This window comes from Garra rufa, chromosome 2, assembly GCF_049309525.1.
Source record: "Garra rufa chromosome 2, GarRuf1.0, whole genome shotgun sequence".
Lineage (NCBI taxonomy): Eukaryota > Metazoa > Chordata > Actinopteri > Cypriniformes > Cyprinidae > Garra > Garra rufa.
In genome coordinates, this window is record NC_133362.1 from 24,639,506 (window position 1) to 24,711,594 (window position 72,089).

At 37.0% G+C, this 72,089-nt stretch overlaps 2 protein-coding genes across 5 annotated transcripts; both read left to right on the forward strand.

Moving 5' to 3' along the window:
- Positions 1 to 20,641: 20,641 nt before the first annotated feature.
- On the forward strand, positions 20,642 to 34,424 carry papolg (poly(A) polymerase gamma). Of its 4 annotated transcripts, none has more exons than XM_073835013.1 (23): positions 20,642 to 20,774; positions 21,361 to 21,528; positions 23,918 to 23,984; positions 24,069 to 24,150; positions 24,290 to 24,399; positions 24,483 to 24,536; positions 24,637 to 24,748; positions 24,832 to 24,921; positions 26,471 to 26,609; positions 26,755 to 26,827; positions 26,915 to 27,035; positions 27,110 to 27,194; positions 27,272 to 27,325; positions 28,702 to 28,821; positions 29,367 to 29,476; positions 29,574 to 29,695; positions 29,785 to 29,948; positions 30,381 to 30,493; positions 30,623 to 30,825; positions 31,834 to 31,914; positions 32,074 to 32,136; positions 33,074 to 33,189; positions 33,277 to 34,424. In XM_073835013.1, the coding sequence occupies exons 1-22, from the start codon at positions 20,758 to 20,760 to the stop codon at positions 33,170 to 33,172; spliced, it is 2,247 nt and encodes a 748-aa protein (XP_073691114.1). In that variant the 5' UTR covers positions 20,642 to 20,757; the 3' UTR covers positions 33,173 to 33,189; positions 33,277 to 34,424. The 4 variants fall into 4 exon arrangements, with proteins under 4 accessions (XP_073691114.1, XP_073691115.1, XP_073691113.1 ...); XM_073835014.1 differs by having other exon boundaries at positions 34,210 to 34,424; XM_073835012.1 differs by having other exon boundaries at positions 33,074 to 34,424.
- A 5,021-nt stretch (positions 34,425 to 39,445) lies between these two features.
- On the forward strand, positions 39,446 to 55,509 carry rel (v-rel avian reticuloendotheliosis viral oncogene homolog). The gene is made up of 10 exons (XM_073835015.1): positions 39,446 to 39,522; positions 40,243 to 40,278; positions 41,339 to 41,478; positions 42,017 to 42,165; positions 42,676 to 42,767; positions 49,466 to 49,606; positions 51,368 to 51,472; positions 51,630 to 51,845; positions 52,647 to 52,790; positions 54,077 to 55,509. The coding sequence occupies exons 1-10, from the start codon at positions 39,516 to 39,518 to the stop codon at positions 54,865 to 54,867; spliced, it is 1,821 nt and encodes a 606-aa protein (XP_073691116.1). The 5' UTR covers positions 39,446 to 39,515; the 3' UTR covers positions 54,868 to 55,509.
- Positions 55,510 to 72,089: the final 16,580 nt, after the last annotated feature.

The following is a 72,089-nucleotide window of genomic DNA, read 5'->3' on the forward strand; positions in this document are numbered from 1 at the left end:
CACACACACCTCACATGCACGGCTGCAGAAAACCACAAACAAACGCACAGGCCTCTCGCAGTCACACACACACATGCACGGCCTAGCAATTCTGCACCATTCCTATCTGTGTTTATAGAAGCTGTCTGTAATCCACCGAGATTTATAAATATGCTTTGTAGTACATAAACATTTTTATGGACATGTTCCTCTAAAACATCTGACACAATTTGAGAGCTGCAATACGACAGGACCCAGTGGGTCTGTGCACGTCCACCCACATACAAAACACGCACACATGTTGGCACAAATAAAACGCGGCGATCAGAACAGAGGGGGAGCTTGAATATCAGTAAAACGATCACAAAATCTCTCCGCAGAGGCATGATCACACGTCTCACGGACCTAAAATCGAACTCTACACCTGCATGTACCTGAGAACAACAACAGACACTGAGCATTTTCGCATGGCTTTTATTTTTCACCTAACATCCGGCGGAAAGACAAAGCGATCACTTGAGGTAGTCCCAGGAAGACGGCGTGATCAGGTGGCATTATGGAGATGAGGACAGACAGAAAGGAGAGAGCTGGGTATTTCTCCTCTTGTGATGGAGGAGGCGATGCCATTGTCTGCAGGAGGGAGGGATGGGGGGGTGAGAGCGTCATTGGGTGCTAAGAGCGTATGAAGGGGTGCGGGGGTGGGAGAACTGAGACGGAGCGGGTGGCACCGTGCCAGGCAGTGCCCGTCTGGCTGCTAAATACCTTTGTTTCCTTGCACGCCGGCTTTGGTGCAAAAAAAACAGGTAAAACGATGTGATTTTTAAATTTTTAGGCTTTCAAATATACATTTTTCATATAACACCTCTCAATTTCAACTGAATACAAAGAAGCATTGCACGAATAACAAATAATGCATTCTCGGTTTTTCCCATGCAACATAAAATTCCCAACCCAACAAAAAATGCGAGCTGTAGCCCATTAGATGAGAATGGCGAATGAAAGGAAGCCGTCCACCCCCACAGCACCGAGCCGACTGTATCATGCAAATCAAGCCCGAGGATGCAGAATATCACAATGTTTCTGCGAGGGATGCTGCGAGACACATCTCCACATGCAGCAAAACAGCTCCAAGAGAATTAAACATCATTCAGTGCTATTATTACACCTCTTCCCTCTGGAAAAGCTCTGCACACCTCTCACACACACATTTGGTAATGCTATTTCTTCCAAGATCAGACAGGAGATGGTACACATATGCAGGGACTAGATACACACGGGCACGGTGTTTTTTGAAAGGGACAACGGGACGACGGGTCTTGGGTATGAAGAAATCCTGCCGGTGACAGGAAATAAAAAGGTTTGGAAAATTAGAGGCAAATGCCTCCCCCCCAATTCGAATACATATTCATAAAGAGCCGCTTCCAGGGTGCCATCGCCGATCGGGTAAGAAATGTCTCTTTGTCGCTTCCTGATAATTCATTTTCTTGAATGTGAAAAAAAGAAAAAGGACATGCAAGGTTTAGGTGTCGCCCCATATTAAGCCGTGACAGTGCGCACACACACACCTGCACAAATAAAATGCTCTTGTGACACTGAGCAGCCTCTGTATCCATGCATATTTCCACATGTGCCTCTAAAGACAGTCTATTACGTCTGTCAGAAACACACACACACTCCCATGCTGCACAGGGCGGTTCGGAAAATAAAAACAACTGTGGCGGTTGCCTCGGCTCTCACTGATGACCGAACGTCAGCTAACGCTGCTCCTCACAAGTCCTCTTAAAAAAACGATCAGTGTCAGCACACTCGCTCCCTCGCAGCTGAACTCCAGAAAGGCGCTTTGATGATAATTATGATCATGACAGATCGTCAAGCTCCAGATAATATGTGATTTAAAAAAAGGAGGAAGAAAAAAACAATAAGGCAAAAAAGCTTAAATTGCTGGGGTCTTTGTTAAGCCACTCATTTGGGTCACATTTTGGCACAGAAAATTGCAGGCGGCTCACATGCCAGACAATCGCACACAGTGTAATTGATTCAATATTAATTGGATGCCCCTGATTTACATTGACTGCTACAGCCATATGCATAGCAGAGAGGGAGAGAGTGACAAAATGGGCGAGCGAGCGAGCGGGAGAGTTAGAGGCATTAAAAACCCACCCAGCAAAGGCCATTTAAAAAACAATTATCTGTATTGAGGTCCGTTCTGCATGGCGGCAGTGTTAGTCCGATCTAATCTGCCGATTTATTGGAGAGCAGTCATAATTTCTGAAGGGCTGCCATAGCGAAAGACAGAGTCTTGAAAAGCGCTTGATAAAAACCAAAAAAAAAAAGTTCAGAGCTCCAAATGGCCCCATATCGTGAGCCAAAGCGAATTCAATCTGTTCCATCGACATGTTTTTGGACAACGCGTTGCGAAACAGAAGATCATAGGATGTTACTCTGCATAATTTTTACATTTCATCAGACGTCTTATATTGTGCAGCAAAGGACACGATTCTGATTATATCAACAGAGCATTAATTCAACAAGACACTTTTGTGTCAACCTGTCAACTTTTTGCCATTTTTAAGAAGTGAGATGATTCAAAATCTCATTTAGGGATTAAAAAATAAATAAATGCATTATGACTGTATCAAATCACTGCATAGAAGAGGAGAGGGTCTCTGTTCTCTCTAGTAAGGCCTCCTCACCAGGATACATTGTGCTATTTGGGGTAATACACAGCCTCACACAGACGTGTGTATTGCCACTTTCTATGCTCACACAGCAAATCCATTCCTCTGTGGCAGGTACTGCTTTTTCTCACACTGAGCAGCTCTATATGGAAATGGAGCTGTTACATCACACATACCAATTTCCTTATTTGGTCGTCTGAGCTATAGCCTAATGATCCGTCTTAAAAATAGACCAAAAAAGCGATTCATTTAAAAAAATACAAATTAATCATGAAATCAATGAAGACAAAATAAAATATAAAATACTATATTGTATAAAACAGAATAAAAGTGCTTTTCTTTTAAAAAAAAAAAAAGAATAACAAAAAACATTAAACTTGCAGTGATTTTCTAGAAGACCTCTAACCCTGGTACACACAAACACACACACTCAAATTATTTTGGTTTATACATTCATGGTAAGCTGCAGTCATAACTAACCTTGAATGTGTTATGTCTGAAATCGTCTATAATATGGCTAATTAATATCTCTTCCCTGTCTGACCTGCCATGCAGCAGATTCAGTAACATGCTGAGAAGCTGTTATGAACCTTCCCACAAAATTGTTTAAAAAAAATAATAATAACAAGCACACATAATACCAGTGACCCAACGCTATCAGCTGAACCCTGATACATTATGATGTAAATGAGTTTAATAACCCAGTTTAGCGGCTGACAGAAACAAGAGACGTGCGCGATAGCCGGCTCGCATAAAGGTTGTATAATTTGTGCTGAAACTGCATCAACATGCTTAAAACAAAGAGGGCAAGCAGACACAAATGACCCCGTTCAGCCTCCATATCTGATCAAATTGAAATGTACTGTAGCACAAAACTGTAAACATTTATATGCACACAAACTAGAGGCTTCTCAAACTATGCAAGAGGGAACTGTTGGAAAACAACTTGATACTTGAACTCAGCAGACGATAATTAGCCCAGAGCAAAGGGTCAAGTCCAAATGACTGTTGATGGGGCTAACCGGACCCAGACGCTTCCTGGAACCTGATCTTTGAGGCAGACCAGAGAATGGCCAAACGTAAAGCCAGGCCAGAAAAACAGACTGGAAAGTCTCACTCTCACATTTTCTCCATTTAAAAAACAGCCGCTCTAAATCGCCCCGCCAGTCCAAGACACTCGTGGACACATAATAACACGGCGACAACCTAAAGCAGCTCATTTCACTTAGCGCTCAGCTTAAGCAAGATTAGACTTGCGCTACTCTAAGATTCCAGGGTTGCCTTTATTTTAAGTTGTTTACAGTGGAAATTAGGGACAAGCTTTTTTATGACTGTATTTTCCGCGTTTTATATAGTGCATAAGTCGACCACTAATTAAAATGCACATCCGCAAAACTAAAACAAATAATTAACGTTGTGTTATTGTTTCCTGACAAACCAAAATAACCGAACGGCCTTCCATTTCCTTTCCTTTTTTGACAGAAAGTGAAAATGTGCAGGCGTGCATTTATACGGATAAGATGTGGCTGTGCGAGAACCCACAACGAAATCAAGATACATCTGTCGAGACCACATGAGAGAGGCTGTGCAGCACAGAGAGGCATTTCCCATGAGTCTGTGGACACACACCGAGGGGGATGGCCTCTCCTGTCACAGTAAGGACTCCTCGAACCGCCCCTCCAGTGCCAAAATTTCCCCCTCTCAACCCCTCGTTTTTTTTTTTCTCCCAGTAGGGATGAGCAGTCATGTGGCCGTGCCATAAAGAACACACCCTTTGCACTGTGCTTTAACCAATCTGCAACTTTCAAGTCACAATCTGCCACTTTGGGCCTCATTTGATTACCGTGGAGAGTGAACGACAAGTTTCCAGAGAAAAAAGACTTGAAACACAAAGTGCAAATGTGCTAAACCGAAGCATGCAGTCGGTGGTGGGAATGTGTGATCTACGGTTCGAATCTGAGCTTAATTATCCAAATCCCACAGAGTCCATCTGAAGGAGATCCTTGATTCCAAGCAGCGATGATCGATCTTGAGATAATAAATCAGATTTTAAACGTTTTTTTTGTTTTGTTTTATCTTTGTACTCTATGAAGTAATGCCGGTTCCTCTTTTGGTCTTCGTAATGGCTTCTCACTCTGAGGTTTGATTGAATATACCCCCTTCCCCTTCCTGCCCCACAGCTTTTAAATATTCAGCACTCTGATACGTCTCCAGAGCTGCGAACGAGACGCCCCACCGAGAAAGGACATGTGTCTACGATATGTGGCCCACACAACAACTCGGCTCCACCACAGATACACGCACAATCCTTCTATATTTAAAAGGAAAATCAGATGGGGTGAGGTTACCTGTAATGTTTTCCTGTTTGGGACAGATTCCTCGAGAAGACGTCGATAAGCAGTCATCGTCCTCCGGCGTGACCTGGACGCCCACCTCCACGGGGTTGGAGGCTCTCCTCAGCTCACCGTGCGAGGGCGAGGGGGGCTTATCCACTGCTTTGTCCATGCACAAAGTGCCATTGCACTGCTTCCTTTTGTGCTCAATGAAAATAAGGATGTCTCCCAAAGGGAAGTTCATCTGACACTGGCCACAGGTGAGCAGGTCCTGGTCTCCCTCTGGAGCTACCTGTACCAGCCCGCGCTGTTCCTGCCTCTCCTCCGAGACCACGGCTGACAGGGGCTCGGCTGCACGCAGGAAGAATCCATATGCGACACAGAGGGAACAAAAAGCAGAGGGAATATTAGAGACTGGGTGCTGTAATGAATGCAGTCAGAATGAGGAAGCACATAACAGAATAAAAAGAATAAGAATACATGTTTTATGCTTATCCACCACTTTCATTTAGTTTTTTATTTTGTTTTAGTTTCAGATCCGTAATTAGAAGTCACAAAAAAAATAAACATTAAAAAAAAAATCAATTAGTCACTGTCAGTTAAACTTCAGTGAACAAGCGTGAAAACATAATATTCACATAACTAATAGCAAGGGCTTGACATCTTATTAACATATGATTTATTATGATATAACAGTAAAGGCAACACAATTTTGTTATATTTGCTTTGCTGCATTAACATCTGTGTTTGAACCTACAGTATATTCATTTCAGCCTGACTCTTTGTTTCACTGAACCATACACACATCTGGATCATGAAATGACTGCATGGACAACACGTGTAGATATCCAGAAAACCCAACACAAGTCACAGCTGCAGCAATACATACTTCACACAATTAGGACTATTAGCTTTTTTTTCCCCCCCTCTCACGATAAAGTTAGCTATACGGTTCACACACACACACACACACATATGCAGGTATTTTAATAATCGTTGTTTAGTGAAATCTTTTGCGCCGAGGTTACACTAGCTTCCTAATGGTTAAGAATCTTGACCTTCTTTATAAGCTGCCAATTTCATGCTTTAATGAACCTAAAACCACAGAGAATCAAAAAATAGATTTTAATTTTAGTGGGTGATGATTGGTAGGCTACAGATTTTGATAAAAAGGTGTTAGGATCATGTGCAGGGCGGTTACATTTACTTCAGCTCAGTCTGGGGCAGATATTGAGGGGCAGATGTGGAGTATCTCCCAGACGTGCTTATGAGGAAAATATCCGACACATTTGCACATGAATTAACAACGACGAAGTGGGATAAATTATCCTTCTATGTGGAGTAATGCTTTTCGCTATTGCGTATATTACGTATTTTTTAAATGCACGCCATGCACAAAATAAAAAAAATAAAAGAAAGCCTAGCCGATTTAAAGTGAACTCGAAGTATTTTAGATCTGATTCCTAGATACACAGTGATTCATAGTGATATTGATTGGTAATGAATTCGTAATTATAACAGCTGTAGAACTTCCAGTTAGGCGTGATTGTGATAAAAAAACAGAGATAATCGATATATGCAAAACTTCAGACAAGATTTAATAATACCGAGCGAGAACTTTTAAAGTTAGTAAGATATTTCAGCTGCAATAAAATTCGTTTCATGAAAAACAGCTTATATTCAACACTTCAGTTAGCTATTATAATTATATTACGTACTTACTTGTTTTACCATCGAGGCTGCAATCTAAAGATATCCGCACATATGCATATTTTTGAATTATATTACAGAAACTTTAAACGACTGACCATGTATTAAAAACAAATTCTAGAAATATTATGCAAAGGAATATTCGACAATCTAGATCGTTGAAAAGCAATTTAAGTTTGTTCAGAATGTGTGGAAACTGCAAAGCTGTACCACATTGAGTTTTCCCAATTGCTTTAAATTCCACTACAATCAACGCTGGCACTACAAACGATATTAAATTTAAAACCGGTTTTGAGAGTATTTTTAAAGATTTAAAATCATTCCAAGTGTTTAAAAACAAAAGCAGATTAATACAAAAAAAATTATGATTATAATATTTTCAAATACCTCTCCTCTGAAAAGTATCTGTGTGTAGCCTATGAACGTGACTGTTTAAAGCTGGTTTTCAATTAAATCATTTTATAAATAAGTTTGTAATAAGAGCTTCATCGTTACAATGCCTCTTTCACTTTAAAAAATAACTGCCTTGTGTGTAATTATGAATTAGATGGCAGAGTTTATCAAGTTAAACTACATTTGTTCTATTTGCCTGAACATCCTTTGTTAGTTTACTTGAGCTATCACAAAATACAAGGTATAAAAATTCTACATTTCATGCCAGGTCAGGACGGTGTTAAAAAAAAACAGTTACAAGTTAATATACAATACGTTTCGCTCTTGCTAACATATGGTCAAATATAGATAAAGATAGCGGTGAAACTGATCGGGTTCGAGTCTAGTTTATGATCGTCGTCTGCCCCCTAGCGGTGGATTTCTGACACGAACAGCAGCGAGCACACAGTTACCCGCGCTGAGATCCCACAGCCTGTGTGTGGAAACCCAATAATGTTACACGATACTTTACAATGTTACAACAACTCGGGATTTGTGTCAAACATGTTTATCTAATAAAACACGGACTAATGTTTTTGCAGCTTTACGTTTGAGATATGAACAAATAAAACATAAAGACAAAAAGACACGAGCTAAAATGTTTTCCTTTCGTCGTACTCCTGACAACACTTCAGCTCCATAAAATACGAAGCAGAATTTATTAACAAAATGCTACCTACTACAGTCCTTCAAGTCATGTTAGAGTAAAAAAGAATAATTTGAATGGTAATTCGGAGAACAGTAGTAGTAGGCTGCGAATGTGTGCATACAAAAAGAGCAAAACTGACTGTTTTTCTTGAGACACTTGCATCTAAATAGTTGCATTACATGTAGGTTTCGTCTTACCTTTGTCACCGACATTTAAGACAAAAATCAGGCCTAAGAGAAATCGAATTTATCCTTGCATAAATGCACATGAAACGGTAAAGAGCGTAGCGTTAACCCGTCTCCTACTGCTTTTAAGCGAAAGCCCATACGAGCAGGTCGGAATTGCGTTTTGCTTCAAATGCAAGAAAAGCTTAAGTTTAAAATCGATTTTATATGCAGACGCATTGCTCTGCAATGTTAGTCTCACACAGGCGACTATCGTGCTCTGTTTGCTGGCAGTGGGTAGTACGCGCACGCGGCGCTTGTAAACAGTCGGACACGAGATTTTTCCCAATCAAAATTCACTTCCACTCTTTGAAAATCTTCCAAAAATAGTGCGAGAGGGGGGAAATCCTGCCCAGAATCACAGACAGACAGCGTTACGGGACATTCCACGAGATGTGAGCGTAAATAAGCGAGCGAAAGCACGCGTGCATATACCCACCACAGTCCGGTATATGTGAGCGCTTGCTCTTAAGTGGTCAAAGCGACTAGGGCACGACAGCCAAGACATATGCGCCTAAACACAGAGTCGGCGTGAACTTCTCCAAGTATAGCGATGGAAAGCAAACTTTTGTGGCATTTCGGCGGACGAAGGTGCGCGTAAAGGCATTTCAGAGATGGGAACGCTCTCTTTACTAAAGTCCACTTGATCTGCGCTGTCCAGTGTCCAGTGTGTCTTCACTGAGAATTACGCTGCTCTCCAGCAACTCAACGCTACAGAACGGAGCCAAAAACAGGTAAAGCGAACGGGCACAACATATATTTGTCTTTACTTACGCGAAAAATCCCGTTTGCTTAAGTGCTGGGGTTTGCCTTGCTTGCGGCGAGACATGGTGGTTGGTGGTGGCTTTCAGCTCGGTTCACATCGGGAGAGCCGGGTTAGAAGGGAGACTCCAGAGAAAATATCTTCATCAATGCCTTTGACATCCAAAATAAATTAGAAATAATACAAAGATGGCGCAGGGAAGATGGATTGTGGGATAGCCGTCATGGCTTTTTTGAAAAGAGAGAGAGAGAGATGAAAAAATGGCAAAAGCCCCCCTGAGCTGCAAGTTCAAGTGCGGACGTGACGTCCCTGCGAACTTGAACGTCAGGAGATGGATGGACACAGACATACAGAACATGGGCAGGGCAAAGCCGTGGAGTGGGAGGAGGGAGTGGAAATAACAAAACCAATGGACACTCATTAGGGGCTGGACATGAAAAATAGACCCGAAGAAGCCAATGGACAGAAAGATCAGGGGGCCGGACAAGAGGCGAGAGAGAGAGAGCGAGAGACAAGCTCACACAGCGAGAGAGAGAGAGAGAGGGGGAGATATGTTTAATGAAAGCAATGTGCGCTGCGGCGTGTGTGTGTGTGTGTGTGTGTGTGTGTGTGTGTGTGTGTGTGTGTGTGTGTGTGTGTGTGTGTGTGCGCGCGCGCTGGGGGTGGACGCAGGAAAACAGAGCACGAAAAGCCAATGGACAGGAGATTCAAGGGGGCCGGACATGCTATATATACAAAGAGAGGGGGAGAGGTACCTCGCATATAAGGTTTCGTAGTGGACACTGATGGTGCTTCAAACACACTCACTCAACTCCTGGTCAAACAGTCATTCAGAGAGGTAGCGCGCAAGCTGCTTCTCGGCGAGACACGCGATCGGGTTGCACGAACAGGACAGACAGGTTCCGAGCCGGGGCATGTGGGTTCAACGGCCGCGTTGCGCTGCCACATTCCTCCGGGCTCCCAGAACAGACAGAAACTTAAGGGACATCATCACAGAGAGCGGGATAGGATACGCGCTAGCTCGCTCGCTTTGCGAGTGATGTAGGTGGGACTTAAATACTACTAGAGTGTAATTGTAAAAATATAACAACACACTGACGAATAGATTGTGGGAGCAGCCCACTAGAAAGAAAGGGGACGGGGTAATAACTTTCAGATGTGTTCAGATTATAGAGAATGGCGACTGGGGGGAGGAGGGGGTGTCAGTAAACCGCCGCGTGGATTTAGAAATATAAAGATGCTGTAAACAGCGCCGATGCATTCGAAATTAAAGAGACATGAAGCGTATAACCGAACGCGATGACAAGCTAGTTCAATGCATGAGGTGGGAGGAAGAGAGAGACACCCCTGCGAACTAGTAGAAGTACGACTAGACTATAGCGACTGCTCCAGAGACTCAAAGCAGAGGCTGCGTGAACAAGTGACAGTCTGCGGGGAAAAGGCACAATTCAATAGGGAACCGATCGGAATTGAAGTCGAATGCTGGAGATAATACATGACCCGTGAGCAAGCGAGTGAGTCAAACTGCTTTGCAGGCTTATACACTGACATCTTTGTTTCTGGACCAAGACTGATCGCTGTGTTGGTGCGTGTGTGGGTCTTTTTTTTTCTTCGGCGCGAGGTGTCAGATCTTTACGCGAAAGTTGAGTCAGGTTTGCGCTGGGTAAAAAGGTCAACTCTGCGCGAGGGCTATCTGGGAATGCCAATGGATTCGCTCGACTGTACCACACTGACTGTGCCGATGCTTTTCAGGTCATTGTTCTCAACAAGTGCATATGATTAAAAGCACCGTATCGATCTGAATTTTGTATATAAAGCCTTTGATTTCGTTTCAATGCAGCGCACTGTTCTCCAGCATGCACAAAGAGAGCCAGATGCATTTAAAGCCCTTTTGAAGAATGCAATGCGTAAATTATGTCATCCTTAAATAATAATAATAAGGTGAACAACATTCAAATAAGCATGTAGGGTTCTCAGAATGGCTGTATGATTATTTGCATATTATAAAAGCTAATTCAGATAACTGCTTTGCTTTCTAAGCTCTTTAAAGTACCAGCATAAACTGGTTTCTGGACAATAAAAAGTAACCATAGAAGGGTCTTATATAGAATCAAGTATGGCTCTAATTAGGACTTTTATTTTTAAGCTTCTAATATTTCTGCTATCGTGCAGCGTGATTGACAGAAATACACCACGGATTCCTTTAGGATCTCTCGAGAGGGATTGTGTTCTGCAGTTCATGCATCTCGCAGAAATATTGCATTGTTTAACCTCGCTCGAAATTTTTCAAAGTGTGAAAAAATAACTTCGTTGAAAAAAAAAAGTTGTTGAAAACCGTTATTTTATTCTGAAAACTAAAAGGAATATTTCCTTACGCGTGAATAGCAAATATTAGTGACGTAAAGATGCAACGTGTGGAAATAGTGTTTCCTTTTGACTGAACGAGCAGCTTTCGGTGCTGGACGAATTTGGAGATGTTCTTGCATTTCAGTAACACTAACCATGGCACCTGCCCACTCAGGCCATTGGTTGATGGACCGCCTTTTTTCCACATTTTTACTTTTCTGAACGTCTGTCCCTGCTCCCAGGCGGACATTGATCAGCGCAAACGAAGCGTTTACACCTCCTTCAGGAATGGAAGCTATCAGGCAGCAACAAAACGCCGCGTACAAACAGAATCTCAATATGTAAATGACAATGCGACTGATCCCATCATAAATCAGCCAGACGTTAAATGCATTGCAATATCCATCTCTCCAATGCACGGTCAGGCGCGCTCGCTCGTACAGAAAAAGTGCTTTTGTGTGAGAGAGTGACAGAGGAAGCGATTGGAAATGAGAGTGAGAGGAAAGTGCGATGACAGATTCATGCTTAAAATAACGTTTCAGCTCAATGCGCCAGGCCCTGTGGATGACACAAAAGCCAGATTACCAAACCTACATAATACTATGACTATTGCTGGTAGATCACTTTATATAAACGCCATCGTAGGGTTTTACTCTTTAAGACTGCCAAAAATGAATATTGGTTCATGGGTCAGAAAAGGGAAAAAGGAAGACATGCGCCTTTTTGGTCATGTGCTTGCTGCCTTCCACGGGTAGTGGCTCAAGGAAATTGACTGACTGGCCCCTTGGGCGCATTTTAATATATGGAAATGACCGAGGGCTTATGCGATAAATCAACGCCCAACGCCCTGTTCATGCTTCACTCCCCTCATTTTCCCACTAGCTCTGGCAATTCATCAGCAGATCTGTTTTCCTGCAACTGTTGTCCAGCGCTGATGTCATGTTGAAAGAGGGGCTTTATTGGCATTTATGGTTTACCAGCGAGATTAGCACTGAGTAAAAAACCTCCTGTGCACTTCGAGTGTATGAGAGAGCGAGAGCGCCAGTGGGTTCATTTATCTTTGCCTAACTTTAAACTGTAAAGACCTTTTAGGATAAATTGCGCATTATGTGTCTTTTTTGTTGTAATATTTTTAGCACCAAAAAGTAGATTTCCTGCACGGATTCCAATTGTAAACGTGAACAATTTAGAGCACAATTCCAATGCATTACAGTATCTGGCCAAATGTATTAAAACTTTTCGATAAATGTTTTAGTACGCAATGAGCACCTGTCACTCGCTACTGAGCATTTGATAGATAAACAAAGTGTCTGGTAAACACTACTTGTTCTAACACCTTTGTGTTAATTAGTGCTAAACAAACTAATATGCAAAACAAAGAAAACATCCATCTGAGTTAGTTATAATGTTTTAGGAATTACGTTCTCAGTTTAATTTGATTTATTTATCTATTTATATGTATTTGTTATGTATTTGTTGTTTGTTGCAACGTTGTTACACATTATTATTCCACGTTATTATTATTTTTTTTATTTAAAAAGTGTACATTTACTTTTATATTCTCTTAGAAACTTTATTAACATAGCGATTGCAGTACAAATATCGTTACTGAAAACTGAGGCACGTTTTACTGATTTAATCCAAATGCAAAGCCAATGGTCAAATGAAATGGAAAAAAGTAAACTACAAATATCTGCCTCTTTATCTGAGTGTTTTGTTTGCCGGATGTGGCGATTAGTATAGCCTATGTTATAAGATCTCTATACTCTCTGGTTCACACAGTTAGTTTGTGGATAGCCACAGAGTTTGGATTAATTACTGACAGATAAAGAGTGAAGGCCATGCACTGACCCTCCTGGATGGAATTAAATCGGCCTTGTCTTCTAAATTAAATGGCATGTATCTCTCAGATATGGTTGTAATCATGATATTATCCTCTTACGCGTTCCTCTGGGACAGGCTCTGCGAATCGCGGTTGAGTAATTAACCGTGTAAAATGTCACTATAAAAGTGAGCATTATTATCGAAATTATTTCATCTGAGTGCATTCGCTTCCAAAGCACGTTTAACTCGTACAAAAGTCCCTAAAAGAAAGCACAGAAATCACCATACGTGCAAATTATAGTTCTCTTCGCAAAGACGAAAGTTATTTGACATAAGAATTCAGACTGACTGTAAGATGATTTAGGCCTTTTCGTGTCGCCTGCAAGACTTTGACCACCTTAAGTCTACACATCCCACTGAATACAAGTTTTACCTCAAAGGACGGAGAGAGGCGAAATGGGAACGCTCTTAAAATCCCTGGTAAGTCAAACCTTGCCTTCTTTAAGGAATTTTAAGCTTCAGCAGTTCAGACACATTCGCAGACTGAAAATTAATATTAATGGCTAGATTTCACAATGTGGCATTATCACACTGAGCGATGGGTGGGCATGCCATCTGGGTTTTGGCAGGTATTAGATATAATCAAAGGGATTACGTCTCTGTGGGCGAAATTATAAACGTGAGTACGGTTCTTCTACAAAAAGCAACGGCGTGTGAGTGTGTTAAGCAGGGGAAAAGAGGAGAGACGGAGAAAATCAGATTACCTGTCAGACTACATGTGGACTCATGCTGTAAAATATAAAGACTACAATTATTGTGAGGAAAAAGCTTTAAAGGTACAAGTAGCCTAAAATACACATACTCAATATTATTGCGTAACCGTTGTTATTTCAAGGTGACGCGCTTCACAAGTTCATGCCAGCCGGTGTTTATACTGTAGTAGCTGTTAATCTTACATTAATAGGATGATGAATGGAAGCACACTAGGGACGCCCGTCGTTTATCTGTTGAGTTAAGGCTTTCGTTTATTTTTATGTTCATAGATTGCGCATTGAAACTGTATGGGTTGTCACTGAAAACACTTTGATTAAGCTATAATCTAATGTAAAAAACTGAAATATTTGCGTAAAGCATACTATAAACATCTTCACACAGGCCTAAGCGTTAACTCTATGACAACCAAATGAACAACACAATTTAAATTCCCGTTCTGTATCAGTAACCGAGTTGTCTATCCAATTCAGGGATAAATTGCTGCCATATTGCCTTTCGTCCTAAACTTAGATAAAGCGCAATTAGATATCGATGAGTATTTACAATAACCCGAAATATAAAACTCTAGCACCTTTAAATAAGACACAAGCTAAAATATGCTAAATGTTCACATAAATGCGTTAAAATATACGTGGTAAACATGCTACAATTAATATAAACGTAAGCGGGATAAAAGGATGAACATCGGAGTCATTAAAGAGGTTTCTGATGATGGACAAGGAATCGCGGAGTTTGGGAGATTCAGGGAGAAAAAGCAATGTGCCATGCTCCAGGCTCCCTCTAGTGTTCAGAATTATGATGACAAGGAATTCCGATTGTCCTCACAAAAAGAAACATACTGAGAGACGTGATTTAACCAACTTGCTTTTACGACATTATAGTCTGATAGATAAACAACTAAGAAAATAAACACGGTTTTTTTAAGGGATATATGTGTGGGATTTAAAACTGAAATCTAGTTCTGTATGAAGCTTTCTTCATTAGGCTATATTTAAATATTTTTTTCTTTAATTTTTTTTTATAGCTGAGTTACGTGTAAAAAATATGTTTTGCTATTTAGTTGCTTGGTTGATTAGCCTAATTCTATTTAGTATTTTATCATTTGAAAAAATAAATGTTATAGTCTACAAAACGAACTGCAGCAGTGTGACGATGTATTGCGGAGAAGAGGACTTTAACGCTTTATACAATTTTATACGTTTATAAATTTTTTTTGTTCTCAATAATGAGGAGGACGACAATCATCCATTATAAGACAACATGAAAATTAATGCAGTGTGGTGAATACTTCAGACAAAAGACCTTTAAAATGACAAAATTATAAATATCCTTTAAAGGTTTGGCTTGTTTTAGACGATTTGCACGAATTGATGTGTAATGTACTTATAAAAACGATCAGGTTTAAAGAAATCTAGGCCTATGCCTTGTACGCATTTATAGTATACATCTTTCATACGAAAATGTTAGATCTATGACTGTTTCAATTATTTTCATGCCTCTAACGACAGCCTTAAAATGAAGAATCTCGACCAACTCCCATTTGAACTACTGAACGTCGATCTGTCAGTCACAAGTGCTTTGATACGCAAAGAACGAAATATGAAATATCACAAATCAGAGATGCAGTGTATATGCACTCCCTTAGTCAGTCAGAAATAGGTTAAAATTTGGTCCGAACATCTTGGCATACCCCTAACATTCATCAATAATTTGGCAAGTTGATTGAATTGATATAATTTCAATCAGACTGAGGAATTCTGAATGTTATAATTGCTTCAGAACCATGGACAGCGACTCTCGCAAATGGTTCCCACAGCCATACAAACTCTGGCATTGTATAAGCTTGTCTGTAAACACGGGAGACATGCTCAGGAAACATTGGTTTTACGGCTCACGATACTGCAGAAAAAATAACTTAATTGCCTTTTATACTACAGCGTGAGGATCAACAGTAACAATATCCTTCAATTTGACAACGCACTGATTCTGATTAGGCTACTGAATGCTTTCCTGCGGACTCTAGCCTATAGAGTCTATGTTGCACCGGTCTACGTTGCCTTGGTGAAAAGGATAATTCACCTACAAATAAGCATTCAGTCATCATTTACTCACCCTCATCTCTTTCCAAACTTTTTTTTGCCTCTGTGGAACATCATAAAACACATTTTGAGAAATGTCTGTGTTGTTTTTTGTCCATACAAAGAAATTCAATGGGTACCGAAATGGTTTGGTTACTAACATCATTCGGAATATATTATATTGTGTTACACGGACGAAATTAGTAAATAATGACTGAATTTTCATTTTGGTGTTAACTATACCTTTAAGAGTATGCGGAACACCTACAGTTGTTTACCTGTTGCAAATAAATAACACAAAAGAAATAAAAAGAAAAGAAAAGAAAAGAAAAGAAAAGAAAAGGTTATACTATGACAGTTGTAGAAGAGTTGTGTTGTCTTGATAAAATATAAGACGATAATATTGTAGCTATTCTATTGTATTTATCTCTATCTGAATTATATTCATTTCATATCTTACAAAGTGCTTTTGGTTAATGTGTAATTTATTCAGTGTCAGTGTTGATACGAACTTTCTGATCTGAACATTTCCTTTGTAAATGCTGTTCCGCCAAATAAAGTGGATAGACAGAAATGTTTTTGAAAATAAAGATTATATTTGAAATGTGAAAATGGTGCTAAAATATTAAAGACATAATTAAAGAAAATGTCGTTGTCCGGGTCGTTTCTTGGTCTTAAATTGGTGAAGTTATCCAATAACATACATATTAAATAATAATAAAAATATATATTTTTTTTAAAAACGCCTTAAAGTAAAACTGGACTGCACTCAGTGGCAGCATTGAAGGAGAAAATTATAAGAATGATAGAAAGGTGACCAAAGTGGTTTTGAGAAAAAAGTGTGTCGAAACACCGTGAAATATCACACAACATTTGAGAGTGTAAATGTGAGCACAGCAGAAAGCTTGATTAGCGATGTGAAGCTGTGCTGTTTTTCTATAGGCACATCCAGTATAGTATACTATACTATTATAGTATAGTATAAACGTATCATTTCGAATTGATGTTTATAAATGTGGTCACCGAAGCCACAATTCCTTTTTAACGTAACGTCTCACAAGTCGCCAGTGTAGATTTTTAGCCATAATGTTACTGGAAAACAGCAATTGTGAATATTTCTGACATTATTCAGTATAAAACTTTGTAATATCACAAAATACAGTTTTTTAATTATTCTTTGAAAGATCTTGGGGTTTTGTTCAAAAATGGTTCACTATAAGAATACAAACACACAGAATAATAATGCTGTAGACCGATATATTATACTGCTAACGCTATAAATCATAATAATTATAACAGTAATGTCAACAAAAGAGTATTGGGTATAGTAAAAGAACTCTCTCGCAACATTTCCTGTACCGTTACATGTGCTGTTTATTGGAGAGCTGCTGGACGTCATCAAGCCACACTACTGGCATAGAGCCACTAGATGGTGCTGTGGATAAGCAATTACGCACGGCACACAAATTCTTTGGAGCAATCTTGCCAAAGCCTGGCTTGTGTCTAATCGATTCACTTGCAACATATGCCAAAGCTCTTATCTAACTAGAGCTATTACGCTTCATCAAATGAAGCAGATACAGCCTATTACAACCCGAAATGAATAGCCAAATTGTTCGTAAGTAAATGTAGGCCTATTCCCCATACCTGGGGAAAACTAAACTGGGGTCCAGGCATTCCCAAGGAGCTAAAAGGGAGTACTAGGTGGTCAGTGTAAAAATAAATTAATTAATAAACAATATAAATATGATTACTAAATAAATAAGTAATATTCAGATAATGAATCTTCTGCTCACCAAGCCTGCATTTATTTGATCCCAAACACAGCAACAATTGTGAGAAAATTCTTAGATAATAGAAAGATCCAAATAGCAAAATTCTTAGATAATAGAAAGATCCAAAGATCAGCATTTATTTGAAGTAAAAGGCTTTTGTGACATTATACACATACCATTCAAAAGCATACAATTCACAATAGAAATTAATACTGTTAGATTTATAATGTTACAAAAGATTTCTATTTCAGATAAATGCTCTTCAGATAAATGTTCTTCTGAACTTTCTATTCATCAAAGAAACCTGAAAAAATTCTACTCAGCTGTTTTCAACATAATAATAATAATAATAATAATAATAATAATAATAATACTTTTTTTTTTAGCAGCAAATCAGAATGATTTCTAAAGGATCATGTGACTGGAGTGATGATGCTAAAAAATTCAGCTTTGATCACAGAAATAAATTACATTTTAAAATATATTCACATCAGCAGAAGGGGAAAAAACATAAAATCTTACTGTCCAAAAACATTTGACTGATAATGTATAAAAAATTTAAATTATATTAAAATAAATTAATTAGATGGTAAAAAAGAAATAAACAATACAAATAAGATTGCAAAATAAATCAATAATATTAAGTTGAATAAAAGATAAAATTATATATAATATGCATATATATATACATACATACATACATACATACATACACACACACAAATTCAAAATACAACTTACATTAAAATTAATCAATCTGATAAAAATAAACAAATAAATTATATATAGTACAGTAACAATGACCAGAACAATTAATGTAATTAATGTAAAAAATAGAGTAACTTAATAGAAACTAAATATTTTCCACATATTTACAATATTAATTTATTTTTCACATTATAAACTGAATCTTTATGCAAGAAAATTTAATCCGGTTGTTTAATATTTAGGAAAATTTGCACATGATATATAAAATCACACAAGCATGATTATATTTGGGGTCTGTGGCATTTTAGTTGTCACTATGGACAATTGTCACTACTCAAATATCCAATTACACAAATGTGTGTTTTCATCACCTCTTATTTTCATCTACATTACCGTTTAAAAGTTTGGGGTCAGTAAGAATTGTAATAGTCTTTAAAGTAGTCTCTTATGCTCATCAAGGCTTCATTTATTTGATTAAAAATACAGAAAAAAAATGTAATATTGCTAAATGTTTTTACAATATAAAATAATGTTTTTTACATTTACATTTATTCATTTAGCCGACGCTTTTATCCAAAGCGACTTACAATTGGGAATACAACAAGTTTTTTAACATACTTTAAAATATAATTTATTCCTGTGATGAAAAGCTGAATTTTTATCAGATGTTACTCCAGTCTTAAGTGTCCTTCATTAATCATTCTAATATGCTTATTTATTATTAGAATGATCAATGTTGGATAATATCAACAGTTGTGCTGCCAAATATTTTTTGGAACCTGTGATTTTTTTTTTCAGGATTCTTTCATGAATAACAAGTTTAAAAAGTACAGTGTTTATTCAAAATATAATTTTTTTTATAACAATGTAAGTTATTTATTATTAACTTTTAATAAACTTTTAATTATTAACTTAATACATCCTTGGTGAATAAAAGTATTGATTTCTTTTAAAAAAAGAAAAAAGAAAGAAACAATAAAAATGTACTGACCCCAAACTTTTGAACGGTAGTGTATATCTTTTTTTTTTTTTTTCAAAGAAATAAATAAAAATGTATTTGAATCATATCATGGTATATATCTCATAGCTAAAATGTATACATTTTTACATTTATCACTCCATGACTAAAATTTGATGTGCATTAAAATGTAAGGCTGCCTAAAAATAAACCCATCATTAAATAAGCATGTGTCCTATTTCTGTGTCCTAAACTACTGAAACACTGGTGTCTCATTCAATGCAATTTAGGAAAGAAATCAATTAAATCTATGGGTGCGTGTGAAAATATTATGTGGGTGTGGGTGGGTGTGGGTGAAAATTTTCAGATGTTACCCTTTTTGTAATTGTTAACATTTTCATAAGTAACTGTAATTTAATTACACTTTTTTTTTCTCAGTAACTGTAACTGATTACAGTTAGATTTATTTTGTAATTAAGTTATGCTACACCTGATACATGTTGTTACTCCCCAACACCAGGTTCTACGATCTACTACTAAGAATTAAAGCACATGGAACCATGATATCAAGACGAAAGACTAAAGATGATGCCTGAGCCTCTCTGAAGGAAGGTTGTTGAAAGAGGATTTAAAGCTATTTCCAAACTAGCCAACTTAAAATCTATCACTCCACTGTAAACAACAAATTAAGCAGGCGGTGGCAAAGACAATAAGTATCCTGTTCAGTGTAAAAGACTAAAAAAAAAAAAAAGTATTTCTGCAAAAGTGAGCAATACCAGCTGTTTAATATAAGGGAAGGCCTATATGCCCCCGTACCTTTCCCCCCACAGACTAGGCCTACAACGTCGGTTATGTAACTTACGTTGTTACATTAAATATTTCAAAATCAATTGTCTATTGTTATTTGATATTTTTAACCACTTCCACTTATCCACAGTGTCCAAATAAAGTTTCAACATCGATATTCGAACATATTTTGGAAAGGGACAAAACTGAGATGACTTACGCAGCACAGGTCACGTGATTCGCCAATGGCAGCTTCTAGCGGGGGCATGTTGTCACGAATGATCGTCGTGACTGGAAACTTTTTATCCAGGCCAGTAACGGTGGAAATATATTTAATATATTTTTAGTAACCAAAACTTCAAAATGCGTGTCCATACAAGATGTGACTTTCAAAAACAAACCCACTCCGAGAAATACTCACTCCAATAAACAAGTCTTGTCTAGATACCTACTTTTTACCAAAGAGTGCAGATGTTCTTGAGTAATATTTAAAAATGATCGCGTCTGATAGATTGTAAACTACTCTGTTTAAACACTAGTCTAATAAAAGCGTGATTGATATTTGAAAACATTTATCTGACTGTATGAGGGCGCAAAGCATGTCGGGAGATGCCTGTCCGGTGGGCGCCATATTGGAGCAACAACTATTGTTATAAATTGAGACGGGGCTGCTGCTGGCTGAGTTTACATGTTTTCTGCGTGTTTGTTCTGAAAATATTTGGATATTCCTACGCAAGGTCATGAAAGAGATGTCAACGTAAGTGTTCCGTGCTTCAAAATGACACTGATAGGTTAAACGAGTCAGTTGTTGAGGAAAAATGCAGTGCTAGGCTAGTTTAGCCAGTTTATTTAGATAACGGTCAAAGAATGCAGGCTGTAGCGGATAAGCGGCCTAAATATGTGTTTTTTTTAGTCAAAAAGCACTCGCATACATTCCAGTAGTTAAATACACGCGTTTTTGAGTAAACTACATTTAAAGCAAGTATTTTGGTGGTGTTGGCCAAGTAATCCCGTCTTTGTTTACACAAGCATTGGGCAATACTGTTGGATATAAACGCGGTTCTTTTAGTCGTTGTTTACGTTTCACGAAACAAATCGCTTTTGAATATAAAAGTATAATGTGGTCTGATGTCTCACACTTACACACACACGTACATATATATACATACAATTTTCGTTTACCTTGCATATATTTAGTATTGTCGTAAGTTATGCTTTGCGAATGTTTCAAAAGCAAAGTGCTCATATGTTCTTGTTTTTGTTTTGAGGTCACTACTATTTGATTTGTTAATATTTAGTATGTCTGCAGTGCAGCAGTGTCATCATCCTGTCTTCATTTGCAGGACTGGTAACAGTACGCTTGGCGGGCAGCAGCCTCGGAAACATTATGGCATCACATCTTCAATCAGCCTGGCCTTTCCCAGAGAGATAGACCATATCTACACCCAGAAGCTTACTGAGGCTATGAAACCATTTGGAGTGTTTGAGGGTGAAGATGAACTCAATCACAGGTGAGGGCATTCATTTATGTAACTTTGCTGATTTAGTCACTGCTTTAGAGGTGGTAGTTTGTGCGGACTGGCAAATATTTGTTGCTGTCTGTTGCTATCTGTTTTGTTGCTAACTGTTTAGTACTTTGATGAAAGTACAAACATAAACCTTTGAAGGAACTTTGCAGTCAGCATATCTGGACTGATCTGTATACTTATTGGATACTTTCAGGCATGTGTGGTGGTGTTTTTTGTTTTGTTTTGTTTTTTTGGACATTTGACTGTTTGGCAACAGTCAGCCCTATCTAATCCTACTCGTCCTTCCCAAGTGCTTCCACATTTTTGTATCCCTGTCCATGGACAGTCACATCAACAGAGACCTTGGATGGCAGTCATTACGTTGCATTATGGGTTTTGAAGTTTCCCTACCTATTTGGGGAAAGGGAACACCACAGCCCCTTTTCTCTGTCTTCTCAAGTCATGTCTTTTTTTTTTTCTTTTTTTTTAATACTGCATAGACTGCCTATAGTTTCATTAAAATTCCATCTGTTTACAACATTTAGTCACTCCTTTGGTGTGTGAGCTTGTGAGGCATGCTGCCACAGATTTAAAACCAGACTTGGTTGATATCTGGCTGGAAAGTCTTTAAGTGCCATAGAACTGATGGACAAGTGTGCACAGGATAGCATTCTTTAGACTTGTAACATGTACTTGGCAAGGTGTTGGACATTTAATAGTTATTATACTGGAGTTCTAACAACATATCATAACATGATTTCAGGTGCTAAAAAGAGTTGCCTGAAAAAAAAAATGTATTAGCCCCGATGCCATTGCTTGGGGTCCTAATGGAGACCTGATTTCCTGAACAGTGGCACTCTGACTTATATAAAAGTATAAAACTATGTGAAATATCTTGCCATACCATGGTTTCTGATGTGCATTGGTTTTGCAAGTGGTAAAACACTGAGGCAATTAAGAAATTGTGTAAAACATTCCTGTTACAGCTTTTTGAACTTTTTTTTTTACATTATACTTTAACAGTTGGAGTCAAATGTTTACATACACCTTGCAAAATCAGCAAAATGTTAATTGTTTTACCAAAATAAGAAGGATCCTACAAAAATGCATGTTTTTTTTTTATTTAGCACTGACCTGAATAAGATATTTTACTTAAACGTTTACATGTAGTCCACAAGAGAAAATAATAGTTGAATTTACAAAAATGACCCTGTTCGAAAGTGTACATACCCTTGTTTTTTAATACAGTGTTGTTGCCTGAATGATCCACAGCTGTTCGTCCTGAACCGTTAAACTCTCCGCTGTTTTTCAGAAAAATCCTTCAGCTCCCACAAATTCTTTGGTTTTATAGGATTTTTGCACAACTGAGGGTCACATATGCAACTATTACAGAAGGTTTCGAATGTTTACTAGTGCTTCAGAAGGAAACACGATGCATTAATAGCCAACCTGTGGATCCCAGACTGGCAGATTCAGATTGCTGTCTTCGGGTTGTTTTAAAAGCACAGGATTTGGCCATTCCCTGATGAATCAAATTTTATCAGAAAAGCATATGCAGTTAAAAGGGGTGAAACAGTAATGGATATTCCATAGCTGCAGAGACATTATTAGCAAAACGGTACGTGAAGTTTCAGTTCCACCACACAAACACAATGTGCTATGACCTCACCATTTAGAGAAGACCAGAAAGAACTTGTGCACAAGTGTGGCGGCAACAGCATTTGGATAGAGCTGACACGTTCTGGCCACTAGCATGAAAACTTATGATCTGGGTATATTTAACTTATTTTGTCTTCTGGGAAACATGTAAGTATCTTCTGAAGGGCAGTACTAAATGAAAAATATGATATTTAGGCAAAAAAAAGAAAAGTACACACCTTCATTCTGTTCAAAAGTTTACACCCCTGGCTCTTAATGCATCGTGCTTCCTTTCATTTGTGCATCAGTAAACATTTGAACCTTCTGTAATAGTTGCATATGAGTCCCTCAGTTGTTCTTAGTGTGAAAAGATGGATCTCAAAATCACAGTCATTGTTGGAAAGGGTTCAAATACACAAATGCTGAAAAAAAAAAAAACAGATTTTGAGGGACCTGAAGGATTTTTCTGAAGAACAGCAGGCAGTTTAACTGTTCAGGACAAAAACACAGATGTGGATCATTCAGGTAAGAACAGTATTAAGAGTCTACAGTATGTAAAATTTTGATCGGGGGCATTTTTATAAATTCAACTTTTCTTTTGTGAATTATGTGTAAGCATCTTTTATGTGCAATATCTTATTCAGGTCAGTACTAAATTAAAAAAGAAAAAACATGCGTACTTGCTACAAACTAGGTTTTGCACATTGTCTTTTATGTTTGTAGTCACTAAAAGGGATGTTTATGTCTTTTATAGGCTTGCAGTTCTTGGGAAGCTGAATTCATTTGTAAAGGAGTGGATTTCAGAAATCAGTGAAACAAAGGTAAGTAATACTGCAGGTCTCTTGACCTGATCACCAAGTTACATGATGAGATGTTTTTCTGAATCCTCTCTTTTCCCATCACAGAATCTTCCACCGTCAGCAGTAGCAAATGTTGGTGGCAAAATCTTTACCTTTGGGTCCTATAGGTTGGGAGTGCACACAAAAGGTACATTTAATATGCTAGGTTTTACAGTATAGCAACAAACTGTAAATTAAGAGAGGCTTTACAGTTAAAAAGGGGGAATACACATTGAATTTTGCATATCAAATTGTTTTTTTATTGTTTTGGGTTTTTTTTGCTTTAGGTGCTGATATAGATGCTTTGTGTGTTGCCCCACGTCACGTTGAAAGAACAGACTTTTTTTCATCCTTCTTTGAAAAACTAAAAGGGCATGATGAGATTAAGGACCTACGAGTGAGTAATTTTTCTATTCCTCATTTATACCTCTGCCACTGCTTTAAAGAGTTAACTTTATCTTGTGTATAAATCCTTTTCAGGCTGTGGAGGATGCATTTGTACCAGTCATCAAATTCAAGTTTGATGGCATTGAGGTGAAACAGTTGAACAAGTGTTTATTATATGCAGCCTGGTTGAAATTTAATTTAATTTGTTTATTTTTATTTATTTATTTTCTCCCCCACCTCCTCCCAGATTGATCTGCTGTTTGCCAGACTTGCTCTACAGTCAATTCCTGATAACCTGGACCTGAGAGGAGACTCTCTCCTCAGAAACTTGGACATCAGATGCATTCGCAGTCTAAATGGTAATAAGATAGTATTTATATGTCACACAGTAGAGTCTAATTTGTCTATTCTTCCATGGATTTACTTATTTTGTGTTTTGCAGGTTGCCGTGTTACAGATGAGATCCTGTATTTGGTGCCTAATAAAGAGAACTTCAGATTAACATTGAGAGCGATTAAATTGTGGGCCAAACGTAAGTCTGATTTCAAAAACTTGCCTTCAGACCAAGGTTATTATAGTTAACGAAAACTAACGAAAAAACTAAAACTAGAATTGAAAAAGCATTTTCGTTAACTGAAATAAAAATAAAAACGAGAGTTTAAAAAAAAACGAAAACTAACTTAAACTGTTTTGTGTGTATACAAAACGAACTTAAACTAACTAATATTATAGCAAAAACGTCCTTCGTTTTCGTCTTTGTAAATACATTGTGGCGATATGGATCCAAATCTATACCGGCGTTTGCACCTTGCCCACTAATTAAAACGGAAGTCTGGGAGTGAGCGGAAGGAAAAAAACGTGAAGGAAACGGTACCTGAAAGTAACTGTGACCAAAGGTGTTGGATTGTTTGCTTGCGCAGACCGAGTGTGAACGCCAAAACATCGGAGTAAATTGGTGGTTCATTAATACCGGTTGCAACTTAATTCCAGCCTGGTTCGCCTGCCGCAGGTGCTATAGTTTCTCTTCTTCTGATAAAACTCCGCTGAAGCTCCAAAGATTTGTGTCCCGGCCTGTAAATTGGTTGGCCGACCAGACGCTGCCTGCTTCACGCAGCAGATGCACACACAAACAGTCACACTGCACGAAAACTCACGCTCCCGCACTCACACAACACACACTGCAAACTGATCGAACCTAAATTTAATTTCTCATTTTTGATTTTTGTCTTGTGATGTGTGAAAACGGTGAACTTTAAGACAGTTTCCAGTTGAGTTAAAAACGAAACAGACACTTTTTGTCTTTTTTAGTAGGAGGACATTTCTTTTTTATGGTTTCACTTTCTATTGGACTTTTTGAATTGAGCAAGTGAAAATCCTTTTTCTCAATGAATTAATGTTTTTTTTTATTGCTGTGAAAAAGAAAAAGTAAATATATTGTTTTCCACTTCATTCTTTCCTTCTGATGTTTGTGTTGTGTATTTTTTTTATTTGGCAAAATTTGGAATCTTTGCCTTGTCTGGTGCCCGAACAGCACTATTAAGTACAACCCTAAGTTGATTAAATTTACCTTTGGGGGCCGCCACTATTACAAAAGCCTTTTGGGTTGAAATAAAAATCTATTTAGGCTACTTCACATTGCCTGTTTTATGCCAGGTGTTTTACCCGTACGGCAACACGTAGTCTGTGATGTCACGTGTCAATAGTCTGTCTGCGAATCATGCACCTGACAAATATCCTAATTTACAAAAAAAAAAAAAAAACTAAAACTAACACTGAAACTAATAAAAACTAAATTAAAACTAAGCAATTTCAAAGTATAAAAACTAATAAAAACTAGTAAATCTGCCTCTAAAACTAATTAAAACTAACTGAATTTGAAAACAAAAAGTCAAAACGAAATAAAAACTAAAACTAATGAAAAATCCAAAACTATTATAACCTTGCTTCAGACACTTTCTTTTTTCTAGTTTGAAATCAAGACTTCTGAACTCTTTTGTTCTGAATCTTGGCTTGCCAAACTAAAAGCAAGTTAAGACTGCAATTCAATGACATGTCTTTTTTTCTTTTTCTTTTTTTTTAAGGCCATGGAATCTATTCCAACATGCTAGGCTTTCTTGGTGGAGTTTCCTGGGCTATGCTAGTGGCCAGAACGTGTCAGCTCTATCCAAATGCTGTTGCCGCCACACTTGTGCACAAGTTCTTTCTGGTCTTCTCTAAATGGTGAGGTCATAGCACATTGTGTTTGTGTGGTGGAACTGAAACTTCACGTACCGTTTTGCTAATGTCTCTGCAGCTATGGAATATCCATTACTGTTTCTCCCCTTTTAACTGCATATGCTTTTCTGATCAAATTTGACTTCATCAGGGAATGGCCAAATCCTGTGCTTTTAAAACAACCCGAAGACAGCAATCTGAATCTGCCAGTCTGGGATCCACGGGTTGGTATTCTTATGTTCATTCTAGTGAAATACAGTTTTCTAGTTTTTCTCGACTTTTCGCTATATGGTTTGTTGTTTTATTTTTAGGTGAATCCATCAGACCGGTATCACCTGATGCCGATCATCACTCCTGCATATCCACAACAGAACTCTACCTACAACGTTTCCACTTCCACACGCACCATCATGAGTGAAGAGTTCAAAAATGGTGTGTAATAGATCGTCTCTTACTGGCCATTTCTCTTGACCATTTGCTAATTTTTCCAATTTTTTTGATTTAAGGTCTCACGGTTACAGATGAAATTCTTCTGGGTAAAGCTGATTGGTCCAAGTTGTTTGAACCTCCCAACTTTTTTCAGAAGTACAAGTAAGTGCATATCCACAGTGTCATATCAAAGATTAATTCCAGTAAAGACTAATGTTGGTTGGTTGGTTTGTTTGCAGGCATTACATTGTCCTCACTGCCAGTGCATCCACTGAGGAAAACCATCTAGAGTGGTAAGAGCTCAAAAAAAACATTTTTTGTGTGTTCATAATTTTAGTTACTAGTAATGATAAATTGTGTCAGAGACTTAAAAGAAAGTTTGGCTTGCTCATACATTCAAACGGGTTTGTACTGAAATTGTTTCTTTCTCTTTTTTTAAACATTATATTAATGGTGATAATAATCATAGAAAAGGCTGCACTCATGATCAGTATGGGTTTACCAAATTGTTGACTTTATTTTTTTGAAAAATTATTTCTTCAGGCTAAAAATCTACCTTGGTTAGTGCTATAAACCAGGGAGTCCCATTACTTCTACATTACTATAATATTAAAGGAGCCTAAACTATTAAATTCAATTGCTATTTAATTTGTAATGGAAAATTGTACATAATGTACATACATGGAAATTGTACATAAGACAGTTTTTACAATAATTTCTAAATCTAATTATAAAATTCTAATTAATGACATAACTGTTTACACAGTGGCTGTCAAGTTTTCATATTTATTTAAACATGCATGAAATAATGAAGATGTCACGAACAGGCAAAATATAAATAATGAATATATCAGTTAATATTTAGATAAATGCCCTTCTAGTATTTCCTGAGGTGCTATGTGACACTTTTTTTCCTTACAAGCTATTGTATTGACGTCTTTCTGTGGTTTATTGGGCTGATTGAGTGATAACGAGATGATGTCCGCACTGCCGTCACACCACATCAAAGACTTTCAAAATGGCGTTTATTGTTTGAATTTTCTGAAAAAAATAAAATTGCCGGAATTCATAAGATGAGACCGTTTCCTATCAAAAGTAACCATATTTAAATGTGTACATTTCAAATTAGATTCTGCACATGCAGTGGTAGATGTCTATGCTGCCATCACACCACATCAAAGACTTTCAAAATGGCATTTGTTGTTTGAATTTTCTGAAAATACAAAAATTGCCAGAATTTATAAGATCTATTTCCTATCAAAAGTAACAACGTTTAAATATGTTTAAGTTTCAAATTAAATTCTGCACATGCAGTGGTAGATGTCTGTGCTGACACCATGCTACATCAAAGAGTGTCAAAATGGCATTTGTTGTTTGAATTGCCTGAAATGACAAACATTGCCGGACTTTGAAAGATTAAGACTTATTCTCATCGAAGTAACTATTTAAAACTAAGTTTCAAATGAGGTTCTGCTCATTAAAACAACCTTGTATTTTTTTCTATACACATGCATACTGAAAATTCTTAAATATAAATATCTGTACCATTACACCTCTAATGTTAAACCTTTTGCAAATTCACTACGTTCTCTAATCGGTTGTCTGGTAAAAAAAAAATGGGTGCTCGGTGTGGAATCGCAGAATCTTAATGATGTTCTGGCCTCAACAGGATTGGACTGGTGGAATCAAAGATAAGAGTGTTGGTTGGAAATTTGGAGCGCAATGAGTACATCACCCTTGCCCATGTCAACCCACAGTCTTTTCCCGGGTCAAAAGAGAATCACAATGAGTAAGTAACAGATGGGTGGGTGGAACGATCTAAATGTTTTATCTAGCTATGAGTAAGTATATACCACCGTCATGATATATTTGTTTGTTTGTTTGTTTGTTTGTTTTATGAATTCAAAGCAAAATTAAAAAATTGATAGTTTATATGTGCCTCACTGGTACAATACCAAATCTTTTTCGCATAGGGTAATCACAAAGCAGTCTTGCACAGATTTATAGCCATCATACACAGTATTGCAAAATCTCTACCTGCAGACACATTTCTACTATTGTACTGGATTTCTCTTGTATTGTCATCTTGTTGTAACAAACAGGCTACTGTTTTGTCTTTCAGAAGTATGCTTAGGGTTTCAGCTTCTGCTTCTTTAATTTTATATATATATAATTTTATAATACCCATATTTATTTTGGGGCTATGGAACAGTGAATAAGTGCTCGGCCAGTGTGAGTTTTCCATCACCAGATGCTGATTTCAAACGACCTGTATATACAGACTGCTCAACTGACCTTTAGATTTTTTTTTTTTTTTTTTTTTTTTCCACACAGGAAAGAATTTGTTTCCATGTGGTTCATTGGAATCATCTTCAAAAAACTGGACAATTCTGACTGTGTGAATATTGACTTGACATACGACATCCAGTCCTTCACAGATACTGGTAAGCTGCTAAGCCTCGGTTGTTTTCCTCCATGCATATGTCCTGTATATGGAAACTTTGGGGTTTTTTAATGTCTAAATTTTTTTTTTCATTGTAGTTTATAGACAGGCCAGCAATATCAACATGCTAAAGGATGGCATGACTATTGAGGCCACACATGTCAAAAAGAAACAGTTACATCATTACCTGCCTCCTGAACTTGTGCAGAGAAAGAAGAAGGTAAAGAAAAAGTCTCAGTGTTTATAATAAAAATCAATCCTCTTAGTCTCTAAAGAAGCTAAACAAAATCCCATCTCTCTTTTTGGCAGAGTTTGGGGGATATAAACCGGAGCTCAAATGGTGGTGGGTCAAAGCGCTGCTCTCTGGATGGCAGTCAGCTGGATAGCTCCAGGGACACCGACATTGGCACTCCATTCAGCTCTCCCACACCAGTCAGCAAACCATGCCAGCCAGCCTCCACACCTGAAGACAGGTAGTGTCACTGATCAGGATGAAATATTTGTCATTTAGCTAGTTCAGACCAAACGATTCTAAGAGATTTCTAAAAGATGGCAAGATTTTACGCCACCTGATTCAAATACCCCTTCCAAGAGACTAAAATGCAATTTTCAGTTTATGGTATCACTTTTAACTGCCAGCAAGCTTTTAGAAGGTCTAGTAGTTCAAACAGAAAACTAAACTTGGATATCACTCCATTCTTGCTTCAGTGCGGAAATTATAAATGTCACAGACTTCATGTAGAACGTCATGGCTTTTTGTGGTCAAGCTAATTTTATGGCCTCATTCTCAAACACAAATGTTTAAATATGAGTTAGCTGTAATGTCAAAATGCTGTTGCTGTTACTTATCTAGCAATTTCTTAATTTGTTCATGTAAGAAGTTTTCTTTTCCCTGTTTTTGTCAGTAGTGTCAGCCCACCCAAACATCCAGTCCTTGTATTCATGGACAGCCCACCAGCATCGGAAGTTTCCCCTCCAAAACCAGAACAAGGAAAGTCCATTCCAGTCATTGGATCCAGTAAGTGCCATCAAATCTCATGTTATGGATTTACATGTTTATTTCTTTAAATAAGAATAAAGCTGCATTCATTCTTAATCCACTTTTCTTTTTTCTTTTTTTTCTTTTTTTCTTTTTTTTTTACTCCAGAGCCCATCGCCACTCCAGTTGCCAAGCCCCCAGAACCTCCCGCTGGCAACACCATTCCTACAGTGGTGGGCCGCAGTGTGATACCACGCATTACCTCTCCCACCCTCAGCCCAACTGAACTGCCCAACAGTGTCAATGGAGCACCAAAGAGACCTCACTCTCCATCTCTGGAGGATCCACCTAAAAGACACAAAGATATAGAGGTGCCAAGCTCTTTGTAAAATACACAATTGATAAACCTTTGTGGATCACTTATATAAAAATATCCAGGGTTCATACAAGATGCTTGAAGTACTTGAATTTTACTTTTTGAAATTTAAGGCCTGGAAAACTCTTAATGGCACTATCCATATGAAAAATTGTTTAATTTTAACACAAAATTCCACAATTCGCTTCTTTCAGTTAATGTTAAACTACTAAGTTAAGCCAGTAAGTAGTACTGACAGTGTCATGTAAACCTAGCTGAAGACGCGAAAAGAGGAACAGGTGAACCAATCAATTGAGTCATTTACGCTGGAACCGCTCAGATTAATTCAAACTCGTGACTTCAATCATTCATGTCAAGCGATTGACTAGCAAAACCAGATCAAATTAAAATACCCATTCATTTTCTACTTTTTTAAAATGTATTTATTTTATTTTTTTCTTAAAGTCATGGGTGAAACATTGGGTGAAGCTTTTTGAAACTCCCAAGTCAGTTATTACTTAGATCAGGACTTCAAATTGTGTCTCGCAAATCGTTGGATCCAGTTTGGGACTTCGATCATTTCGTGAATTAAATGATTCAAATCAAATGATTCGTGATATGTGAAGTTCTGATCTAAGTCACATGATTGTCAATCTGATCTGAAATGATGGTTTGTGAATCAGGGACTTCAGAGCATGAACCGCAAATCCTTTAATTCAGATCGGTACTTTGGTGCAAGTTTGCAAATTATTTGCTTCACTTCGGGACTTTGGAGCATGTATGGCGAATCATTTTCTTCAGATTAAGATTTCGTAGCGTGTGTGTGTTTTTGTTTTTTTACCGTAGAAAACATCAAACCATTAAGGCAGGACAGTTATAAGAACAGAACAAAAAATTTATTAATATAAAAAAAAAGTGCTTGGAAAGTCCTGGAATTTTTTTTACAGTATCTGTAGGAACCTTGAATATCCAATACAGTGTACAAGCATGCCTTAATATTTTAATGAATTCTCTTGTGCTTCAGGTGTTTTCTGATGACTCTGCGTTTAAAGAGCCGTACCCTCCAAATAGTAATGGCTCGGACTGTGAAGAGAGCCCAGCAGTGGTAAGGGGTTTTTTTCTTCATGTTTATCACATTGCCCTCAGGTGTCGACCACAATTGGTTCATTTCACTAAAACTGAAACTGTGTTCTTGCATCAACAAAATAAGTCCTCACGCAATGTTTGTGCAAAAACATGCAATGTTTTGTTTTTTTTGCCACAGGAGGAGGATCTTTCAGCAGCCAAACCTATGCCAATACCAACAATTGATACATCAAGATCACAGGTAGTTGACATCCTTCAAGGGAACCTTAAGTATTAAGACTTTATGTATAATATTTAATCTAACGTAAATTATGTCTCGTACTAAAACATGTAGTAGAAAGCCTATGCAAGATTTGTTATTTTAAAAATCCATATTTTATGTTTTATGCTGTTATTTTGATTACATAAAACAGGTACACTGTTGGTATTTTTACTGCAACACAACTCTGAATAAGCAACTTGGAAAATAAAATACCTATACGATTCCACATTGTGTGTAAATTGTGCTTTTGGTTATAATTTTCAGTCAAAGGGCAACAAGAGAAGTGATGTAAGTCTTCACTAAGTTCCTAGTGATAAAAAGAGGTGAAAAGAATGAGAAGATGCCTTTGGATGATTTAAACTTCCTAAACACCCATGTCTTTGTTACCTTCACCATAGCCATGATGCCTTTGAGGCTCTTAGCAGACCGCAGCTAAATGAAAAAGTTTACAAACAATGTAAACATGCCGATATTTGTCATGATGCCGCAGCCACTGAAGTTTTTCAGCACAGATTTCACTCAATATCCGAGGCGTTTAGACTCTTTGTGGGGAAAAACAATGGTGTGGCATTTGGTTTAAGCCTACGTTGGTATATCCATCGCCACCCAATAAGCTCTTTCAGTAGATGTGGTCATCATAACAGTATCTTATTTTCCGATTTGTGTTGCGGTAAAAATTTCAACAGGTCATGCCAGTAGCTCATCGGATGCAGCTATTTTACATGATCAAAATAATGACACCTCCCTATAGTCCAAAATATGTATATAAGATGTGGATTTTGTTTTTTTGTTTTTTTGTTTTTTTTTAACTTCATTATTTATGTTATATTAAGCCATACAGGTCTTACTATCCAGGGTTCCCTTTCAGGTAATTGGCTGAAGTCCACTTGATTTTTGACCATCTTTGTGTTTTCAGAGACTGCCCAGTAAAGAGCTTCCAGATGCTTCTTCCCCAATTCCCACAAGCAACCTCCGTGTGATTAAAAATTCAATCAGGCTCACACTTAACCGATAACAGTGAGCTATACACAGGTAACATATATTGTTACTGTTGCTGCCACTCTTGGGTTTGCCCTTTAATCTGTTTTCCCTCCTTTTCTTGAACATGTGTCTGCACAGGTTGTCCCTTAAAGAGTGGAACCACACTTGTGTAACAGCAGTGCTGCTTTTAAACTGCTACTGATATTTGGCTGGTCTTCCTGCTTGTTACGAAGTTAGTGTAAAGTATTGATTTTTCTCCCCTTCTCAGTTTTTTTTTTTTTTTTTTATGCCTTTGTCAGAATGCTTGCGTAAACATCTATTTGAGCTTTTGAAACAAACTGTACAGTAGATGGAGTTTGTATATAACTTTAAAAATCATCGTTAGTCTTTCTATGCCACCTTAATGTAGTTTTTATTAACAAAAAAAGTTGAAAAAAAAATTGTCCTGTTTGTCACTGTAAATGAGATTCTTCATTGTTTGTCCAAAGGTTTTCCTTGCAGTCTTTTTGTGTTCGCTGTATTGGTTCTGGTACAGTTTCTGGGAGGACCTTTATGTGTGGGGTGCGTATGTGTGCGAGTGTGTAGATGGAGCAGCGTTAGTAACGAAAAACCAGGACTCCCATTACCTATCACAGTAAACGCTGCAGCCACTCCATAGTTTTGTTAACAGCTCAGAAGAAAAGAACAGTATTAGATCTGAGGTTTGAGTTTGTTGGGCCAACATTTAAAGGCAGGTTTGGTTTTACGAGTTTATTTGCTAAATGAGAGTCAGTGTTGGTTTTTGCGTGTGCATGTGCATGATTGTATTTCCCTGCGTCTAGGGCATCACCCCTGCGCCTCCCATGGAGGTCTGAATGGCAGTGTCTCCTGAACTTCAAAAACAGACTAAATGAGATTTCTGCCCTCTTTCCATGATTTCTTTTTTTTTTTTTTTTCTTCTTCTTCTTCTTTCCTTCCACAAGCTACTGTTCTACCCTGTTGGGGCGTACAGAGAACATAAACATTACTATTCATTTTGGGGTTTCTTAACATTTTATTTATTTGTACTGTTATGTTTTTTTTATATCACAGGTATTGCAGTTGAACAGCTTATTCTTCTAGACAGTAATTTCATCAGTTCACAGTTACTCAGTTGGAATCTTCCTGTTACCTTTAGGACAATTTTAAAAAAAAATCTACTTGTCATTCTTTTTGTAGGGCAAAAGTTGTATTTGAAAGGGTATTTTTGTATGTAATGTAAACTGCCTTCTTTACATTTAAGAACATAAAATTCACAAAACCCCAAAGTGGCTTCTTGTGGTTTTTGTCCCTTTTTTGTTTTCAAAACATTACATCGTATACCTGTTCTTTACCTAGTGTAGGCTATCCGATGACGTCGCCTACTATGGGCGATCCCTGTGACGTACATCTTAGTAATAAGGTTGCAAACACGTAGCGTTAACCACTATCCTCACTTAGGAACTTCAACACAAAGCTACGAATAACTATATAGGTACTTGTCTTTCTAATTAACAAGTGAATGAAGTCAAAGCGTAGTTTCTGGCTAAGAAGTGTTATTCTTTCTCTGTTGTTGGACATAAACTTCCTTGTTAGTGGGAGATTCCCACTGCGCGACGGGGATTACCCTAACAGGAGTTTAACTGTTGCGTGAACTACAGTAAATAGCCTACAAGCGTTTAAAAAAATAATAATTTGAACGACTTGTCATTCAGTTTTAATAATAACGCTCAATGTTAAACTTAACTCCGTCAGAACGAGTTAATATGCTCTGTCTTTCAAAAGTTGATCCTTGGTTCTTCAAGGAATACGTTTACCACACAATGAACGTTCTGTCGTAATTTTGTTCATTTTCTTTACTTTCTAACGTGGACCCACAAAAAGAGATGGTAGGGACTGACAGCTGTCACATTTTAATATCGCTCCATCTTTTTTTTTCCATACATTGAAATGAATGGTGACTGAAGCCGTCATTCTGACTAATATCTCCTTTCCGCTCAAGAACGAAAGATGACGCTCGATTAGAACAACAAAAGCGAGTAAACGCTGATGTTTTTGTTTTTGGATGAACCGTCCCTTTAGGTTTGTATTATAAGGAAATTTTTATAGTTAATTAAATAAGCAGAGTGTAAAACTTCCCAGTAAGTGTCTGCCTTGATGAAATGAAACTCCATGTTGTATGAAATTTAAGTTTTCGTGGAGATTTCAAAATCTCAAAACATTATCGTATTAGTTTAAATGAAAAGTAAAGTAAACGCATTAATTATTACAAGCACCTTGACATTTCTCAGTTTATTTCTGCTTAATTTGAATTTGACGTCGTATTATGCACATCCCTCGTTTGATTGGCTGCGCATATGCTGAAGAGTATGGCAAGCCGTATTAACATTATGTAATCCAGTAATGACTGCTATCTATTCACACTATATAAGGAATAATTGACCATAAAACAGTATTAGGGTAAGAAAGAGAGCAGAAGATATATTTCACATTACAGACGTATTACACATTAAAGCTGCGGTCTGTAACTTTTTTTGTATTCGACATTTTCTGAGTTTCTGTAATGAGTACATTATTATCCATTTTCCAAACTGTGTTTTTTGGCTTATCTTGAATCACTATGGTACACCTATAATAGGTTTTTATATTCAGGCAATTTCAGACTGGCTCTAGTAGGAACCGCTGCAGACTAGCCCAATAGCTGCGTGATTTGTCATAGACATAAACAGAGAGAAGTAGCTCCGGCTACAATGTTCTTCCGCAAGACAAATGCAGTTCTGTTTATTAACCATTATTGAATTACATATTACCAGCATCCCACTCATTTAATTTTGGCAGTAAATACATATTCATAAATTATTATATTACATGTTTTGTGGCCGCATTACCACCACCATGGGGTGTGCATTATTTTTGAAATGATTCAACAACCATCAGTCAATTATTCTGCTTTATACCGATCTATCACACCTCAGGATGTTGTTTCATACGGTTTATTCCAAGACATTTTCCCAGTTTTTGTCTCTAAATCGCTCTTATATGTAGGACTGATTTTTTTACACATCTCATCTCAAGCCTCTGTTGCTAATTTCGAAACATAATTTTAAAGTTTTAAAGTTGCTACTAGCCAATAACTTAATTTTGTGTGAGTGTGCATAAAAATTGCCATGGGTTTATTTTCTAGGTTGGCATAGGTTACTTTTTACAACAAATTATATCTGTACCTTATAATGTTTTAAAGTAATTATATATATATATATACACGCTACCGGTCAAAAGTCGTCTTCTTTTTTTTTTAAAGAAATTAATACTTTTATTCACCAAGGGTGTGTTAAATGGATAAAAAGTGATAGCAAATACTTACATTGTTAGAAAATATTCATATTTTGAATAAATGGTGTTCTTTTGAGCTTTTTATTCATCAAAGAATCCTGAAAAAATATCACAATTTCTAGATAAATACTTTGCAGGGCAACTGTTGCAATATATAATCCAATATAGATCATTCTAATAATAAATCAGTATATTAGAATGATTTCTGAAGGATCATGAGACAATTAAGACTGAAGTAATGGCTGATGAAAATTCAGCTTTGCATCACAGGAATAAATTAAATTTTAAAGTATATTACAATAGAAACCAATATTTTATATTGTAATAACATTTCGCAATATTACAGTTTTTTTCCTATATTTTTGATGAAATAAATGCAGCACTGATGAGCATAAGAGACTTTCTTTAAAAACATTACAACTCTTACTAACCCCAAACTTTTGACCGGTAGTGTGTGTGTATATGTATGTATATATATTAGGGCTGTCCCCGACTATGAATTTTCATAGTCGAATCAGAATTTTCGAATCTTTCTATAGTCGACCGATAGTCGAATCATCTAGGCTTATGTGCGTGTGTGAATGGGTTGGGAGGGGCACGACACTATAGTCAGCAGGAGGGTAAAACTATTTTTATTTTATTTTATAAGCGACCAAAACTGCCTGCCAACTGACAGACAAACTTATTTAGGTTTAAATAAAAACACAGAACGCGTCTTTTAGTTCTAAAAACACGAGGCGCACAGCACTGCCTTTTTTGGTGACTTTTAGGCCGCGATCACACCGAACGCGTTTTTGCAGTTGGAGGCGCCTCTTTTGAATGGTTTTCTGTTGGCAGTGAGCGTTCTGCGCGCCGCTTATGCGCACCGGGCGCCTCGCGTTTTCGCCGCCTGCTGCGCCTCGCGTTTTTGCAGAAGCGCTCTGAGCGCCTGAAGTTGAAAAAAAATCAACTCTGAGCGGAAAAACGCCCAACGTCATTCGCGTTCTTTTCCATTGTCCAATCGAATGAATGGAGAGGCGGGCCTTCTGTTGTGGTGATGAAAGTTTACCGTTGCTTAAAAAGTCCGGAGACTGCAAGAAATAGAGGAGAAACCTTTGGTGTCTGTCGTGGGTAACCCGGAGCTGTATTATTTAGGGTTTCTGCTAATATGACAGTTTACTTAACAGCAAAAAAACTAAGATTTTAGAGCGCTCGCGCTATAATCCTTTGATTTGACTGACAGGACAGCTGTCTTGGTCGTTGCTTAGCAACATAAAAAAACCGCAGCACACTGCTCTTTTATTAAAAGTCACCAAACAAGGCAGTGCTGTGCGCCTCGCGTTTTTAGAACTAAAAGACGCGTTCGGTGTGATCGGGGCCTTAATGAAAGAGCAGTGTGCTGCGGTTTTTTTATGTTGCTAAGCAACGACCAAAACAGCTGTCCTGTCAGTCAAATCAAAGGATTATAGCGCGAGCGCTCTAAAATCTTAGTTTTTTGCTGTTAAGTAAACTGTCATATTAGCAGAAACCCTAAATAATACAGCTCCGGGTTACTCACGATAGACACCAAAGGTTTCTCCTCCATTTCTTGGAGTCTCCGGACTTTTTAAGCAACGGTAAACTTTCGCCATCACAACAGAAGGCCCGCCTCTCCATTCATTCGATTGGACAATGGAAAAGAACGCGAATGACGTTGGGCGTTTTTCCGCTCAGAGTTGATTTTTTTTTTCAACTTCAGGCGCTCAGAGCGCTCCTGCAAAACGCGGGGCGCAGCAGGCGGCGAAAACGCGAGGCGCCGGGGGCGCATAAACAGCGTGCAGAACGCTCACTGCCAACAGAAAACCATTCAAAAGAGGCGCCCCCAACTGCAAAAACGCGTTCGGTGTGATTGCCGCCATCCCTGCCGTCAAGATGGTCCTCATCTCGTCATGCATCAGGGAAAGTGAAAATTAAATTAGTCACAGGGGTGGTTGGATTTATTCACAAACACGTTAAAAATATTTATTGAACGCTTCTTTCTTTTCACTTTTGTTTTTACTGCATTATCATAATCAAAGGCTGTATATAACTTAATATAACCGTACAAAACCAGTAGTTCTGTGTGCAATTAGACATTGAGCACCCCCATATTGGCAAAATGGTATGATGCTCGTTTCACCCGTGAAGATTCGACTGTGAGATCGGTGGTCGAATCAGGCTCCGCATATCGATGCATCGAATCTTGGACTATTCGGGGACAGCCCTAATATATATATATATTTATTTATTCAAGTGAACGTATCTACTGGCAGAATTACATGACAATTACATCGCTGGTAAAATGATGGTTAATCAAATTTGCAAATATACTGGCATAAATCTAAAATGTCTAATATATCTTTCTTTCTTTTTTGCACAAATACGATTTGACAGTGGCATATGTATTACAAGACTAAACATGGTAATTAGGCTCCACAAAATGTTAACAACACAGAAAGCACAATAACAAAAGTTCAAAAAAAATGTTAAAGCTAGATTAAAAATCGCAGTAGTTACTACCTAATAACAATTGGAATAAACAATAAATAGAAACATATCGTTTCTATTTATTGTCTAATAAATAGAAACTATAGTGCCTATTTAATAAGAACTTAGAAAACTGAAGATAACTATTTGTAAAGTTACAAGTAACTGCAGAATAAGTACTTGCACCTAATGTATAGGTATTATTATTAAGACTGCAATTAGTATCAACAGCAAATGAAATACACAAAAATTCATAAAAAAGCAACAAAAAAATTTTTTTGGACTAACAACTGAATAGTTCTTGCCACTATTATAGTGAGCAGTAACAAAAGAAAAAATGCTAATATCTAATTAAATTATTAGCGAAAAATGTCACTAGTATGTACGTTAGAATAAATGTTAAACCGGCTTGCCATAGAGTAGCTAGCTCTAGTCTGTGGGCGGGTACATTGTATATAGTGGGGAATTCCCAGTCAGTACTCTTCTGTGTTGAAGTGTTACTGTATATCTGTTCAGCACTTTAGAGCTCGGACGTAAAACCTAAGACAAGGGTGTTCGCAAACATGGATGGTGAGTATAAGAATCTATTAATTGATTTATCAAGTAACTGTCTTTTCTTTTTCATTTTTTTGCTCGTTGCTGTCTTTAATTAAATTATGCGTACAATTTAAGTCTGTGTAACACCTAACGTTAGTCGATTCATAACAGCTCTGTTGTTTTAGCCAATTAAAGATACTTAATTTACCAACTCGTAATTTTTGTTATATAGAATCTGTCTCAATAATAATTACGTTGTATGCTACATTTTGTCGTCGTGGGTTTGTAAATCTTGACAGTGTCATTTGTTCTCTTACAATATAACGTTTTACATTTTCAAATCTGATTCAGTTTAAAAAAAAAAAAAAAGCATACAGGCTTGTAATTGTATATATTACAGGAAATAAAACGCAGAGTTGTCTTTGTGGAAGTGTACAATTACAGAAAACACTTGCGAAACAAACGCAATAAGAATCGCATTACCTGAAAACAAAGTTCTAAAGCTAAGACCTCTAAATCTAGATAACTCTTATGTAAACTAAACAAATCAAATGAGCTGTCTGTACATGAATACATGAGGGACAAACTAACACCAGGAAATAAAATGAGGAACTTTTAAAAGCTGTTTCAGCTCTGTTGTTCTCATCTGCACGTTTGTTAATTCTTGAACAATATAAAAACAATGTTATATATATATTAGCTGATTGCCTGTATTCATCTGTGTTCTTCTATCTATGCTTTTTTTTTGTACAGTGCATCCCCTCTCAATGCACAGGGACCCCAATCTAAGTAAGTACATTAAATTTATCTGTACTGTGTAAAATGCATTCTGTCTTTACTAGTAACATGTTTTAAGCCAAGTTTAGGGTGGACCATAAACTTTGCCTAGTTACTCATCAAGTTTGTTTAAACGTCACGCAGTTGCCCGATGTAATGTTCAGATTTCCATTACTTCCTCTTTTGTTTGTTAAAGATATGACTTCCTGTAAATGACAATCTTTTGAGCAGGCAGTAGTGAGTGACATCTGCACACTTCAGTAAATCATACACTGAATCTATTTCATGCATTATAACCAAATAGCTTCCGCAGCTTATTTTATGACATTTCACAGTGTGAAAATGCATAGGCGAATAGATCTCACCTGTTTGTATCAATGGCAAAAGCAAGTGTGTTAAAAACAGATATATTGCATGACAAATGCAGCTGTTTGTGCAGGTGTTATAATATGCTTAGTATAATGGCACCTGGGTGAGCTGGTAAAATTCTATGCTGACAGGTGCAGAGAGCGGGAAATTATTTACCGGCAGGCTGCGTTGTTTGTGGTCAGGTTATGGTCAGGTTCTGTGAAAGACACAAGATGTTGTTTCTGCAGGTGTTTCGAGCCCTCTGTCTTGTACTTATGCATCTTCAGTGTTGGCATTTTAATAAATATGTGACTCTGGACCACAAAACCAGTCTTAGCACGGGTATATTTGTAGCAATAGCCAAAAATATTGTCTAGGTCAAAATTATCAAGTGAAGATCATGTTCCATGAAGATATTATGTAAATTTCCTACTGTAAATATATCAAAAATGTATTTTTGATTAGTAATATGCATTGCTAAGAACTTAATTTGGACAACTTTAAAGGAAATTTTCGCAATATTTAGATTTTTGTGCATCCTCAGATTCCAGATTTTCAAATAGTTGTATCTCAGCCAAACATTGTCCTATCCTAACAAACCGTACATCAATGGATTCAAGTTTTAAAACTCATTTAAGCTTTTTACATAAATCATTTTGAATATTTAAATGGATGAAATTCAAATCTCTGAATCTGACTGATGTCGTTTTGCTATTCTGTGCAGTGGGAGAGCCCTGTGTCCAGATCTTCGAGCAGCCAAAACAAAGAGGCATGCGCTTCAGGTACAAATGTGAGGGGCGTTCAGCGGGAAGCATACCTGGAGAAAGAAGCTCAGACAATAACAGAACCTACCCAAGCATTCAGGTATTTGCTTTTAAAGTCTCAAAATAAAGGTTTCAAAAGGAAATTTTTGCAGTGATGCCATAGAAGAACCATTTTTGGTTCCCCAAAGGACCTTTCAGTGAACAGTTCCTAAAAGAACCATTTTAACCACTCTTAAAAATAAAGGTGCTTCACGATGCCATAGAAGAAACTTTTTGTCTAAATGGTTCCATAAAGAACCTAAAACATCTGAAGAACCTTTCTGTTCTTCAGATTGTAAAAAGGTAAGAAATTGTCCTTCAAAGAACCTTCGACTGAATGGTTCTTTGTGGAACCAAAAATGGTTCTTCTATGGCATCGCTTGAAAAGAACCTTTTAAAGCACCTTTATTTTTAAGAGTGTACATTTGAAAAATCTAAAGAACCTTTTTTGATTATAAAGAACATTTTCTGCATTTGAAAGGTTCCATGGATGTTCAAGGCTCTTCATAGAACCATTGATGCCAATAAAGAACCTTTAATTTTTAAAGTGTACTTCTGATTCTAAAAACAGCATTTCTCTTCCTATCTCTTCCTATTAGATTCTAAATGTTACCGGGAAAGGAAAAGTACGTGTCACTCTGGTGACCAAAAACGAGCCATATAAACCACATCCCCATGATCTGGTGGGTAAAGACTGCAAGGATGGATATTACGAGGCAGAGTTTGGACCTGAGCGAAGAGTCATCGCGTAAGTTGGCGTTTTAATGTTAAAATGTCTGAATAACTTTGAATACAGAAGGCTGACAACTTTATGATTGCAGATGCATTATCTGCATATTTAGCTCTAATCTCATTTGGTCCTCTTACCATTTTCCTCCTAATTAAAAATGAAACATCTCTGTGCCCCACATCAAAGCCATTCCAGTGTGCTTTCCGTTTTACTCCAGCCCACACACTACCACAGTTCTCTTCCGAAGGGCTGTCCATTCTTCTTCTTTTTTTTTTTCTTTTTTTTAAAGAAGCATGTTGTTTCAGAGTAGGGAGCCATGCAGGGGATTCCCCCGATATGCAAAATGAGAGCCTTAGAGCTCCAGTCTGCCCTCAATTTTCAACAGTATGTCAGTATGGTTAGTTCTAACCTCACTCTTCCTGTTAGCTTTAGTCGTTGGGATCAGTGTTCAAGATGGACAATACATAGAACTTAACAAATCTGATTTGTCTACACAGTTGAACACATTGTTTCTTTGTTTTCTTCCAGTTTTCAGAACCTGGGTATCCAGTGTGTGCGGAGAAGAGAAGTGAGAGATGCCATAATGCAGAGGATTACGCGAAGAATCAACCCCTTCAATGGTGAGAACCAATTGCATTTTTTTCTCTAGGCCTTTTTTCTCAATACAGAAAAGCGCAAACTGAATCTGAATTGAAGAGATCTATTAAAGATTTATCCTCAAATTTAACACGGAAAACATGCAGATTTCGTCTAATCACCTCTCTTAGCTCTTATCATTATTACTGACTGAGTTTCTTTCGCTTTTACTCTTGTTATCAGAAATTCTGTATTTATAGCCGATGTTAAAATCGCAAACATCTCTCTTTCCCGCCTTCAATACAGTAAGACACAAAGTGTCATCTGACAATGCCGTTAGAGCAGAAAAAAATCACTTCTCTTTATTTAGTGAAGATGTTGCACAACTGGCTGTGGATTTGAGTGGCATATGATCAGGGGGAATTTATTTAGAGAGGGAGGAATGTCTGGAGGAACTGTGAACTATACTTTTTTGTGTAACTAATAACTTTGGCTTATTCAGCCTTGAGTATGCAAACAGCCAAATACTTCAGGAATTCCATGCAAACTATTGTGGGGGAGGAAATTACAACAGGGTCAATGTTTTTAACGCAGCTTCTCTAGGTAATTTTATTCTCTGGGTCTGAGTTTCAGATTGGCTTTTGTTGCCAGCAGCAATGTTTTATGATAAATAAGTCTGACCAAAGAGTAAAATCTTGCAGCTTTGATATTGAGGATATACTTTGTAGTTTTATATATGAAGTGATTCAACAAGCATGTAGTGTCATACCAATGTGTAGCCGAATCATATTTGTGACCCTGGACCGCAAAACCAGCCATAATGTACTCACCCCTTTGTCATCCAAGATGTTCATGTCTTTCTTTCTTCAGTTGTAAAGAAATTATGTTTTTTGAGAAAAAAATTTAGGATTTCTCTCCATATAGTGGACTTCTATGGTGCCCCTGAGTTTGAACTTCCAAATGCATTTTAAATGCAGCTTCAAAGGGCTCTAAATGATCCCAGCCGAGGAAGAAGGGTCTTATCTAGCGAAACGATCGGTTATTTTTCTAAAAACATTTACAATTTATATACTTTTTAATCTCTACACAGAGTACACACAGAGCTAGACAAGACGAGCATTTAAGGGTTAAAAAGTATATAAACTGTAATTATTTTTAGAAAAATAACCGTTTTGCTACACAAGACCCTTCTTTCCTTGACTGTGATCGTTTAGAGCCCTTTGAAGCTGCATTTTGGAAGTTCAAACTCGGGGGCACCATAGAAGTCCATTATATGGAGAGAAATCCTGAAATGTTTTCCTCAAAAACATAATTTCTTTACGACTGAGAAAAGAAAGACATGAACATGTTGGATGACAAGGGGGAGAGTACATTATCTGTAAAAAAAAAATTCTGAAAGTGAACTACTCCTTTAAGTAGCATGGGTAGATTTGCATTGTATAGGTCAAAATGATCGATTTTTCTTTTATGCCACAAATCATTAGGATATAAAGTAAAGATCATGTTCCATGAAGATATTTAGTAAATTTCCTACTATAAATATATCAAAACTTAATTTTTGATTAGTAATATAAATTGCTACACTGTAAAAAGTTTTCACCAGTTTCAACTTAAAAACGTAAGTTTAGCAGCTGCCTTAAAATGTTAAGTTAAATCAACTTAAGTCATTTAAACTCACAAGTTAAATAAACTAATTTCGATTGTAATAAGTTAAAATGACTTGTAGTTTTAAGCTGATTTAAGTTAAAAAGTTTTTAAGTTGAATCTGGTGAAAACTTTTTACAATGTAAGAACTTAATTTGGACAACTTCAAAGGCGATTTTCTCAGTTTTTAGATTTTTTGCACCCTTAGATTCTAGGCCAAATATTGTCCTATCCTTACAAACTATACACTAATGGTAAGCTTATTTATTCAATGAAAAAAAAAAGACTGTTACAGTTTTGTTGTCCAGGGTCATATTTGAGAAGTTTAGCAATGGGTCTTTACACAATATGGTTGGTGGTTGGTGTTTGCTTCCTCATGCTTGTTCTGCTGTTCTCTATGGTGATGGGCTGTTTAAGGGACTGCTCTCACTTCTGCTGTGATAATAACCAAATAAAGATCTTTCTCTTTGGCTGTGTAGCACTGACAGTCCCCTATATTAGGTGGATTAGTCATGGTGGCAGTTGTGAGATTAGTCTTGATATTACTTTTGAAGTTTGGTCATGTGTTGAAGGGATGACCTGTTAGAGATGATTTCATTTGCACTGACGTTATCCCGCAATGATTGCACTGATGACGCATACATATACAGTGTATACTATCACTCATTTCATTTATTAACTATGTTGTCGATTGCTTTTTTGAGAGGAGCTACTCGTTTTGTGGTTAGGGCTGCCACGAACATGAAAGTGTAGCTGAGGATTAAATGTCATACCAATAATTGCGATTAATGATGTAATTGTTTCATGTTCTGCTGAATACTCCTACAATGAAAAAAGTTACGTTGAAGGCTGAAATAGTGCTTTCTGGTAAAACACATCTACATTTCAATGATTTCGATTTAAAAGGTAGTTAAAATCTGAATTTGAAGTAAACCACGCACAGTGGGTTAGACTATAATGTATTGTTTAGTCTTAAAAGGACTGTAAAATGACTAAAATTACAAAATGTAAGTTACATGAAATGAAATGAAAAAAGTTAGTTTGAAACAGTTTTCATGCCAACATTGCTCGTAAGTCCTGCAAACGAGAAACAGCAAGTAGCACATTGAATTAAACATTAAAATTGAGTAGAAAGTAGAAAGACTGAAAGTTTTGTCGAAATTTTTGTTTTAAAATTTAGTTACAATCACAACTAAATTTGAAGAAAACCATCAACAATGGCTTTGATTCTCATGTATTGTTTAGTCTAAAAATGACTGTAAAACTACTTAAATGACTACAATTACAATATATCATTTACATGAATTGAAAAAAGTTAAAGTGAAAGAGAAAGAGAAAGAGTTTTCACTCCAACATTGCTTGCAAACCGAGAAACAGCAAGCAGCACATTGAATGAACATTAAATTTAGTAGAAAATAAAAAGGCTTAGGGTTAGGGTTAGTATGTGTAAAACATACTTTAATAATCAATGTTTTATTTACAGGTTTGAAAAATACATGTTTACAGTTTACCCATTAAGAAAGAATCATTAAGAAAATCATTCTCTAAAATATAGTAATACTCTAATGTTTTTTTTTATGTGAATAATATTTTAAATATATCATTAAAAATATATATTGAAAAATAAAATGTAATATTTTAAATAGATAATTTTTGTTTTTTAAATTGCACTACCAGTCAAAAGTTTTTGAACAGTAAGATTTTAAATGTTTTTTAAAGAAGTCTTTTCTGCTCACCAAGCCTGAATTTATTAGATTCAAAATACAGCAAAAGCTGTAAAATTTCTATTTAATTATATATTTTAAAATGTAATTTATTCCTGTGATCAAAGCTAAATGTCTTCAGTGTCACATGATCCTTCGAAATAATTCTATTATTCTGATTTGTTGTTCAAGAAACATTTTTTTCAGGATTCTTTGATGAATAGAAAGATTTTAGAAAGCATTTATCTGAAATAAAAAGCTTTTGAAACATTATATACTATACCATGTAAAATTATAGAAATTAATACTTTTATTTAGCAAGGATGCTTTAAATTGATCAAAAGTGATGATAAATACATTTATAATGTCACAAAATATTTATATTTTAGATAAAAGCTGTTCTTCTGAACTTTCTATTCATCAAAGAAACCTGAAAAAATTCTACTCAGCTGTTTTCAGCATAATACTAATAATAATACTAATACTACTAATAATAATAAATGTTTTTTAAGCAAATCAGAATGTTAAAATAATTTCTGAAGGATCATGTGACTTAAGTAATGATGTTTAAAATACAGCTTTGGAATCATAGGAATAAATTACATTTTAAAATATATCAAAAAGAAAACAGTTATTTTAAATAGTACAAATATTTAAACATTTTAAAAGTTTTTGCTATACTTTGAATCAAATAAATGCAAAAAAAAAAAAAAAAAAAACCATTAAAAATATTCCTGTTCAAAAACTTTTAATATAATATTAGGACATTTGTCTTAGTAATTACCTTTGTCATATTCATGCATCAGTTTAGTCTAAACTGTAGCATCCAAAACTATTTGGCTTGCATATATTAACATTAAGCAGCGTCTGTGTGGTTGCCCATAGTTGGATTTACCGTGTGGGTGTCGAGCGAACATTATGGTGGTAGATGTCACAGATGGTGGGTTTAGGTGACGAGAGATGAGTGTGAAGTTTGGGAATGGTGGTATGCCCACAAAACGGAGAATCGTCACCTGCCTGCCCCCATTTGTCTCTACAGTTCGAGCCCTCTGCTTCACCTTTCACCAGCCCACGCTAACCTAAAACATCACCCACCTGCAACTGCTGTCCACTTGTTTCTCTTGCTCTCTGACTTCACTTAATGCAGAACCAGAGGCGCACATATACGCAAATAAACATGACCACACCGTGGCTCGCAGTTGCCTTTCTCACACTCCGCCTCTCGCTATCTTCCACACCCACTCATCTCCTCCCACCCTATCTCTGTTCCTCTGTTTCTTCTTGTCTGTTTTACATCTGTCTGCTGTGCTCCTCGCTGCTCGGCTTCCGTCTCCATCCTTCTTTCCCACTTCTGGGCTTGTGGTCTGGACAGAGGTGTCTCTTCACGTCAGGAGGCCACCCCCTTTGCTGCAGAGTCGTCAGTGATACTCTGTCACTCAGGGGCTCTTTCTAACCCGCTGCAATATTTCCACATGCTGTGACCTCAGAGTGCTCAAAACTCGTCACAGTTGTGGGCGGGATGCCGTGGGGTGAACAGAGACAGACTCCTGAGAGTTAAGAGTGGGTGAGGTGCACACACTGAGAAATGTCTATACGAGCACCGTGTGGGCGGCTGTGTGCTCGTAGGCTGATGTGTCAGTGGTGATGCTGCTGGGTTGAATCTGCAAGAGCACTACGTGCCGCTTGCTTTGCTGACATTGACGTTTACGCCTTTAAATATTTACTTATTTATACATTGTATCACAACTAAATTTGAAGTAAACCATGCACAATGGTTTAGGTTTTCAAGTGTTGTTTAATCTAAAAGTTACTGTAAATAAAACTAAAATTGATATATAATTTATATCTAAGATTTTTAGTGAAGCTGCATTTATTTGATTAAAAATACAGAACTAACTGTAATATTGTGAAATGTTATTGCAATTTAAAATAGTGGTTTTCTATTTTAATATACTGTAAACTAGAATTTATTCCTGTGATGCAAAGCTGAATTTTCAGCATCACTACTCCAGTCTTCAGTGGCACACAATACTTCAGAAATCATTCTAATATGCTGATTTATCATCAATTTAGAAAAAACAGGTGCTGCTAATATTAATAATAATAATAAATGTTTTTTAAGCAAATCAGAATATTAAAATCATTTCTTAAGGATCACGTGACTTAAGTAATGATGCTTAAAATGCAGCTTTGAAATCACAGGAATAAATTAAATTTTAAAATATATCAGATAGAAAACAGTTATATTACATAGTAAAAATATTTCAAAATTGTACTGTTTTTGCTGTACTTTGAATCAAATAAATGCAAGAGACTTCTGTTCAAAAACTTTTGACTGGTAGTGTATATCCAGCCAATATAATATTAGAAAATTTGTCTTAGTATTTAACTTTGGCATTTTTTAATAAAAAGTTCAAAAGAACGGCATTTCTTCAAAATAGAAATCTTTTCTAACAATATAAGTCTTTACTATCATTTTTTATCAATTAAACACATCTTTGGTGAATGAAAGTGTTAATTTATTTCGAACAAGGAGAAAAAGAAAAAATTACTGACCCCAAACTTTGAACAGTAGTGTATGTTGTTACAGAAGATTTCTATTTTAAATAAATACCATTCTTTTTAATGGTTTATTTATCAAAGAATCCAAAAAAAGCATCACAAGTTTCAAAAAAATATTAGGCAGCACAACTGTTTCCAACATTTATAATAAATCAGCATATTAGAATGATTTCTGAAGGATCATGTGACACTGAAGACTGGAGTAATGATGCATCACATGAATAAATTATATTTTAAAGTATATTAAAATAGAAAAACACTATTTTAAATTGCAATAATCTTTCACAATATTACAGTTTTTCCTGTATTTTTCATCAAATAAATGCAGCCTTGATGAGCAGAAAAGCTCTTTAAAAAACATTAGAAATCTTACTGATCCCAAACTTCTGAACAGCAGTGTATATAAATATGTGTATATATCAAATTTAAGTTTTAAAAATGTATTTAAATAATCAAAATAAAAAGCAATGCAAAACAGCACAATAAATAAATACATTTAAAAATATATATTATGAATGTATTATGTATTTTTTGCATTACACTATTTATTTATATAATTCAGAACTGGAGTTCTAAGAATTCTAAAAATGTTTTTTTATCATGTAAAAAAATATATATATATATCACAAGTTGTGTCACAACAAACTGACCTGGTTTTCATTCTCGTGCCGTTTCATTTTCTTCTCTCTCTTCCCCTTTCCTTTGATGCACCTCATTCACTCGACTCTCTGTCTATCTCCTGCTCTGTTTAAAAACACAAATTACATTTAGGATTAATGTCAATATATTTTTTGTGCACCCTGCGATGTTGAATGTATGTTTTGTGTCCACAGTTCCTCGGGAACAGCTGCTACAGACTGAGGAATATGATCTGAATGTGGTGCGTCTTTGCTTCCAAGTTTTCCTCCAAGATGAGACCGGGATGTACAACACCGCGCTGCCTCCCATCGTCTCTAACCCCATCTATGACAACAGTGAGTGTACACAAATAAAAAGCACACAGCATTAAACGTGAAGTGTGTCATTTCTGCACAGCAACAAACAGCAGTTGACAAACAAACAAACTGTTTGTTTGACTACATAACAACACTGACTCAGCCAGTGACTCAGACCTGCATTGTATTTGGTGCCAGTAGTTGTAGAGAATTACACTAATCCTGAAATAGAATACAATTCCTATTATTTAATTTTTTTGTATTATTATTATGGTGCTTTTTTATTATTGCCTTTAGTTTGTTGATTTAAATAAAATAAAAATCATTATAGTATTTTTTATAATTATTTTACCATAAAATGATAATTTTCTAGACAAGTCAAAATTATGTGTGTTTTTGCTTGAAACAAGCAAAATAATCTGCCAATGGGGTAAGAAAAATGATCTTGTTTTCTGTTTGAAATAAGGTTTTTTTGTTTTTTTTGCTTACCCCACTGGCAGATTATTTTGCTTGTTCTAATTTTGACCTGTTTTCTCTGAAAACAAGAAAATAATTTTTACTTGTCTAGAAAATCCTTCTTAATTTAAGAATTTTTTGATATTTTGGCTGGAAACAAGACAAAAAATCGAAGTAAGAAAAGCATTTTTTTTGCAGTGTTTGAAAATCTAGAATCTTAAGAGTGCAAAAAAAATCTGAATATTGAGAAAATTGCCCTCAAAGTTGACCAAATTAAGTTCTTAGCAATGCCAATTACTAATCAAAAATTAATTTTGGATATATTTGTGGTAGGAAATGTACAAAATATCTTCATAGAACATGATCTTTACTTAATATCCTAAAGATTTTTGGCATAAAAGAAAAATCAATAATTTTGACCCATACAGTGTATTTTTGGCAATTGCTACAAATATATGCTACTTGAGGCTGGTTTTGTGGTCAAGAGTTTTATATAATTTTCAAGTATAAAACTTCTATATCATGTTCTATAAATTATAATCAATGTAAATGAGCAAAAATGAGTCTGAGTCTGTAGTTTAAAACGTATTTAATGTCAATAATTACCATTATAATTCTCGCTATTGGTTTTCAATATCTGCGATATTTGATAGTGTTTCATTTTAGATTGAGAGAACCATGGTATAGCGATACCTTTCAAAATGCAGCGGTTTGGCAGCAGTTTGACTGATTAATGTGTGCCATTAAACATTATGAAAGTCACTGCTGTCAGAGCATGAAGCTGTGGCAATGCATTGCTTAGGTGACAGATCTGTCAGTAGCCACATCCCACACTACAGGAAGTGAGCATGGTCCATTTCAACACTTCCTCACGTGATGGTGTACAGCGCGAGCAGAACAGCACTGTTTGCAGAGTGTTTTCATGTGGTTGTATGATGCTAAATAAGTTAGTCGATTAAAAAAACCTCAGGCCATGACTTGGTTATACCCTTTCATCTGATTCTCAAGTCTTCATGTTGTTCTCATGACAATGCAGTACAAGTTTGCAGTTAAACAAACCAGGGTTAATATGGAAAGCTGTTCTTGCCATTACAGAAATCAGTCTCGTTCATCGCAAAAAAGAGGAAGCAATAAACCACCCCGCCCTTACTCTCTAAATCTTGACAGGTTTGGCTGCTTTTTTAGTCTCGTAATGGACGTGATGTTTGTAAGTGCGGCTGTGCCTGCAGATACCCTGATAAAGTCAAAGAATGTGAAAAATGATTTCCTACAGCTCATGTGTGTGTGTTTCAAGTTTGTTAACATTTTCTAATCTTTAATCTCAATGGCCTGTGCTTGTTTCAGGAGCCCCGAATACAGCTGAACTGCGAATCTGTCGGGTCAACAAGAACAGTGGCAGTGTAAAGGGAGGCGATGAGATTTTTCTCCTCTGTGATAAAGTGCAGAAAGGTACATTTTAAATTATTTGGAATTAGTGCTATCTGCTTGTAATCAAACTCATATGTCCTTTTTCTTTTATTCATCATCCTTTTATTTTAGTATCATCCTTCCATTGTTAGTTTTTTTTATGCCATTCTTTTAACACCATCACATCACCTTGCTCTAGATGACATTGAGGTGAGGTTCTTCACCCAGACCTGGGAAGCCAAAGGCTCCTTCTCTCAGGCAGATGTACACAGGCAAGTGGCCATAGTGTTCAAGACACCCGCCTATTGTGACACCACCATCACAGCCCCTGTCACAGTGCGCATGCAGCTGCGACGCCCCACAGACCAGGAGGTCAGTGAGCCCATGGAGTTCCGGTATCTCCCCGATGACAAAGGTAAAAGATCAACAGTGCAGTTTATTATCTGATCTCATGATGCAAGACGCAAAATACGTACCAATAAGTACATGCCACTGCAGTTTCCAACAGAAATAAATGCTAGAGGTGGTAAAACAGCGTGCACTTGTAATCGTTTTTGTACACAGTTATGATTACAGCTCTAAATGTTTCGCTTTTGCGAACGTAACAAGATTGTGTGGTAGCTCAGCCGGCATGGAACTGAACTTAGGATGCGGAATCCTTGGGTACAAATCTCGTGAAAAAAATACTCACAATGAAAGAGCTGAAACAGCATGCTTGCGTTTGCGTTTTTACATCACATTCACTTTTGTTCATACTATCAGGTAGGTTTAGGTGTAGTGCAGATGGTACGTTATTTTAAAACGTCACGCATTAAAGTTATAGTGTCACTTAACTGACATTTCAAGTCAGAACTGCAGTGACATAAAACCAAACATACCATATGTATGTTCATCTGTTCTGGGGGGAAAAAAAACAAACACTCTTTAAGATTTCACATCGAATATGTCACAAAACGTACATTCGCGTCTTGCGAAAAAGTTCCCACAGATACATTTTCTTCATGAGATCATGTTGGCAGTTTATGACATCCACTTTATGGATTATTTGATGCTTGCCTATGTCTACATTGTTCGCTATTGTTACAAATGGGTTGATAATAAAGAAGAGTATCCATAATAAAATATTTTTTAAATCATTAATAATATGTATGTTGGATTGTGGTGGTCGATTTGATGGGTGAATATGAGCATCATGTCTCTTTTTTTATATTTCCAGATCCATATGGCTGTCAAGAGAAGAAACGTAAAATTGAAAGCCAGATGAAATCCTTCTCTAGCTTCTCCCAAGGAGCCATGAGCTTCATGAACAGACCAAAAGCAGTGCCTTCGAGCAGCATGATGAATCCGAGAATCAAACTCGGTAAGACACATGTAACCCACACTAAATAAAAATATAATAGGTTACAGATTACAAGTTACCCTATTTAAAAATGTAATAAGTAGTGTAAAGATTTCAGTTACTTTATTAAAGTAATGTAACAGATTACATTAGATTACTTTTCTAAAATTCGCATTATTCATTTTGAACCATTTAAAGCAGGCAGGGTTAATCTTACAGTAGTACTCAACACTGCTTACTGTAAGACTTTCAAAATCCTTCATCACTTAAATTAAGATAATAAACATTTTATTTTAAAGGTGCCATTGAATGGAAAACTGTTTTTACCTTGGCATAGTTGAATAATAACAGTCTGTACATGGACATGACATACCGTGAATCTCAAACAATATTCCTCCTTATATAAATCTGGTGTTTGCAAAAGACCACTGAAAAATAGGCAAATCCTAACATAACAGCGACTATGACGTAATAGTCTCAGGATCATTAATAGTCATGCCCCCAACATTTGCATAGCCCAATCATCAGAAGTTCTGGAGCTAGGCTATTGTGAAAAAAACAAAGTGAGGACAATAGCAAAAATGGCAGATAAATGTTATGTTCCAGGTTGTGCAGGGGATGTTAAGTGCAGGGATGGATGGTGTCTGTATCCGCATATTTTTAGCAGCTCGAGCTCTGTGATTAAATATATATTTTCCTCCATGTGCGAGCTACTGAAATGAGCCGCTCTGTGAAACAGCCAATCAGAGCAGAGCTCATCATTATTATTCATGAACCTTCCTAATAAGGTAAAAACAGACCATTTAATTCTAGGGACAATTCCTAGGGTTGTAAATGGACCTGTAAAACCGTTTCTGGAGAATTTTTGCCCTTTCCTATGCCATATACCTTCTATGTAGATATCAGAGAACAATTTAAAATATTGTATCAATGCACTCTATGGCACCTTTAAAGCACAGCCACCACAAAATCAGACTGTAGGACCTCTTTTTACTTTGAGATTGTTCTGAGGTTAATTACAGACTTAAAATCATAAAAAGATATATTTTAATAGCTATGATACTGTTTTTGAAATCAAATCTTTGCATAGTTATGACAGAAAACACTGGCATCTAACAATGTCTTGGGGAAAAAAACATACAAAGCACATACAAAAATATACACAAATTCAAATCGTTATTTGTAATTTTAACAGATTACACTTAAATTACATAATTCCGTTTCATGTAAATAGTTACTCCCCAACATATCAAAATTTTCTTTACATAACCAGTATTCCTATATAACCCAGCGTATTCTTTTTACAGAGCCACCGAGCCATTATTATCGTCAATCCAACCCTGGAGTGATGCGCCAAAATCCAACAGGATATTATAACAAAGCTCCTCCGTCCTGTCCTATGATGCCAACCCTAACAGAAACTCCACCATCAGGAGCACTCAATCAAGCATGGCCCAGTCCAGTCACCAACACCACCGGAGCTAGTAATGGAGTGAGCCTACAGCAGATGAACCCAAGTCCCAGCATGCCCACCACAGGGGAAAGTGGAAACAGCCTTCCTCTGCTGACCGCTAGGGATCTGGAGATACTTCAACCTAATGGCCCAACCAACAGCCAACCTCGACAGGACCAACCAAATCCACAGAACCAGCAGGTCCAGCAAGCCCAACAGCCACCTCCAAGGCAAGGAGTAGAAGGAGCCCATAACTGGTATAACTATGTCCACCAGCAGCCTCAAAGCACACAGAATGGAGCAACAGGCACCGGTGGGTCAATGGGAACAGGCTACTTGTATACAAACAACATAGAAGATGATATATTTCAAAACCTCATGGGCAATCATCAGTCGGGGCTTCAGTTTAAACAGGAAGCTCAAGGGCCGAGCAACATGGCTGTGCTGGGGCCCAGCTTGGACTGTGGACAGTCCTTCACCGCACTCCTGAACTCCACCACCCCCAATGGAAATACAGCAGAGACCATGAGACAAATGGACGTTGGTGGGCCCAATCAGAGGGTCTCCCAGAATCAGTACCCTGCCAGCGGCATGGGGCAGGAGAGCCATCTTGATTCTTTTTCCTGGCCGTACTTCACTGAATAGAGTCGAGTTCTATAAATGTTCAAGATGATTTTGTTTTTCAAATGTAGGCTCTGATTCATTCTCTGAATGTATTTTTTGAAAATCAGGAGGGTTTGAAGTCCTGGAAATACTGTAAGATGCTGGCACCAATTAGTTTCAGCAGTGAGATTTTATGAAATGTTTATGTACATAACAGTTTGATGGTCATATTGGAGAAGTTTGGGACTGTTTGTCCACAAACGCTCGATTATGGCAGGGTAATTGTGTTCCTTAACGTGGGAACTAACAGGGAATTTTCCCTGGGTAATGGCTATGTCATTTTAAACATGCTTCTTATCCAAGGTTCTCAACTGTACTGTTCAAACAAGAGTTTTCATTGGTAACTCGAAAGTGATATTATGGCTTTAGAAAACGAAGACCAGTGTCTCTTTCTGTTTTTACTTTATTCTACATACACGAGTTTGTTTTTACAATGCATTTTCTATGGGTGAGTTTTTTATTAAGTATTTTTATAAAATTACTGTTTATACTACTGAACATGGATTGAGAGATTTCATTTATGTAATATTTGCTACATTCTGAGCTGATTTGTGGCTTTGAATGCGTCATCTGTTTTTGTTACACATTCCAAAGTTCAGGTAAATAAAAGATTAAACTCTCTAATTTGGTGTACATATGTCTTTTCATATAACTTTCAGTTGTGAAGAGGAGCTTTTGGATGCAAATAAGTCAGGCTTTTATTAACCTGGTGCTTTTATGAACCTATGTGCTCCTAATAATGAGAATATAAAAACCAGTGAAGCAGTCATTGTGTCATTCAAGTGGTTTTGGCACCCAGCAGGGCTATATTTAAAGCATAGAAACGCATTGCAAGGTTACTGGGTTACTCAGTTGATTTTGAAACTTTGGAAGTTTTTAGTTCCTAATGAAATTTTTTGATTCACTTCTTTCCACAATTTGGAAATATACTCTTTTACTTTTTGTTTCTCTTTTTATGTCATTTCAGTACTGGAGTATTGCAAAATAATGATGATTATTTTTATATGTTGCATATACAGGGGATATTGCATCAGTTAAAAAAAAGCTGCATTAATAATCATTCAAAAAATAGCTACATGGGTAAACCATCATCATAAATTACCAACACACTCCTGAGGTGACAGAAGTTAAAAGACTAAATTCAAAAGTGTGGGGTTGATCAATGTGTTTCTGAGAGAAGACTCTTATGCTCACCAAGGCTGCATTTATTTGATCAAAAATACAGTAAAACCAGTAATATTGTGAATATTATTAAATTATTATTAAATATAGACAAATAATAGACTTTTCTAGTTAAATATATTTTAAAATGTAATTTATTCCTGTGATCCAAAGCTGAATTTTCGCCAGTCATTACACTACTAATTTGCTACTGAAATGACATTTTTATTTCTCATTATCAGTGTTGAAAACATCTGAAAATTACTTAATATTTTTGTGGAAAGTAGAAAATGTTTTCCAGATTCTATGATAAATAGGTTGTTCAAAAAGTAATTTTGTTTTCACGAGCGACAACGGTGCACCATTTCTAATGTCATGCCAAAAGTTCGAGCAAATCATGTTAACTGTTCTCTAGTTAGAGTCCCAACCTTAGAGATGATAAGACTAATATAAACCTGCGATTTCTTACCCAGCTGTTTACCTTCACAGACATATAACTGACTGCTTTTGTAACTCCTGTGTGTTTTTACCATAAAATTGTGTGTATTTGACAGTTAAAGTGCAATAAGACATGAAAGGAACTTAGTTTAGTACTCACATGCCGTTTGACAGCCGCTTTCTGTGCACATACATTGGATATATCCAATATCAGAAGTTTAAACTGATATGGTTTAAAACGCATGGTTTCAACGCGATAGAGACAATAATCAAAACCAAACAGATTTTTTTAGCAGAGCATTTAAGATACAAGCTGTAAAAGCACAGCCCTGTTCTGAAAAATGGGGTGGGGAGCAGCAGCTCATTTGGATTTAAAAACAATGTGTTTCTGCTTTAACTCAAAATAGGCATTTTTAAAATGATGTAATAAATGATCTGAGTATTTTGAGCTGAAACTTTACAGACACATTCTGAGGACTTAATTACATCTTGTGAAAAGAAGCATAGTATGCCTATTTTTAAGACATTTCACCATCACTTCTGGCTAAAATACCAATACCAAAGTCCAACAGCTGTTTAGAACTGTTTTGTTTTTCCTGTTATTTCTCTCCTGATGTTTTTATCAATTGTTTGAAGTCATTTCTGATGCTATCCATCTTAACAACTCCCACCTCCCACCACTTCTATAACAGCTGATAATTTCGCCACATTCTTTACAGACAAAACTACATCTATCAGTAGTCAGTTCTCAGCTCCACACATACAGGAACTATTGACCCATGGCTAAAACTCCCCTCTTCTTCTTCTGTCCCCACTCTGAGGCAGAAGTATCCAAACTTCTCCTCTCCGGCCATCCTATGACATGTCCTCTAGATCCTATTCCCTCACACGTTCTCCAAGCAATCTCTCCTACACTCTTACCAGCACTCACACACACCATTAACACATCTCTTCTCACAGGCACTTTCCCCACTGCATTCAAGCAGGCTTGGGTAACCCCATTGCTCAAAAAGCCTACACTTAATACGTCACTTATAGAGAACTACAGACCTGTCTCTCTCCTTCCATTCATAGCAAAAACACTGGGACGAGCCATTTTTAACCAGGTATCATTATTTCTCTCACAGAACAACCTACTGGATGCTAACCAGTCAGGTTTCAGGAGTGGCCATTCAACTGAGACTGCACTACTGTCAGTCACTGAAGCCTTGCGGACTGCAAAAGCTGATTCCAAATCATCAGTACATTTAGCTTTTGACACTGTGAATCATCAGATCCTCCTGTCCACCCTCTCACCACTGGGATTCCACTTCGCTGGTTTAAATCCTACCTCACTGGTAGGTCTTTCAGGGTGGCCTGGGGAGGGCAGGTATCCAAAACTCATCAACTGGTCACTGGGATTCCTCAGGGATCAGTTCTCTGACCCCTCCTCTTCTCCATATACACTACATCACTGGGTCCCATCATACAAGCACATGGCTTCTCCTACCATTGCTATGCTGATGACACACAGCTCTATCTTTCATTTCAACTAGATGATCCAACGATAGCTGCACGGATCTCAGGCTGCCTGGCGGACATCTCGGCATGGATGAAAGAACACCACCTACAGCTAAATCTGGCAAAGACTGAGCTCCTTGTCTTTCCTGCCACTCCAACTCTACAACATGACTTCACCATCCAGTTAGGTTCATCAACACTTACCCCATCAAGCTCAGCCAGAAATCTTGGTGTAATCTTTGATGACCAATTGACTTTTAAAGACCACATAGCTAAAACTGCTAGATCTTGCAGGTTTGCATTGCACAACATTAGAAAGATCAGGACCTTCCTAACAGAGCATGCTGCACAACTCCTCGTCCAGGACCTGGTCATTTCTAGGCTGGACTACTGCAATGCTCTTTTAGCTGGTCTTCCAGCTAAAAGCATAAGAAGGAAGCATGAAGTGCTCTAAGATTTCTTGGTAAACGGGTGCAGTGACTTTGGTCTTCAAAAAGCACAGTGGACCAACACCAGCAGATGACATTGCACCACAAATCATCACAGACTGTGGAAGCTTAACACTGGACTTTAAGCAACTTGGGCTATGAGCTTCTCCACCCTTCCTCCAGACTCTAGGACCTTGCTCTCATCTGAAAAGAAGACTTCGGACCACTGGGCAACAGTCCATTTCTTCTTCTCCTTAGCCCAGGTAAGACACCTCTGACGTTGTCTGTGGTTCACGAGTGGCTTAACAAAAAGAATACAACAACTGTAGCTAAATTCCTTGACACGTCTGTGTGGTGGCTCTTAATGCCTTGACCCCAGCCTCAGTCCATTCCTTGTGAAGTTCACCCAAATTCTTGAATTGATTTAGCTTGACAAGCCTCTCAAGGCTGCAGTTCTGTCAGTTGGTTGTGCATCTTTTTCTCCTACACTTTTTCCTTCCACTTACTTTCTGTTAACATGCTTGGATACAGCACTCTGTGAACAGCCAGCTTCTTTGGCAATGAGTGTTTGTGGCTTACCCTCCTTGTGAAGGGTGTCAATGATTGTCTTCTGGACAACTGTCAGATCAACAGTCTTCCCCATGATTGTGTAGCCTAGTGAACCCAACTGAGAGACCATTTCAAGGCTCGAAACCTTTGCGGGTGTCACCATATTCTAATAAGATAGTGAATTGGTTGGTTTTTGTTAAATGTGAGCTAAAACATCACAATTAAAAACCAAAGACTTAAACTACTTCAGTCTGTGTGCATTACATTTATTTAATACATGAGTTACTGAAATTACTGAAATAAAAGAACTTTTACACAACATTCTAATTTATTGAGATGCACCTGTATCTTGGATAGCCTGAGGGTAAGTTTTCAGCAATTTCTTTCTTTCTTTCTTTTTTCTAGGGTAAATTATTCCTTACCCTAAAAAAAACTATTCCTAAGCATTAAAGAATCTTGAATCTTGTGCAAAAACAGGAACAATCATAGGCCTTGGAGCCATGGTGTGGGTCATTCCTTTTTAGGTAAACATTTATAGACGTCAGTACATGGATTTTTTAAATAATCTTTTTCTATTCTGATAAAGCTCACAACATTTCTTGAAATTGTGTGGTTTATAGCCAGTGCGAACTAGAGCTGCTTTCCCCATATAGCTGCTTTCCCCAGAGACGTCAATACCTGAGAATACAGGACACACTTTGAAGACAGACTCTTCTTATGGTCTTATCTGGAAGATATGCCGTTTAAAATCGTGGCTTCCTGTCTGTCTGTCTGTAGCAAACCACAATGCAGCTCCTAAACAGAAACAACTATTCATACGCAGGGACAGTGCAAGCATTACTGTGGGATTTTAGTTAGTTGCGTTTCATTAGAAAACGTTTTCTGTTATGCATGCTAATGAAGGCAAAGGTAACAGGTTAATGACTCAGTAGAGTTCTTTTGATCATATCAGATCATATAAGGTCTGATGTTGTCATAACAACCATCATAAGGTAATAATCGGATAGATCTTGGTGGAAAATACTTGAGCAGATGTCAGTGAATGAAATAAGTGACGTTTGTTTGTTTTACCTTCCTGGAACTAATGAAGACTATGAAAATAAAAAACACTCACAGTGTAACAACAACTAATATTTGCACATCATAACAATCATAAAATAAGCAGCGATTCTGGAAAATGCAAAGTGTTGGGATGAAAAATTGTGACCACGGTGATGCAGTTGCTGTATAATCCTAATATACTCCTATTTATGTTCCAGTATATGCTTTGTCATATCTATAAGTGCTTCTGTGTTTAACATGAGTTGGGGTTCTGGCTCCCAGCCAAAGCATATAAACCATATTAACACAATCTCATTATCTTGTTACCAGTATGCAACACTGAGCTGAAAAGGGATTCCAAAGTCTTTTGTCATCTATGCGTCTACATTAGAATGATACATGTTCGGTCAGAGCATTTCTGCCCTGGAACAAAGCCAGGGCAAAACACAACAGAGCCAAACTTCTCAGTTCCAGTCAAGCTCCACCCCCTGTCCTCCGTCACGAGCGCGCACACACACACACACACACACACACACACACACACACACACACACACACACACATTTCGTTGTGTGATGGGAAATGGATGACACGCCTCACAGAACTGCCTTCTCTTGTGCGCTGCTCTCACCAGGAGAATGAGGAAGTTCACAAGGAAAGATCACATTACAGTTTAATAATGTACTGTGTTTATGAATGGTGATTGAATGAAAACTTCAATGTCAAGCTTTGCTATCTGGCGCTGATGAGAGACAATGATTTCTCTGCTATAAAGAAAGGAAATTCAGAAACGGACACAAAAAATAAATAAAAAAGTAGATTCCTAGTAAAATTTGAATAAAAAAAGTAAATAAAAAGGTTATTCGAGTATATTTAACAAGAAAATACTACTTCTGTCTTTCTACTTCAAAATCATGTTTAATTCGGAGATCTGACGTCCTGATTTTTTATAGGCCAACTGATATCAATACAGCATGTGCATGTGACGATTTATAATACATAGATAATAAATATTTTCCACAGAGCTGTAATTTTTCAGATGCTTGTTAACAAAACAGTTGTCATGTGATAAATGTTAAAGGGATAGTTCATCCAAAAATGAAAATTCTGTCATTAATTACTCACCCTCATGTCGTTCCAAGCCCGTAAGTCCTTTGTTCATCTTCAGAATACAAATCGAAATATTTTTAGTGAAATCCGAGAGCTTTCTGACTCTGCATAGACAGCAACACAACTTACAGGTTTAAGGCTCAGAAAGGTAGGACATCAACAAAATAGTCTATGTGACATTAGTGGTTTAATCATAATGTTATGAAGCTATGAGAATACTATTTGTGTACAAAGTGCAAAATAACAACTTTATTCAACAATTTCTTCTCTTCCGTGTCAGTCTTCGACGTGCGTTTACAAGAGTATTACGCCGCATGCGTGGGATGCTGCTGACACAGGAGCCGGCGTTCTGATGTAGATTGTCAGTCTCTCATAGAACACACAACAAAAACTGACCCAGAAGAGAAGAAATTGTTAAATAAAGTCATTAATGTTGTTTTCTTTGTGTCAAAAAGTATTCTCGTAGCTTCATAAAATCAAGATTGAACCACGAATGTCACATGGACTATTTTAACAATGTTCTTACACCTTTCTGGGCCTTGAACATCGTAGTTGCATTGTTGTCTATGCAGAGTCAGAAAACTCTTGGATTTCATCAAAAATATTTAAAGGGGTCCTATTATGCTTTTTCACTTTTTGAATTTTAGTCAGTGTGTGGTGTGTATGTTTGGGCATAAAAAACATCTACAAAGTTACAAATCTCAAAGTCCACTCTAAAGTGAGATATTTATAGTTTTTAAAAATTCCTTTTCAAGAACTACAATGAACGTCTCCTTTGGACTACAGTGTTTGTTTTCCGGACGCTATGATGTCACAATGTAAATCCCGCCTTGGGAAATTCAAATCGTTGGCAGGTGGGGAGGGATGAGGTGGGGGATTTGCCTAACTTTAGTCATGTAGCATGGACAGCCGCTTCTGGGATGCTTCAGTGAGCCAGCTCGTATAAACGCAAGCATTGACTAAAGTGTCCATGAACTGCTCCGGTAGCAGTGCTGGAGCCGCGCCATGTGCAGTGTGTGGTAAGAGATTTATTCATCATACAGTGTAGATAGCTTCACTAGCCTTATGCTGGAGCTGGTATTGGGCATGTAAATAATTAAATAAATTAGCACAATAATGATAATATCATGTATTGGCGATCTCGCAGGCTGACGATAGGACCAAAACTACTGTAGCATATTATTTACTCACCCTCCATGCATCCAAGGTGAAGACTTAATGGCATAGACAAGTTTTTCTCTCTATCAGTTAAAAACAAGTCCATCCATAACAAAAAGTGCCTCACATGGCTCCGGGGGCTCAGTAAAAGCCCCCTTTAGTGATCTGATGTGTTTTTGTAAGACAAAGTATCCATATATAAAATATTATATTATATACCATATTTAAGAATCACTTTAATCTAGTTTGTGTAATCTAGTGGGACTGCTAACCAATCACAACACATTTTGTTTTTCGGAAGGCAGACCTTGATCAAACCCGGAACTAATTGAGCCATTTGTGCCAGCCTGAGGAGAAAGCTATTGTAATAATGTAAATTATGTGAAAAATTATGCGTTTTTCGAACAACCAAGCATGAGAGCATGTTCTGCACCCCCAAAACTAAATAAAGACTTTGTAAAAGAGCATAATAGGACCCCTTTAAATAATTTGTGTTCCACAGGAACAAAGGTCTTATGGGTTTGGAATGACGTAAGGGTGAGGAATTAATGACAGAATTTTAATTTTTGGGTGAACTAGCCCTTTAACATTAGTTAGGGAGTTTTAAAGTTGATCTTTTAAAGCTGTTTTATTCATGCAGTTTTTTAGCGCCACGCTTAAACTATACATATCAAGCATTTATGTAACACGTCTCATTTGTGCATTAATGGCTCTTTGGTAAAGTTGATTAGTCTCCCTTTAAACGCAGTGATGTAATGCCTCTTGTGTGCGCAAATAAAGATGGGCTTTATTGGTGGATCCGATATTACAGGACTAATTTCCAATTATAGAAAAATATTTAAATATCTGGGAAAATAGGTAAAACCAATTATTAGCCGATCTCTAGTTTAATTCAGTGTGTAACTTGAATTTTTTTTTATTATTTGTCAAATTTACAAGCAATTTTTTGAAAATTGTTTTGCACCAAAATTTTTCAGTGTGGGAACATTTGTTTTATCTGAAAATCTTGCTTAAAGAGACAGTTCATCCAAAAAAAAAAAAAATCCTGCCATTGTATACTCACCCTCATGTCACCCCAAACCTGTAAGATTTCTTCTGGAAGGTTTCAGGTTTCTTTTCTTCCATGTCAGTCCTCAATGTCATGGCACTTTCATGAACATTGAAGACTGACACGGAAGAGAAGAAATAATTTTCATAACTTCATAAAATTACGGATGAATCAAGTTTCAGTCGCATTGCTGTCTATACAGGGTCAGAAAGCTCTTGGATTTCATCAAAAATATCTTAATTTGTGTTCTGAAGATGAATAAGGGTCTTAACGGGTTTGGAACAACATGAAGGTAAGTAATTAATGACAGAATATTCTTTTTTGGGTGAACTATCCCTTTAACTATCCCTTTATGTTCCTGAAAAAACTTGGTGCAAAAGCAATTTTCACCAAATAAATGGCTAGTAAATTTGACAAATAGTAAAGAAACGCCAAGTAACACACTAAATTAAACTAGAGATCAGCTGATAATAAGATTTACAGAGTTTCCCTGATATTTAAGTATCTTAAATACCAGGGATATTAATTTGTGTTCTGAAGATGAACGAAGGCTTTACGGGTTTGAAACGCCATGAGGGTGAGTAATTAATGACAGAATTTTGTTTTTTGGGTGCACTCTCTCTTTAATATGTTCTATATAAGCTATACAAACTCATTTGAGTAGCAGACAAAACACACCACTTTCACACTATTCTGATCTAAAGGTCTAAAGCAAAGGTCACAATGCTTATTCAGAATCGCTTCAGAATTCACTTGGAAGCAAGCAAATCTTCCTTATACAACTGCGAATTCAAGGGTACTCATTAAACAATTTCACTTGGTGAAACAGAGGCATGTGTAAGTGTCCTGAAGGTCTGTCTAATTACATATTGCCTGTGTGTTTGACTGAAATGCTTACCTCATGTGCAGTGAATCTCAGCACAAAGGGAAAATCCCTACAACCCTACACAGAGACCTGCATTAGAACAGTCTGTGCTTGCACATTTTCCGCCTCAGATCTGAGCTGAAATTGATACATGCTGAACTTATCACCATTCCATTCTTAAATTCCATACATACTATATGTATTTTCTTCACTCAGTGCCACACCTCCAACACTTTCACTCTCATACACACTAATATAAACACTCTGTCTGAATACAGTATATAACACAAGCTAAAACACATATAATACAGGCTAGGTTACATACCAGTTATTATTATATACCTGCATGCAGGGAATTTTTTGGGAATTTCAAATGAATACAATTTCTATAAACATTTATTTGTATTTAATTATTTGGATATGTATCTACATGTCTAGTGAAATGTTAATATAATTAAATATTCTGTTTAAAAATGTCAAATGTAGGCTACGAGAAGGATTGATTAATTCCAGCAGTTTAATGAAAATATATGAATGTTTGTTTGTTCATCTATCACGCTCCTTGTATTAAATCCTTTTTTGTTCATACAACATGTCCTCCCCCTTCACCCTCCAGCTGTATGTTGACCACTGAGCACCTGCATATTGTTGGTCAAACCCAACTGCGTCACAGTGTGTGTGGGTGGGGAAGTGGGACCGAGGGTGAAGGTGTTAACAACTCAAAATGTCACCGTTCGCCCCGCACTCAAGAAAACCACGGCCCCTCGATCTCCCCCGCAGTTGTGACGTCTTCCAAAAACATATAGCCTACTCGAGCTCCACCTGTCATTATTGCACCGAGTCCCACACAATGACATCACAAGACACCTTTCTAGCTCCGCTCATGACACATTTGAGGGGTACCAGGGGCAGAGGGGCCTCAGGACAAGACTAACCACAAGAATTAAACAACATAGAGTCGATACTTTCACCAACTTGTACTGACAGTTTCAGGTCACATGCTTTACTTCTGCTTTTCAACAGAGCTCACGATCAAAGAGGAACAACATACCGTGTCTTTAAAAAGAACAGCTTAGGGAACTTAGAAATTCTCTATCTTTATATCTCATCTTTAGCAAACACTAAAATATTGGTCTTATAAGGCGTGCTAAATACTGTGTATCAGCTTGGTCCAATGTATGTTATTTTCCTCTAGACACATAAATGAACTTATTAAACTCCAGTGATGTTTTGATCTCGCGCTTTAATCTTCAAACGCTTTAATTATTGAGCTCGATAGCAAACATATATCATTTGAGAACGAGCAGTGTGTTTGTGGTTCTGTCGTTCGCAGTGCTGTCATCACGGAAAAATACGTGGAAACGAAACAACACTTACTCATTTTAAAACTGTTTGTATATTTGAGTGCGAAGGGTTGAGGATGACCTCTGTTGGTTGTGGGTTGACAGCACATCTGATTTATGCACTTCATCTCCGAGCTCGTACATAGGCTACAGTACGCACAAGTGGTGCCGCCAACAGGCCCCTTCAGTGCTAACAGGCTGTAAAAAATGTAAGATTTTAACTTTTAAAAGAAAGCTACATTTAAAATTCTGGTCCTCTAAAAATCTGGTTCTCTGTTGTTTATGTAAAGAGGCTAAATTTCTGCTTTAATCTTAAATTATCTTAAGTAAATATTGTTATTTTTTAATAAGACAAAATAATGATTCAAAGGGGTCATCGGATGCAAAACTAACTTTTACATGTTGTTAATAAGTTGATTTTTACCATTTTGAAATCCATTCAGTCGTTCTCCCCTTCTGGCGATATCACTTTTAGCATAGCTTAGCATAGATAATTGAGTCCTATTAGACCAATAGCATCACGTTCAACAATAACCAATGAGTTTCGGCATTTGTCCTATTTAAAACTTGACTCTTCTGCAGTTATATCATGTGCTAAGACCGGCGGAAAATGTAAAGATGGGATTTTCTAGGCGGATAAGATTAGGAACTACACTCCCATTCCGGTGTAAGGAAGTTTGCTGCCGTAACATGGCCGAAGCAGGCGCAGTAATATCACGCAATGCCTGAAATTAGTTCCCAGCTGGGTAACTTCCAAGGAGGAATGCTCCCTGTGCATGCAGTTGGTTTAATGTGTGTTGGCAGTTTGTGTACACAACCACCCTACAATGATAAAAATCCACCCAGTGTTTTTTTTTTACTCTTTAAAAGTAATATCCCCTTTTTTAAAATCAGGTCATTCTCAGCTTCTAGTCGTTGTGACGAAACAGTTGATTGACATGAGCGCTTTACCCATAGACTGTAAAAAATATGGACGTAGTATCCGTGACGTCACCCGTAGGATTCTGAAGCGCTATTTTGAAGCCTGTTGTGGGCGGGATTCGGCCGTCGCCATCTTGGAAACGCGTCACCGCGCGTCACTCCCGGACAATCAAAAATGGGCAAAAAGGCGGGACGTGGGTGGAGCTGGTTGCTGAAACCACGCCCGCCTAGCGCGACAGTGGTGACAGCAGCGGCAATCCCCCTGTCACTCAAGTGGACACACCCTTAATTATGCTGAACTTTAAGGCTTAATATAACTTAAACGGATGAGTTATAAAAAAAATTCACCCCCCTCACAGTTGACATGAAGGGCAAAACTAGCCATATAGACAAAAACCATTTTTTGAACCAGGCTGTAAACATACTTTTTTCTGCTGTAAAGTTGGGCATTTTAACATGGGGAGTCAATGGGACTGACTCTCTTTTGCAGCCAGCCTCAAGCGGCCAGTCGATGAATTGCATTTTAAGACACTTCCGTGTTGGTTTCAATAGAGAGAGCGGGAGGTTGCCCCTTGGCTTTACCTTAGACCCGCCCTCACCGAGCTGAAACAGTCCGAATATGAACGCCATTGTGTTGACTCTTGACTGCAGTGGAAGACTCTATCTGAGTGATTTTGGTGTTCTGTTGTTGGATGTAATAATGAACATAGCAGTAGTCATTTACTCCTGCCATCTAAGCCGCTTAAGAGGCAGAGGACAACGTTACTTTCATTTTTAAAAGGAAAGCGCCGATCCCGATCTACATATGCATCTATCTTCGTGTGAATCATTCGTGATGCAGCTTCACCCACAGCAGAAGTGAGTATAAGGGGGTTTTATGCATCTTTGCAAATGGCCTTTCTTAATGATGTGCTTGTTGGCAAGTTTCACAGATAAACACGGCCAAATGCAGCTAAAGTGGCTAAAGTAAACATTACAGCTTGTAATCCCTCAGCAGAGAGGGGCGGGGTGAGCAGAGCTCATTTGCATTTAAAGGGCCCATGCGATAAAATGAGCTGATATTTTGCAGAGCTGATTTTGACAAGGTAAAATGGTGTTTTTTTTACACTACTATTGAGAATTTTTAACCAAAGTAGACTTTTTCATTAAGACCCCAAAGAATCATATGAACTTGTGGAAAATGGGCATCCGATTTAACACAAAGCATTAGGTTATTGTTTGTGTTGTGTCATTGTTTGTCTGGAGCACATGGCTGTCAGTTGGTATTTGTGTTTTGCCATGTGCTCTATTGGTACCCCGCCCCTCTTGTTACCTGATTATCTTGTTAGGGTTTACACCTGTTTCTAATCATTAGTTACCCTTTATATTCTCCTCTTGTTTTCTGTCCTGTGCCAGATTGAATTTCTGCTCTGCTGAGTCAACCTGGCTTTCGTCTGTGAAAAGTGTTATCCTGTTTCAAGCTCTAGTCTAGTCTAGTCTAGTCTAGTCTAGTCTAGTCTAGTCTAGTCTAGTCTCGTCTCGTCTCTAGTTTTATTTTTCCTTCTTGATATTAGGGTTTTTTACTTTAAGTTAGTTTTGTGCTATCTAGTTCCTTGTTTTTTGAGCCTCTGCCTTTTACTTTAGTTTTTTTTTTCCCCTTCCCCTTTTGCTCCCCAGCTTCCCTATCGGCTCTGGCTGCTGGCTTCCCCATTCCCTGCCACCTTCTCCCCATCCTTTGCTGCCCAGCGCTACCTGCTTCCCTGCCCTTTCCTGTTCCATCCATCCAGCTGCTCTGCTAACAACTGTCTTGCATACCAGCCTCAGAAGATTGTAGTCAAGACAGCCAAGCTTCCTCCTTCGCTTTCCTATAAACGCCCTTTCTCTCCCTCTGCTGGCGTGATTCCCTGTTCCCTGGTGCTCATTGGAGAGCTTGCCTGTCTTTTGCTCTGGAACTATTGCTCTTAGCCATTCACTGTGGAACCCCTCATTTGGACGCCTTCTGCTGTGCTGACGCTCACCTCCAAGGACCTGGCTGGTCTGTCCTGACTGAGTACCCCTTCTGACTGTGGCTGAACTATTATTCCTGAGTTTCTGTTTGTGTCTTTATAGAACCAATAAATCTGCTATCCCTGCAACTGATTCCTCCTCTTTGAGCACCCCTGACAGTTATATTAAAATCCACCCAGTGTAATAAAACAAAATTTCTATTTATAATGGCAAGAGACAAAGAGGGAGATTTCTTTCTTTTCTTTTTTTTTTCATTATTTATTGCATTTTACAGTTTTTAACATTGTACAATTTCTCATTGCATGCAAACACAACATACACTATACTATATGTGGCAGTAAAAATATATGGGTTTGTCATGTATGAACAGACGTTTCATGTATGAACAGACTGTCATAATGAATTGATGCTTTGCCACCGTAATTAACTTCATAAATCTAGACATTTATTTATTCGTTTGTTTGTTTGCATTAAATTATACAAAATTTTAACACTGCTTTGCTGTTTTGATAAAGAATTCTCTTCTGCCCACCAAGCCTGCATTTATTTGATTCAAAATACAGCAAAAGCAGCAATATTGTGAAATATTTTACTATTTAAAATAACTGAATATTTTTTAAATTATAATTTATTCCTGTGATCCCAAATTTTCAGCATCATTACTCCAGTCTTCAGTGTTACATGATCCTTTCGAAATTGTTCTAATATGCTGATTTGGTGCTTTTTTGATAAACAGAAAGATCCAAAGATCAGCATTTATATAAGCTTTTTACACTATATGTAAAGCTTGGAGTCAGTAATTTCTTGGGAACGAAATTGAAATGAATCTAAAGAAATAGAAATTAATACTTTTATTTAGCAAGGATGCTTTAAATTGATCGAAAGTGATGATAAAGACATTTCTAATGTTAAAAAATATTTCTATTTTAGTCAGCTGTATAATAATAAATGTTTTTTTGAGCAGCAAATCAGAATATTAGAATGATTTCTGCAGGATCATGTGACTGAGTATTCATCTTTGAAATCACAGGAATAAATTACATTTTAAAGTACATTCAAATAGATGTTTCAAAATGTTACTGTTTTTGCTGTACTTTAGATCAAATAAATGCTGGCTTGGTAATCAGAAGAGAATTACTGATATATACTTTATTTTATTTTATTGTACTTTTTTACAGTTACTAAGTTTTCAATAATATATTTTTTGTCTTTTCAGACTTTCCAGGGGTGCACATGCATTTGCAAAGCCTAAAATAAAATCTTATATCAACTGGCAAACTGCAAAATATAACAAGTTGAGACAGTTCTCTGCTAAACACTAATAAACTGCTAATCAGAATCATGCTGGCAGTGTGCCTGTCACTGCCATTTAATTTTAAAGATCTGTCTGCCGGATTTTTACAATCAAATTTAAGACAAATAAGACCTTTACATAGACCAACATAACATAGCATAACATAGACCTTTATCAATAAAAAAAAACAAAAACATCATAAACACAAGTAATACTAATAAAAAAACAAAACAAATCTGCTGGCTGATGGACTTACTGATGATCAGTAACATAAAAAGTTTTTACTGATCACTAAATACAAAGTTTTTAAGGAAGAGGTAGTGTGTTGAAACTGTGTCGAAAGACTGTGTGCTGCAAATGGGTGCAGATGGCTTTGGCTTTGGGTAGTTGATGACATATATGTAGAAATGTTTGAAACACAGATTCACTGCTTGTAGTAAGGTCTTCTGTTCCATTGCCTCCCCGTTGACAATGCTAAAAACTTGGGAGGAGTTCTTAGAATTATTGCAGCAATGCTGGTGTCACCCAATAGTGTACTTCGTTTATTCACTCCTTCCTCTGTGATAAGATAAAGCAGAAGATGAAACATTTTACAGATGAACTAGTAAACTGTTTTCATAATTGTTGGAAGTCATAATTGAAGTTAAAAACCTATACTACCAATCAAAAGTTTTTAATTAAATGTTTTTGAGCAGCAAATCAGCATATTAGAATGATTTCTGAAGGATCATGTGACACTGAAAACTGGAGTAATGATGCTGAAAACTCATTACATTACAAAATTACATTTTAAATTGGATTCAAATAGAAAGCAGTTAATTTTAAATAGTAAAAATATTTCACAATATTACTGCTTTTGCTGTATTTTGGATCAAATAAATGCAGGCTTAGTAAGCAGAAAATAATTACTTATAAAACATTAAAAATCTTAGTGGTGGTAGTGTATATGGATCACTAATTTAAATAGTTTACTTACATTGAAATGTTTCAATTAATTGGCAGAGATTCCACTGTTGTAATTTTCCTTCACTGAAAAATCCAATGTCTCAACAGAAGTATAAACACATTTAGTACAACATTTAAAAAAAAAAAAAACATGCAAATCTGAAATTGCTGTAAGTATGCATAATAATATTCAATATGAATAAACCATAAAAAGTTTTACTGTTATTACAGTTAGTGTCTATTCATCTATTTCTTGAAATTATCCCATAGATTTTTAATGGGGTTCAGGTCAGGCATGTTGGCTGGCCAATCAAGCACAGTAATATCATGGTCAGCAAACCACTTGGAAGTGGTTTTGGCACTGTGGGCAGGTGCTAAAGTCTTGCTGGAAAAGGAAATCAGCATCTCCATAAAGCTTGTCAGCAGATGGAAGCATAAAGTGCTCCAACATCTCCTGGTATGGCTGCATTGACTTTGCACTTAATAAAACACAAATGGACCAACACCAGCAGATGTCACAGCACCCCAAATCATTACTGACTTCAGAAACTTTACACTGGACTTCAAGCAGCTTGGATTCTTTGTCTCTCCAGTCTTCCTCCAGACTTTGGGACCATGATTTCAACATGAAATGCAAAATTTACTTTTATCTGAAAAGAGGATTTTGGACTACTGAGCTTCAGTCGTTCTTTTTCTCCTTAGCCCAGGTAAGATGCTTCAGACATTGTTTCTGTTTCAGAAATGGCTTGGTATAGCCCTTTTCCTGAAGACGTCTGAGCGTCGAGACTCTTGATGCGCTAACTCCGGCTTCATTCTCCTTGTGAAGCTCTCCCAAGTGTTTGAATTGGCTTTACTTGACTGTATTCTCAAGCTTGCGGTCATCCCTGTTGCTTGTGCACCTTTGCCTACCCAATTTCTTCCTTCCAGTCAACTTTGCATTTAATATGCTTTGATCTTTTTTTTTATCATTATGCTAAATGTTGTTTTAATAGGTTTGCAATACTTTTATATTGGATTTAAAGTCTACCTCATCAATGAAACGATTATTAATAATTTATTTATTTTAATAAATAATTCTTAGATTCTTAGATTCTTAGATTATTTTTTCTTTTTATGTGTTATGTATTATGTACCTTATGTGGAAGTTCTGAAATTTCGTTGTACTCTGTGTACAATGACAATAAAACATAACTAACTAACTAATACAGCACTCTGTAAACAGCCAACCCTTTCAGTAATGAACTAAAAGTAATAACTTACTCTCTTTGTGGAGGGTGTCAATGATTGTCTCCTGGACCATTGCCAAGTCAGAAGTCTTCCCCATTAGTGTGGTTTCAAAGAACAAGAGATACCTGGCATTTATACTGTAAGGATGGTTATTTAATGAAACTCAAATATAAATATTTTGAGATACTGG

Bases quoted from the DNA above. Each gene is read 5' to 3' on its own strand.
- papolg (XM_073835012.1), top strand. The intron at 30,826-31,833 runs GTGCCAAGCTCT...CTTGTGCTTCAG, and splicing joins AAAGACACAAAGATATAGAG to GTGTTTTCTGATGACTCTGC. The intron at 32,137-33,073 runs GTAGTTGACATC...TTGTGTTTTCAG, and splicing joins TTGATACATCAAGATCACAG to AGACTGCCCAGTAAAGAGCT.
- rel (XM_073835015.1), top strand. The intron at 40,279-41,338 runs GTAAGTACATTA...TATTCTGTGCAG, and splicing joins GCACAGGGACCCCAATCTAA to TGGGAGAGCCCTGTGTCCAG. The intron at 49,607-51,367 runs GTGAGTGTACAC...TGCTTGTTTCAG, and splicing joins TAACCCCATCTATGACAACA to GAGCCCCGAATACAGCTGAA.